This window comes from Astyanax mexicanus, chromosome 12 (genome assembly GCF_023375975.1).
Source record: "Astyanax mexicanus isolate ESR-SI-001 chromosome 12, AstMex3_surface, whole genome shotgun sequence".
Lineage (NCBI taxonomy): Eukaryota > Metazoa > Chordata > Actinopteri > Characiformes > Acestrorhamphidae > Astyanax > Astyanax mexicanus.
In genome coordinates, this window is record NC_064419.1 from 3435275 (window position 1) to 3507363 (window position 72089).

Genomic DNA, 72089 nt, shown 5'->3' on the forward strand with positions numbered 1-72089 from the left:
ATTTTGCAGCGTCTCTGTTTTTGTCACAGATAAAACAATCACTGTGTCTTCAATGCAGTTCCCTTTATTTTAACTCCAAAGTGCTGCTGGAAAAACAGTATATTCAAGCCACAGTCAAGAGGAGAGGCAGAGCGTGGCCAAATCCAGACATTTCACTGGATTGTCCAAGACTAATTCAAGCGAGATCCCAGGCCAAACCGTGACGGCCTACGCCGAGATCCAGAACCCTCTTTTTTCCGCAATTCAGGCCATTGCCTGTTGCTGGTCCAAGACCATGCTGTCAAATCTGCATTGTTATTCATTCCAGCTTACCCTACCCAAAGCTAAAAGAGTGCAGAAGTACTGAACCATGTTTAAGTATTTTCTGGTCTTTTATTTAGCAGTGGTCTGTGTGTGGATTTTGTGTTGCATCCAAAAAAGTAAAAATTCAAACAATCCTTGAAGGTCTCCTTCTGCTAAAATCCATTTTTTCCTCATTCTTTGTGAAATACTGTAGGTCTCTCTGAGTTGTTTATGATGCTGCACATGAAGCTCTTCCCCAACCTTCATTGTCTGCAGCAGCTATTAAAATATATACATATATATTCAGTAAAACGAGTCGATCAGGAAAAGCACAGTGTCTACATCAACCCCTGAATTAGTTAGTATTCACGGCCTCCTTGGCCCACCTTGGCTTGCGACCGTCCACAGGCAGAGCTGACGCAAATCGTCAGATTAGAGCTAACAGCTCTAGGAACAGCAGTTCTGCAGTTAATTCCTGTGTTATTCGTGCGAATAACACATCAGTGTTATATATATGCTTTACCCAGTAATTCAGAGGCAAGAAACAAATGGTTTAAATTTGTCTACGGAACACCACCAGTGAAGTACAATTGAGGTAGGTAGGTGTATGTTTAGAACAGTTCTGTTTACACTAGTTACTTAGCTAGCTAGCTATCTTGTGTAGGCAGGGGTGGGTTGTCCAGGTCCAGAAAGTAAAAATCCACCCCGGGGTTTTGTTCCAACTCTGCTGTGGCTCAGCCAACAAAATCCTGGGGTGGATTTTTGCTTTCAGGACCTGGACTAGCCACCTCTGTGTGTAACTACAGGTTTACATAGGATCTCCGGTGGATTTGGTGTTTTACAGAGACTCTAAGGCTAGGTCAGTGGCTTGTAAAGTAACATATGACATTGCAAAGAATGTTTTAGTGTTAAAATGTCTTTATTTTAAAATGTTTCTAACTGTTATCCGTCTCGCTGCCTCGCAGTGCTGTTAGCCAATCAGAGGGGATATGTTAGCATGTATGAATATTCATGAGCAAGAGCTGAAATCCTATTGTTTTTTCCTGTCCACTTCAAAAACAGCTCACATGGCATTCAATTATACTAGAGACCAGAACTAGATACTCTAAAATGTTAATTTCATCTGCTCTGATTGGTTGTGCCATACTGTACCCTGGTCCAAAAGCAGTCCAGGATTAATTTAACCAACTTTAACCAATAAAGGTGCTATGACAAACCTTTAACAAAGCTTAAGATGCTCAAGGGAAGTTTTTTTTTTTTTACTAAAAACCTTATCTTGAAGATTCCTTAAAGCATCTTAAGAGGCTCTTCCACAGTTTCAACTTGAAGAACAATGTACATCAAACAATTTAACCACCAGAAAAAACAGTTAATTCGTTTTTTTTGCATGATAGAGCTTTTAAAAGAACTTTATTCTAAATGAAACACCACAGAACTGCAGTGTTTCCATCACGTCAGGTTTTAACAGTGGCTCCATACAGGTCCTATATATAGGTTTGCCATACAGTAGAGGCTGTTCCACAGATGAAAATGCAGGGCACACTCCCTGTCAGTTGCTAATAATTTGAGCATGAAGGGTGATTTATCACTGATGCGTTTTCGACCCTGTCTGGATCCTCTTATTCCCAAAAGCAGGTCAGGTCAGGCTGGTGAAACTACTTCTCACATATCACCCTGACAGACTAATCCAAAGTAAAGTGACCATTTGGTCTTGTCAAAAAGCATGTTTCTCTCCGTTCTTCCTCGGGAGAAGCGAACACACGCTCACGATTCTTGTGCGGACATATTCTCCCGAGATCTGCCTGCCTGAGCAACGTCCCTCCGAGCCCCTCTGATGTGTGAGCTTGTAGAAATTTCGCCGGTGTTCGGAGTGCTGTATGCCAGCAGTTTCCTCGCGCTGTGTGTTCACCAGCAGTAATCACAAATTGCCTGCATTCATTTTCAGCGCAGGTGATGAAAGGAGGGCAGAATGAAACACGGGGAAATGGACAAAAGGATTCTGCTGACAAAAAGAATCTTATTATCTCAATTTCCTACATGTCTTTGACCTTTCTTGCCAGAATCTGCAAGGGCATATATGTAATTTCTGTTAAAATTACATTATTTTAATTTTGATGCATGAACAGTGGCATAGTGGTGTATGTGCTGCACAGGTTAAGGGGTCTGAGCCTGTGGGTTCAACCCTTGGTCTGGACATAGTCCGTGAGCAGTTTGGTGTATTATATTATACTCTGAGCCAATCTGAGAAATGGCTAAAGTGGCTTTTGCCATTTCCCATATTACTCTTGGCAACCGGGGTGTTGGCTAAAGTGATATGGTCCAATTCTCGCTCCAACCGGAGAGTTTGCTACACAGCAGAGACCAATTTCCACATTATACTCGGCAACCTGGGTGTTAGCACAAGCGGAAAGGACCAAGTCCCAAATTATACTTGGCAACCGGGGTGTAGGCACAAGCAGCATGGGACAAGTCCCATGTTATACCAGACAGTCTGAGAGTTAGCTAAAGCAGTACAGGTCCTTTCCTATATTATAGTCCGCAACCAGAACGTTGGTACAAGTGGCAACGAACAGTTCATATATTATACTTAGCAACCGGGGTATAGGCACAAGCAGCACAAGCCAATTTCCATGGCAAGGGGCAACAAGAGAGTTGGCTAAAGCAGTGCAGGCCAATTTTCCATATACTCATCCTGTACTATACTTGGCAACCGCTGTGCTGGTACATGCAGCACTTAGTCCAGTATAAGCCATGCATTGGATCCAGAATCAGGGCTAGATTCAAACCAGAACCAATGAAAATACGTGATTTTTGCTTGGGTTTATGCTTAGCTCTCAAGTGTCCACCGTCCTCAAAAATATAGATTAGCTATGATGAAGTGGTCCATGCAAGGTTTTACTCGAGTCCCTAAGACCTTAGTCCCACCAAAGGTCATGGAATAGCAGTATGTAAATTAATCAGGAAGTGTTATCTCAGAGACCTGATTGGAAATGATCACACCAATATAAGGTATTAAGGTATTATCTTGTGAATGAGGTTTATAAAAAAGTGGTAAAAATGGCAGAGTCAATCAGAAATCCACATTCTGATTCCTTTATATGACCTCCGACAGTCTCCCAACCACACAACACTACTAAACTTAACATGAACTACACTTCAGAGCAGCAGCCTTTCTGGCACTTCAGGTTAAATCCCCATGCTTAACTTATGAGTCTTCCAGGCCCTGCATGCTTGTTACTGGTGTAGCCCTGATGCTCGCCTGCTAATGTTCTGCCTCCATCTGCCACTGCAGCCCCACCACATTCTCTACCCCCAGCAAACCGTCCAGATCTGGGTTGGGCGGCTGCTCAAACACAAGCTCTGCTGGCGTGTGGCAGCGCTAAAGTCAAATGTTGGTCTCAGTCATGCTGGTGCTCATGACCTATCTGACATCTACTATGCGGAGGCCTGGCTTTCTGACCCCGAACAGAGAGTTACACCTACCTGCCGTTCAGCTGAACAGATCAGACAGTGATGCAGAGTCAACCATCAAAAGCAGAAGAGGGAGAAATCTGCAGTTTTGTTAATGAACTGGTGCAACCTAGTGCAACAAGAGAAAAAAAACGTTCTGAACAGCATCAACTGGAGCAAGAAATACTATCAACTACTAGAAAACATGCTGTTCCTAGAAAACCAAAATGTGTGACTCTAGATCCAGACCCACCATGACTTGCTGAGGTAGAGTGAGGCAGAGCAAGGTAAAGCAAGGTAGAGGGAGATAGAGAGAGTTAAAGGAAGGTAGAGGGAGGTAAAGCAAGGTAGAGCAAGGCATAGTGAAGTAGAGGAAGGCAGAGCGATGTAAAGGAAGTAAAGCAAGGTAGATCAAATATAGAGCAAGGCAGAGTGAGGGTGAGGAGGGTAAAGCAAAGTAGAGCAAAACAGAGCAATGTAAAGAGAGGTAAAGCAAGCAGATCAAATTTAGAACAAAGGCAAAATAAGGTAGAGGAAGTCACAGCGAGGTAGAGGAAGGCAGAGCGATGTAAATGGAGGTAGAGCTAGGTAGAGCAAAGCAGAGGGAGACAGAGTTAAAGGGAGGTAGAGGAAGGTAGAGCAAAACAGAGCAATGTAAAGGGAGGTAAAGCAAGGCAAAAGATCAAATTTAGAGCAAGGCAGAGGTAAGTAGAGGGAGTCAGAGCAATGCAAATGGAGGTAGAGCAAGGTAGATCAAAGGAAGAGTGAGGTAGAGGAAGGCAAAGTAAACTAGAACAAAACAAAGTAAGGTAAGGTGAGGCAGAGCGAGGTAAAATGAAGCAGAGTGAGGTAGAGGAAGGTAAAGCAAGGTAGAGAAAGGCAGAGCAAAAGAGAAAAGAGTGAGGCAGAGTGAGGTCAAGTGAGATACAGTGAGGTAGCAGAGGGAGGTAAAGCAAGGCAGAGCAATGTAAAGGGGGGTAAAGCAAGGCAGATCAAATTTAGAGCAAGGCAGAGCGAGGTAGAGGAAGGCAGAGCGATGTAAACAGAAGTAGAGCTAGGTAGATCAAAGGCAGAGTGAGGTAGAGGAAGGCAAAGTAAGGTTGAGCAAAACAGAGTGAGGTAGGGTGAGGCAGAGCGAGGTAAAATGAATCAAAGCGAGGTAGAGAAAGGCAGAGCGAAACAGAATAAGAGGCAGAATGAGGTAAAGCGAGGTTATTTTATTTATTATGCTTCAATATTAGGTTATGGTCATGGATGAATGGCGCAACAACAGGCCTCAGGATCTCATCATGGTATCTCTGTGCATTTATAATTCGTTGTTCGCTGTCCATAACATACGCCTCACTTTTCGTCAAGTTTGCAGACAAATTAAAATCTAAATCTTACATGTACCTTATATTAGGACTTCTGATTTGGTGAAACTGTTTCAGTGATTTAGACACATCTCACTAATAGCCAGTCATCACACACAGACGACTTCAGACCAAACACCACCACTGCCTCCGTCATATCTCCAACATCTGGCTCCAGCGCTGGGCGGCGAAGCATCCGAGAGGCTTGTCAGCGGCTGTCGTGCCGGAGCCCTACTAGCCTGCGAGAAGACTGACGTCGCCAGGTGTTGTAGAACCACCTCAACACTGCCTCACGCACCACTTGTCACCTCATACGTCAGGAAATGACTCAGACTCTAAACATTTGCGTGACTAAAGGCTGTAAGCCCCCTCCCTTCCGCGTTTCGTACAGAATCACTGTCTTAATTAAAGTGAGTTATGCCAGATGGGAAGCAGATTGCGGTGTGAAAAAAATGAGCAAAGTTAGCAGTAAACACACTTCTGTTTAACAGGGTTGAGTGTTCAGTAACTACCATGCATTTACATCATTGTGCTAAAAAAAAAACCCCACACAGTTCTAATGACTCTGCTTTTTGAGAGACTTAATTGTGAGCTTGAGTTTTCTCAATTTTCTCAAACCACGTTATCTGGATCTCTTTAGTTAGAATAGTTCATTATACAGTGTTCTTAGCTGACCACAGGTTTGATCACTAGTTCTGTAGTGAATATTGTAGTGAAAGGAACTTTCTAAACAGTCTTAAATAAGATAATACCCAACAACTAACTGACTGGCAAATGACCCAACAACTTATTGAACACCAAAACAAGCCAAAAACTACTACTATCAAATTCCTAATTGAAAAACAACTAATTGGCAGAAGTAACTGACTATCTTAAATTCTAACTGGCAGGGAAAAAAAATCCAACAATTTACTATAAGTGGCAAATGACCCAACAACCAACAAACTGGCAAACGCTTTAAAACTGATCTTATAATAACTTTATTTTGTGATACATTAGTTTGAGCTTGAGTTTTTGAGTTCTCAAACAACATTATCTGGATCTCATTCTTGTTTAAAACACAGTGCTCCCAGCTGATCTCTTGTATTTGAACGCTTGTAGTTCTGTAATGATTTACTGAAGTAAATGGGACTTTCTGAAAAGTTGTAAACAAGTTTATACTTTCTTAAATGTTTAGAAGACTGTGTGATGTCCCCACAAGCTACATTTAAGGAAAACACATTTGTGCACAATGGCAAATGATCAAACAACTAACTGGCTGACAAATAAACACTACTTGACTGGCAAATTACTTAAAAACTGACTGGCAAACGACCCAACACTGTACTAAATGACAAATTAAAAATCACAATTAACCAACTTAACCATCCAAATGACCAAACAACTAATTCACTGACAAATGACCCAACAATAAACCCTTGACTGACTGCCAAACAACCCAACAACCACAACTTACTGACTGGCAAATTACCAAACAAGTAACTTACTGGCAAATGACCCAACACTTGACTGCCAGTCAGATAGATGTTTGGTCATTTTCCAGTCAAACAACCCAACAACTCAAATATTGGTTAATAACCCAACAGCTACGGTGGCCGAGAGAGCCCAACAAACTGCAAAATCAAAAAGACAACACAGGCACTGCAAATAGAGAAATGCGTGTCTTCAATAGTCTGGAAAGTAGGTCTTCAGGAAAGTCTGTTGTGTTGTTACTCACTTCCATTGTGTTGTGGCTGTATTTGCAGCGTTTCTATATTTGCAGTGCCAGTGCTGTCATTTTGATGGATGTTTTTTGTGCTTTTTCAGCTCTTTTTAATTTGCATTACGTTAGACTTTCTCAGCCACCGTGGCTGTTGGGTTATTTGCCAATATTTGAGTTGTTGGGTTGTTTGACTGGAAAATAGCTGTAAACAGCTGACTAACTGATGAAATGTTAGAAAATGACCTAACAATTAACAGGATGGCAAACTATCTTACTACTAACAGACTCTCAAACAATTTTACAATTAACTAGCTGACAAACAACCTAACAACTGACAGCCCGCCAAACCCAGGTATCAAACCCACAACCTTATCACTGATGGCCCAGTGCTCTAACCACTAAGCCACCACTGCCACATTTGATGACTGACAAATGACCCAACAACACACAAACCAGTAAATTCCTTAATGGTGTAATGACTGGTTAAAGACCTTACAATTAACTGACTGACAAAACTATCCGATCTAACATCTAAATGACCAGCAAAACCAAAAAAATTACTAAACAAACTAAATCATTCAAAACAGGCATTAAAAACTTTAATTTGTGTATTTTTATTATGTGATGTCAGTGCGATATATGACCTATTATACTAAAGCAATGATTAATAATTGCCATATTGGGCAGCACCAACACACACACACACACACACACACACACACACACACACACACACACACACACACACACACACACACACACACACACACACACACACACACACACACACACACACAAACACACACACACACCACCTATCCAGACTTTGTCCATGACCTCACACCCACAGTGTGAGCCAGTCTTAGCGCTGGCTCCCTCATTCAGTGCTGTCAGCAGTAATCCAGGTCAAACACTATATTACATCAGCCCCTGCCATCTCGCTTCACTGCGTGATTAAAAAACCTCCATATTAGTTATTTATTCACTGCATTAGCAGGAGCTCCCGCTACAGAATCCACACTTTTCAAATGGACTCCCTGCCATAAATCGCTTCCCATTGGTCAGCAAGTCATCAGGCCCCATCCAATCAGAGGTCTTTCCAGGTTTTTCCCCTCCAACATCTTGACAACACATCTTAAGTGCTGAAAGTGGCTTTACCGGGCTGCTGTGGGCCGGGGCTCATATATAATTACTTACGGGGTTCTCCAAATCGCTTCCACGTGGGTGCTCCAAAAAAAAAAAAAAAAAGAAAATCACAGGAGCCGTGTGTTAGTGTGTGTTAGTGTGTGTTAGTGTGTGTTATTGCTCAGTATTTGTTCCTGTGCAGTGGAGGACGACTCCACGCTGCTGGTCTGTTATCTTTCATCTTGCCATTTGCCGGAAACAATTTTGCATTATGCGTGAAAGGAAAAATAGTAGCAGAGTTCTTTCAAAGGGCACCGGGGCTACTCCCACCTTTTGACCTAAATTGCACATTACAGGGCAGCTGTTAAGAGCTGTGGGGTCAGTAGGACACTTCTCAGACACAGTGGAATGCTTTTAAGAATGTGTCTTGTTGGTTTAAGGTAAGAAAGCTGGAAAGCTCTGGGTGTAAATGGCAGGATTTTACCCTCCATTTCACCCCTTTTTGGTAAACTGACCTAAAATGAATTAATATAAAACACAATCAATGGTTTATAGACTAAAAATATAATAATTTACCTTTATAATTAAGTTAGCACTATTTATATGGAAGAGCATCAATAAAATAAATGAGCTAAATAATTCATTAAAACTGGGATAAAGAAAGAAAAAGGAAATTAGTAGCATTAAAACTAAATTAAACAAACTAGAGATTGACCAACCATGATTTTGGGGTCCATCATCATATAAGCTAATCTTTCTGTCCGTCTCTAAAATAGACTAATATACTTATAGTGGGCATACATGCTAATGTCTCACAAGACATAAACAATAAAATTAAATAAAAACTTAGTTAAAAATATTGCGGTCTAAATGATGCTACTATGTTATAATAAATAAATAAATGCTACTATGATAGGTTTAAATCCTGGTTATGCAACTTGCCATCAGCTGCCAGAGCCCTAAGAGTGGGCTATAAGGGGCACCGGGGCACTGTCGATTTTTGGAAAATTAAACAATTTTAAGTGCGGTTAAATACGGTCCTGTATTGATTTTCAAAAACACAATAGATTTTTGATTAATATATTGTGCATGTAAAGATTGTTGTTAGACAGCGGTTCATTTAGTGTTGTGTTTAAACCCCGCCCACTAGATAGTAGGGTGGCAGCACTCAGTATTATTTTCAGATTATAATGTTGGATAAAACTCAAACTTTTTTTTTTTTTTTTTTTTTAAATAGGATTTAAAAAAAAAAAAAAAAGTATATACACATTGGCAACATATTGGCTTTATTGACAGTGTCTAAATATATTGCACTATATATTTAACAGTAACTGTTTTATTAATGTAATCATTTTGGTAATACACAGCACTTATTTAAGTATTGTTCAGTTTGTCTATTTGTATACAGTTTTATATCTCATTTATGCATTTATAGAATTTACATTTCTTCTCATTTCTTTTTATTCTTTGTATCTTTTGTGTTTAATTTGTTAAACCTTCAAATGAAACACATTATTTTTTTATTGCTTTAACAGACTTGTTTTGTGACGTGTTTTGATCACAGTTGTAATTTTAATCTCTTTCCTCTTAAATTGGTGAACAACATCTAAAACAATACTTCTGTACCTGATTCCTTTGTTCTTTATATTTAAGTGACCTTGACACACTTTCATTAAGAGAAATTTAGCGAGGACAGTCTGCAGCGTATTCCATTAGGTTTTCCATTTGAATAGCCATTCATTTGCCCGTCCATTAGAACAGCCTTTTATCAGGTTTCTCATTAGAATAGTCTAATCAAGATCTCAGTTTTCTGTAAGTAAGATTTTTATGCTAATGTGCTGGAGTCCACTGGGAGAGGATGCTTGTAATGGTGCAGGCAGATCCAGTCTGGTTACCTGCTTCTCTCTCTGCTCTCACAAGACTTGATTTTTTTTCCTTTCTTTTTAAATAAATAAAGTGAACTGCACTGCCCTCTTCTGGAGGGAAATATATATTTTAATTAAACAGAATATATATCAGCTCATATCACAAATCAGACCATATTAAAAACTGACGGAAGAAAACATGCCACATGTAAAGATAACATTAAGCAGCTGATTGTACAAGTAAGCCATATCTGCATGCAAATATCCAATAATAATAATAATAATAATAATAATATATAGATAATAATGTAAAGAGAGTCAGTCATTTACAGTGATTTACTGTGGTTTACTACATTAGATAGCCCTGTTCTGGAAATATATACTGAGAGAGAAATATAATAATAACAGTGGTGGTGAATGGATCAGACATCAGAAGCATTTTTCACATCTCTAAAAGCTATTACATAAAATATATATATATATATATATATATATATATATATATATATATATATATATATATACACTGGCTGATGCCAGAAACTTTGCTTTATCATAATTTTCCGATACAGTTTTTACATTTCCGGAAAAAGTTGGGACAGTATGGAAAATGCACAAAAAATGAGCAAGAAAAGATATTTAAATGTTCTGTCTGATTTGGCACAAAACCAGTAAATTACTTTTTTTTTCAGTTTATAGTTAATTTGTCTTTCTTAGGAGTTTACTGCAAAATGTGGGGTTCTTAGATTATTATCTGAATCCTAAACAAGTTTAAATGCCAAAAAAATAAAATAAAAGTTTAAATTATAAACAGGAATGTTTTAAAACTTTTACTGGTATTGTATATACAGGTGCAGCTCAAAAACTTAGAATATCATTAAACATTTACTTTATTTCAGTAATTTTAACTCATTATATAGATGTATTACACACAGACTGATCGTTATAACTTATAATGAACAATGAAATATTATTACAAATTGGTACTTTTGGCAGTGTTGACAGAGTGCCAAACCCTGCTGGAAAATGAAATCTGCATCTCAATAATAAAAACGTTGTCAGTAGCAGAGGGAAGCATGAATTGCTGTAACATTTACCAGGAAAACAAAACTGCACTGACTTTAGACTTGATAATAAAACACAGTGGGCCAAATCCAGCAGATTTCATTTTCCAGCAGGATTTGTCACGCTGCCCACACTGGCAAAAGCTCCAATTGGTCTAATTTTTCTGAGACACTATCAATAATATATGAGTTGTGAACTGAATTACTGAAATTAAGTAACTTTTCAATAATATTCTAATTTTTTGAGATGCACCTTGTATGTATTTATATATATATATATATATATATATATATATATGGTGGTGCCACATTGTTTTGTCATACTCTATGTACATATTTACTCTCCTACACTACATAGCACAGATGCACAGATGTGTCATCATTATTTATGAACAGCTTAAAGCACACAAAGCTAATAATATAAAGTACTTCAAATAGCAGCACACTGTTAAACAAACACAAACAAGCCGCCACAGCATGACAGTTTAGCGTACGCTAGCTAAAACAGTAAACAGGTAAACAGTGCGGTGATGTGCAGCAGTAGCAACTTACACAAAGGAGCCTCCAATACAGTTCCATCTGGCACCAGCACAAAAATCATACTGGTTTGTTTCAGGCAAAGCAGCAGATAGCGCCTACATCAGCAGTTCGGAGCGCAGGCCCTGCTAGGACAAGAGCGCAGTCGGATTCGTGGAGTTGACGGACTCTTGGTCCTGCGCCAGAGGGTCTTCATGAGGTCCCTGTAGCAGAAATGAGACAAGAAGACCATTTACAGTTCATTTATCTGCCTAATGGATCTCCATTAAAATCAATCCACTTGTGTATCTCCTCAGATCTACACGGACAAAAGTATTGAGACATCATTGCTTAATGCTTATTCAGCGTTTCTTATCAAATCAAGGGTATTAAAAAAATGTTTCCTGCTTTTGTTGGAGTAACTGTCTCTACTGTACAGCTTTCTGATAGATTGTATAGATCAGGCATTCAAGAGTCTGACAAGAGCATTAGTTATGAAGTTGTTGAAGATGTTGTTGAAGATACACACATATATATATATATATATATATATATATATATATATATATATATATATATATATATATATATAGATCTTCAACAACTTCATAACTAATGCTCTTGTCAGGTGCATCCCATATGCTCTTGTTAATTTGTCTTTCTTAGGAGTTTACTGCAAAATGTGGGGTTTTCAGGTTATTAACTGGATCCTAAAAAAGTTTAAATGAAAAAAATAAATAATAATAATAAATGGGGGTGTTTTTACTGGTAGTGTATATATAGGTGCATCTCAAAAACTTAGAATATTAATGAAAAGTTACTTTATAAAAGGGTGTGTGTGTGTGTGTGTGTAATATATATATATATATATATATATATATATATATATATATATATATATATATATATATACCAATCAGTGATTGTGTCATGCTTCCCTCTGCTGACAACTTCTATGGAGATGCAGATTTCATTTTCCAGCAGGAGCTGGCACACTGAGTGACTGTCATTTTTCAACGATATTCATTTTTTTAGATTCTCCTGTATTAGAACATGAAAAGTAATTAACTTTTGACGAGGCACAGCTGTTAACTGAGCCATTGCAGGTGACTACCTCTTAAAGTTAAAAACACAAGCAAGAGGAGCCAGAGGAACTTTGAATAATCTAAAATACTTATTTTGGGGGGGGGGGGGGGGGGGGGGCCTTTTGATTTACTGAACAATTCCATATGTTTTTCTTCATATTTTAGATGACTTTAATATTAGTCTAAAATTTTAACTGGTACTGTATACAATAGTGTGCAAAAAAAATAAAAATAAAATAAAAATATAATATATATATATATATATATATATATAATTATTGGGGAATATTTATGCAACACATTTTATATTTAAATTTGTGCTACACATGTTTTTCACACATTTTGTGTACAAAATAACAAGAGCACATCAACTTACATTATTCATGCATGCACTGTTAGTTCCATCATTATGAGTTGAGCTGATATCACAACAAATTTACACAATTTTGCACTTACTGCAAACGCAGCCTCTCAGCCAAGACGTTTTTCTGCCATGTTTCACTTCTTTACTTTTAAACTGGAGCTGCGAATCTAACATAATGTAGCTAAAAAACACTATAACAAACACCAGTGGCGTGCAGTGAATATAGTGGGTACCCTTTCTGCAACCACCCCACCATACCCCCCACCCCCCCAACACACACACACACACACACTTGACTTAGTTATATTAACTTAATACAAACCAACAGCGCACAAATACAGCTATAAACTACAAAACTATACAATAGACCCAACAATAAATGCTTAATATTCCTACAAGTACAACCGTTTAACAAAGATCACTCATTTGTATGTCTACAGTACACCAGGGCAGCCAAAACATTAAGTACACACAAAAACTCACCAGTCAGGCTGCCTATTATTGTGATTTGTTTTCACATTGAAGGACAGGCTTTAAAAAAAGCTTTTTAATATGATATATGATAATATTTGTCTCATTTACAGCCGCAATTCCATGATAGTTAGGTAACTATTGAATTAATCCAGCATGAGCTCCGTTTATGACTAAGCAACACATAACAGGGTTAGAAAGCCATGGCCCCGCCCCCGTAGTGAAAATCATGAACCTGATTGGTTATACTTGCTTTGACTTTGCTAATAGATTCATTACTACACCCTTCTCAAAATCAGGAGAAGGGTCACACAGTCACGTGGGGGCAGATGGCATTTTAAAAAGCTTTGATTGGTTAGAACTGCTGTCAGTTCGATAAGAGTCCTGTAGCAACTAAAAAAAACACAGACTAATGCTTTAAATTAGTTGCTGTTTTTTTTTTTTAGTTGATTTATAAAATAAATTCTTACACTTACAATAGCTATAATTAGGCCTGGACAATATTTCAATATCGGTATTTATCGCGATAAGAAATGTTTCAATAACGGTGATATCATTTTTGTGATATATCGATATGTATTATTTACAGACAGGCGTTTTTTAGCTGCGTCAGTTCACTACAGCCCTGAACATAGCCGGGCTACGTCAGTGCGTGATGACGCAATCATACAGGCACGTAGCCAGCTAGGCTAGGCTAGGCTAGACTTGGGTCGCCTCCTCTCCGCTCCGCACCTAAAATCTCCTGTGATGAAGCGAAACCGACCCTAACCGAGCGGATCTCCGCTCCGCACCTAAAATCTCCCGTGATGAAGCGAAACCGACCCTAACCGAGCGGATCTCCGCTCCGCACCTAAAACCCGCCCGCCTTGAAGCGAAACCGACCCTAACCGAGCGGATCTCCGCTCCGCACCTAAAATCCGCCCGCGATGAAACGAAACCGACCCTAACCAAACGGATCTCGGCTGCGCTCCGCTCCTCTCCGCTCCGCACCTAAAACCTCCCGCGATGAAACGAAACCGACCCTAACCCGCTCGTTTTCATCGCAGGACATTTTAAATGAAGAATGAGCGGATAGTTGAGGGAGGCAGGTCTAATTCAGTGGTTCGGCGTTCAAAGGTTTGATAAACTTCAGACTTCAGCTTGCTCCAAATTGTTCTGGAGAGTGGAGCCGACCAGCAACAGTAATACATCCGTTCCTCCACCTCAAGCATATTCACTACACACAATATCTTCCTTATTCTGGCTAAAACACTTTTGTAGTTTATGTTGTATCTAAGTTTTTTAAAGTTTATATAGGTTTGTTTATTTGACAGGGATATCATGTTCCCTTTATACATATGAAGGCTTTTTCTATTCCCTATTCTGGTTGAAGCACTTTTGTTTTGATCTGTTAAATATGTTTACAAAAGAATAAGAAGCTCTGCCTCTGTTGTAATGTAAAGTTATTTATATTGGTAATTTGTATATAGGTTATAGGTTTGTGTTTGACAGGGATGTCATGTTTTTATTTTGCTACATGCAAATAAAAGTGAGCATTGATTTATTCTGATAATCTTTTATTTATAAAGTATTATACAGTTTTTTGTGAGAGGAGGCTTTAAAGACTTCAATTTAAGATTTCAGACAGTAGTGTACAGATTTCCATTGCAGGGATTCTTAGCAGTTTTTCTAAGGCCTTCAAAGTATTTTATATAGTTTATATCGATATCGAAATCATATCGTATCGACCGAAATTAAGGAATATATCGTGATATAATTTTTTGCCATATCGTCCAGCACTAGCTATAATATATATATTTCCTGATTAAAAATTATGTAATTATTTACATGCATTTATTGTAACCCCATTAAAAGGGCCTAACTGCACACCACTGAAAAACACAATAGAACTCTCACATCTTCTATTATAAATAAAGACACACACAAACATACACACACACACCTTTCTCGACCTGCTTCCAGCAACAAGCGCGCTTCTTTATATGGTTTAGGCCACTGAAACACTTCTTAATCCTTCAGGTTTAGGAACGGTGATCCCCTGCAGTTTCGCTGTTGCTGCTCAAACACACCTGATTCGACTCACCTGCTAATTAGCTGGCTGATTAGCCGTGTTGGAGTGTTGGAGGTATTCATGTTTCAGTCCCTTTGGAGGAGTTTTTTAATGATGCATCCAGAAACTTCTCCCACTCCTCCTTTCCTACTTTTACTCCTCTATTCCTCCTCCTTTCCTACTTTTCCTGAAACAGCTGATCTCTTTCAAATTGTTTGACTACTGATGAACTGAGCCAATCACAAAGCTCGCTTTAGGCTCACCCTATTACTACCCAGCCTAGCTCATTGCAGAGAAAACACTACATTTCTACAATTTTATTATTATTAATTTAATTTAATTTAATTTTATTTTATTTTATCTCTTTTTTATGTGTTCATATTAAATGATGATATATGTTCTACAGTCTCGTAAGTGTTTTTTAAAGGTGTAAAAAAAAAAAAAATTAATAAATAATTAATTTGATTAAAAAAAAAAAGGTGTGCTCCTGCGCTTTGTGGGCGTGGTCACAGTGATGTCACACCAAAACCTTTAACACATTTCCTGGGTAGGAGACTGTGAAGTTTCCTCCGCTGGAAGTCGCTTTTTTAGAAAGATTTTAATCAGCTTCTTTTGTCGCTTTCGTTATTCAGAATCAGTTTCAGGTTCACAGAGGAAAGGAAGAGGAGGATTGGTAGGAAAACGTTTCTGGTTTTTGGAGTTTCTGGACAAAGCTCAAAAATGTATTGTCATTGTTCAGAGTACATGTACAATCCAATGAAATGCAGTTAGCTTCTAACCAGAAATAAATACAGATCTACAGGTATGAGATGCAAAAAGAACAATATGAATAGTGCAGTGAGAAAACGAGTATTGTAAGTATAGTAACAGTGCAGTGAGCGCAGTGTTGCAATTAGTGAGAGTGTTAAGTTCAACAGGGTCACAGCCTCAGAGAAGAAACTCTTCCTAGGTCTGCAGGTGTGGAAGCGGCGTGTAACGAATTTGTGCAATGATATATGTTTAATACCAGAGCTTAACTTTAAAACTGTATAAATATAAAGAAATACATTTAATATCAAACATGTCTTGGCTGCTCAGCTATATTTAAGGTAAAGTGATTATGCTAATAACTGGTGTTTAACTGACTGTTCTTTTCAATCAATCAATTAATCAATCAACCTTTATTTCACTCGGGTAACCATCATTTTCAATGTAGCCGAGCTTACATAGAGTTACATAGAGTTGAAACTTAAATTTAAATTTATTCATTCAAAATAAAAGGATATGCAAACAGGCTAAAATGTAGAGCAATAAAACAAAGAGATAAATACATAGAATAATATATAGACACAGTAAAAAAATGATAATAAAAATAAAGAACTAAATTAACCACAATTTAAAAAAATTTAACTGATGGAACTAAAATAAATAATAACGATAATAAATAATATTAAGTAAAAAAAAAAAAAAAAGATATATATATATATATATATATATATATATATATATATATATATATATATATATATATATATATATAATATAAATAAAATAAAAGGGGTAAATGGTAAAACATAAAATTAGATAAATAAAAAAAAACAAAATAATTAAAATAAATAACAAGGTAAAAGAAAAACTCAACTAAAACAGTTACAGGCTACCACCATATTAAGCTTTTAAGCTTCGAATTATTAGCTTTGAATTATTAGAATTATTAGCAAATTATTACCAAGGGCTGGGCTGGCCAAACCTACAGTAGTACCAGTGAATGGAATAATCACATTAATCACAAATGAATTAAATCTCACCTGCAAACTACTAAAAGCAGGCTATTTAGTTTCATTTACTTCTTACAACATTAGCATTTCTCTCCAACTTTCACCCACCCATTGCCAAGCGACTCCAAAATGATATGGTTGGGTTAATTTCAGTCCCTTCAGTGCATTAGCAGCTGTTAACATGGCTAACAAGGCGTAGCCGTAACGTCATTAGCATTATGACATTTGCAAAAGGTTATTCAAGGGCCAACTGTTGTTGTGTCTGAACCAACAGCTAAATGCGTTCAGGATTAGATTTAAAGCCGCGTTTCACCCAAAACAAAGTGAGCAATGAATGAAAACCGTGGTCGCCAATTAGCATGATTAGCATAATGCTAGCTGACCTTATTAGCTTTCACGCTTTATTAGCAGCATTATCCTTTCGGGTGGCTGCTCGTTTAATCGGTGTGTGAATGAAGCTCACTCACCAGTACTTATGGATGCGTCCACCTCCTCCTCACTGGTATGAGCCTTCTTCCTGAGGTGATGAACCACCATGGTGGCATTAAAGGCTCTCTAAAAACACACAGTTAAGTTGTTTTTAGGACCCAAAATATATACATCTTATTTAGTTTGCTTTTTAAACATAAAGCACAACAAGGAAAACAAGAAAATATGTAATTAAACAACAAACACAAAAAAAAGTTTTCTAAAACAGATATTTTTTTCTAACATGTCATACAGTATAATATAATTATACATACAGTGTAAATATAGTAAATACAAATATGCTCAACCTAGTGTAAAACTAAAAAATATATAGTCAAAAAATTAAATTAAAAAAGATCCTAAGTCAGTGGGTCTAGTTAAATGAGTCTTTTTTTTAAATATAGGTAAAGAAGGTGGGCTGCCACACCTTTTATAGAACATTTTCAATTTGTTTCTCAAAAGGTAGGTGATCTGAACGGCAAAAGAGCTGGTTAGTGGCTAATTCTGCTACAGTTTCGCTGCTGGAGAACTAAACTGAAACTCCTGTATAATGCTATACTTCAGCGGAGTGGACAATGAAACTGAAACACCTGGTTTTAGATCACAATAATTTATTGTGGTGACGGACAGTTCTGGTGGAAACAGGAGAGTTGAGGCGCACCTTGAATTCTGCATCCACAGTTAATCCTGTTGGATGTGGTTCGTCATTCTTGGTGGTATGCAGACATTACCCTGGATACAGTGGCTCTTGATGCATCACAAAGACTTGCTGTCTTGATCACAGATCTATCTATCTATCTATTTATCTATCTATCTATCTATCTATCTATCTATCTATCTATCTATCTATCTATCTATCTAACTCAAACTGCTATGCTTGATCTGTGTGTGTGGATTGGTGGAGTAGAAGAGCTAAACCTGATGGCTGTCCATGTTCTCCACAGTCATTGGATTTAGGCAAACTCCCAAAAAAGGACCTATATATAATATCAGGCACGTAGTTTTAATGATACGGCTGATCTGTGTACTCATCTTTTATTTGTCTGTTTGCAGTTATTTCATGTAAAATTTTCTGCCTGGAGATTAAGCCCTACTGAGGCCTAAACCAGCTTTTTTTTCTGTGTTCTATCAGAACAGATGAGCGGCAGAATCAAGCAGCTTCGCTCCTGAGTCCTGCATCCAACTGCACATCTCGTGTGAAGCAGCGGGGCAGGATGTGCTCTGATGATCTGATGATAAGTAGTCTGATCTGAGGCGAGAGCAGATGTGTTCCTCCTAAGCTCTTCCAGAAGACTCAGTGTGACGGGTGAGATGTGGAGGTGAGTAACAGAGGTGTCACCCGGCTTCACACGTCAACCATGAGCATCAGCATCAGCAGCATCCATACACAGAACCAGCATCCACACACACACACACACACACACAGCGGGCACTGTCTCACCTTCCACTGGCTCTTGGCGAAGTTCTTCTGAATCTGTGCGCTGACTGAACCGTGGATGTTCTTATCCAGAGCAGCTCCACCTGAAATCCTGACGCAAAATAACACACAAATTAGGGCTTCAAAGTATATAATTTTAGCATCTTTTTACAATATTCTCATGCACAATTATGACATTACAAGAAATGCAGTGTCTTGTGCAATGTCATTTTGCATTTTAAAGCTTTTTTGCTCATATAAAAGGATAATTACAATATTTTCAAACTATAAGGTGCACTTAATTATTTTTTTCTTTCTTTTCTTTCTATTTTCCCAAAAATCAGCAGTACTCTTTATAATCTTTGTGAATAAATTCTACCAGTCAGGTATTAAAGAGCAGTAAAGTCATTCCACTGAAGTACAGGAGTTTCAGTTTAACTCTCCAGCACAGGGACTGGAGCAGTATTAGCATTAACCACTAAGCTCTTTCGCTTTCAGCTTCAGCTCCGAGCGCCGCCGTACTTGTATTGATAATGTCATAGACATATATATACATAGATTCCCCATAGCTTGCCTCCTGGCGCCGGCTGCTATGCTATGCGGAGTCTATGTATATATATATGTTATTTTTAGTTTCATTCAGTACTTTTTATTATGTTATCAAAAGCCCATTTTACACCGGAGTTCTCCTTTAAAGGTGGCCTGTGCTAGTCTTCACCCTCCCAGTATTAGGACTTCACTAGTGATAGGGAAAAGGACTAAGTTGTGGGTTTTTAAAAGTAATTGGCCTCCCAAATTAGGGAGAAAAGTGGATAAAATCAACAAATGTTTGGAGACAGAGTATTTCTACTTTGTATGAATACTTATAATACTTATAATATATGTTTATTTAAAGATTATTACAAATTATGTAAATGTGATCTGCAGAGACATCTGTTAAATTGTGTGTATATGACTGAAGCTCAGACTAAGGCATAAACTCCTACACACAAACAGAGGAGGTGCAAAATATTATCTCTATCTCTCTCTCTCTCTCTCTCTCTCTCTCTCTCTCTCTCTCTCTCTCTCTCTCTCTCTCTCTCTCTCTCTCAAGGCCGGCATCTGTTTCTTCAGCACAGGGACTGGAGCAGTATTAGCATTAGCCACTAAGCGCTAGCTCTTTCGCCTTCAGCATCAGCTACAAGCGCCGCCATACTTGTATTGATAATGTCATAGACATATAAATACATAGATTCCCCATAGCTTGCCTCCTGGCACCGGCTGCTATGCTATGGGGAGTCTATGTATATATATATGTTGTTTTCAGTTACGTTCAGTACTTTTTATCATGTATTACTACACCAAAAGTCCATTTTACACTGGAGTTCTCCTTTAAAGGTGGCCTGTGCTAGTCTTCACCCTCCCAGTATTAGGACATCACTAGTGATAGGGAAAAGGACTAATGTGTGGGTTTTTAAAGGTAATTGGCCTCCCAAATTAGGGAGAAAAGTGGATAAAATCAACAAATGTTTGGAGACAGAGTATTTCTACTTTGTATGAATACTTATAATACTTTTAATATATGTTTATTTAAAGAAAATTTGTTAAATTGTGTGTATATGACTGAAGCTCAGACTAAAGCATAAACTCCTACACACAAACAGAGGAGGTGCAAAATATTATCTCTATCTATATTTGTCTCTCTCTCTCTCTCTCTCTCTCTCTCTCTCTCTCTCTCTCAAGGCCAGCATCTGTTTCTCCAGCCACCCATCGACTCCTCTGTTCTCCCACCACTCCACCGCTGCTATTTATAAACTCACCAAGGATGCTGCAAGGCCTGCTCACAATTGAACCTCCTCTCCGGATCCTTCTGCAGTAAGTGGACTATGAAGTCTTTGGCTGCGAGCATTAACGGAAAAATACAGGAGAGAACAAGATCAATACCGTTTACAGGGTGGTCCACCAAGGGGTGGAGATAATAGAGACGCTTTTTTCCCATTAATTCAATGGGAATTTTTAAAAAGCCTATTTCAGACACTTTCGGATGTTTCCTCTCTGTCCTGCTGTCTGCTCGACCTTTACCTGCAGGGAAATGTAATCCATTTCTGTGATGCAGTGTTTCTTTTACATTACATTACATTACATTACATTTGGCAGACGCTTTTGTCCAAAGCGACTTACAATAGTCAAGTACAATGTAAAATAAGTTTAAAGGTAAAAACAACTTTGGATAGGGATAAAAGGAGGTCAAAGGGGAGTAATAGGATAGAGGAGTGAAGGAGGGGAAGAAGGAAATGAGGTTAGAAGTAGTTAGTGTGTTAGAGGTGTTAGGAGAGTAAGTGTTCTTGTGTTTCCCACTCGCAGCCCTGGAGAAGCTCCGCTCTGTGAACAGGCTAATATTCTCCTCTACTGCTGTATCTACTGCTGTATTTCAGCGCACACTCACACGCCTCTAATACTGAGCTGATGAAGTTAGGCCAGGATGTTAGAACAGGGCAATCATTAGTCTTTACACTGCAGAAACAGTCCAGGAGACAGAGCTGAGGAAAATCTAATATCTGCAACATCCTAACAGGTATCTTTAGTCCTCAGATAGTTATTATTATTGTGTGTAGAGGTGTTACAGTGTTAGAATAGTATTGATAGTTTTTATAATAGTAATAATAATAATAATAATAATAATAATAATGCAACATAGCAACAAGTGTAACTAATGTATCTTGTTTTTTAGTCAGATAAAGTACTATACAAGCATATAAATTACATTTCTGTAATTCTGTAGATACTGTATCATTTATTGTGTTTTTTTATTCTTTTTTAATTCCATAAAAATATATGTAAAAAAATAGATCGTAACATATATTTACGATGAGTATATTAATATTCATAGTCATTATGCAGTTTCACTTTGGATATTTTTTAAAAACCATTTTAAAAACCACGTTTCTTTTTCTCATCATGTACTACTGTATGTGTTTCTATATTGATTCACTCCTCTGCAAAATATTGGAACTGTGAGGCCAATTCCTATTTCTGCTGTACATTTAACATTAAAATATAAATGCGAGACAAAAATTCTAAAGATAGCACCTTTGGCCTGAACCCAGTCATTTTTCTTCTGAGCAAACTTAAAATAGATTAAGGAGGATGTTTTTGATATTACTTACTGTTGTTTTAGAGTCTTTTTTTTTTCATTCACAATCACCTGTTTCACCTGTCATCACCTGTTTGACATCTGTTATATATAGTACACCAGTGATGACTTTCTTCTTTCAGACATTCCATATAGCAGTACTGGCTATGCGCAATATTTGAGCTATGGCTCTGATTGATTTTCCATCTTCTCTTAGCTTTACAATTGATTGTTTTTCATCCATAGACAGCTCTTTAGTTTCATGTTGGTTACTCCTCTAAATATAAATGCACAGTCTGCACAGATAAAACCCAAATCTGAAACAAGCAAAAATTGCAGGGTATGAATGAATTATAAATGATCCAAATCTAGATATTAGTGATTTTCTTATGAGTGGCATTACCTGAATCAGATATATCATCCCAGTACGGTGAGTCAAACTCAAACTCAGCCTTTATGATTTGCTTGTAGAGCTGAGTGTCGTTTTCATCGTAGAAGGGAGGATAGCCACACAACCTGTAGAGACAGAAAACATACTGTGAGATGGATTATCCATTATCCCACTGTGTGCACACGATCAAGCAGATTTGTTGCATTTCAGGATGCTCCTGTGTCTATGTGACCTTCTGGCTCTCTCTTCCTTTAGTTAGACTGTTGTATTTAGACATGCTAGAGTCTTGTTAAACAAATTAAAAAGTTATTTTTTGAAAATACTACCTTTTACCTGTTTTTCACATTATATTCTCTATGTGGTTTAATAGAATATACTGATTATCAGGTCAGCAGAATGCTTAAAGGTTAATGCTCCAATAAGACAGTCCTTATGTTCCAGCTTTAACATGTAAAATGTGATCATTTGATTCAGTGTCTCATTTCAGATGTGATGTGCTGGCGTTATGATGTAAGACAACAACAGGAAGTGTGTCACTGCTCAATTACATATGCAGTGAACCAGCCATACACATTTAATACAGTATCTCATAAATATATCTCATAAATATACATAAATGTAGCATAAATGTGCCAAGCATGTCGAGCTACATAGTACACTGAATTTAGATGTGGCTGTAAATATAACAATATGTAACAATAGGTATATTAGTGCTTACACTAGTGTGTACATGTGTGTACTGTATGTGCACGTGTGCACACTCACAACTTACAATATAAATGAAATGACTCCCAGGGCCCAGAGGTCGACTCCCTTACCATACGTCTTCTGCTGTAACAGCTCAGGAGCTACAAACACATACACACACACACATATAGAGTAACTAAAATCGATGATCAGACGCACACGATGCAAGATTTAGTGTCCCATTTTCTCACAAGCGTCGCATTGCTCGGCGTAGCGCTCACTCTGTTGCCTGATGATCTATGTGCTACAATGCATTTGGGGAAAATCAGCCCAGAATAGAAGAAACAGAATAAAAGCGGGAAATGAGTTTATTAGACCTACTAATGCTAACCTTGGATGGCTTCCCTAAAGGCGCTGTACTGTTAGCAATGTCTTTATATTTAAAGTATACGCTGTCCAAAAAAAAAACGTGCCATATTTTTCACACTATAAGGCGCTGTTAATATACTTTACTCATCAATGCATCAAAAATCATCAATGCATCTTATGTATAAATTCTACCAGTCAGGTATTAAATAGCAGAAAAGCCGCTCCGCTGAAGTACAGCATCATACAGGAGTTTCAGTGAAGTTTCTCCAGTATCAGGGCTGGAGTAGCGTTAGTATTAGCCGCTAACTGCTATTTCTCCGTTCAGAGGTGAGTATAATCGGCCTGTAGCCTGCTGCTACCCCATCTAGCACTGCTGGAGCAGCATTAGCATTACCCCCTAATGATTACCTGCTAATGCTAATGCTCAAGCCTTAGTGCCGGAGAAATATATGAATCTAAGTTTACTGTAAATAAACGGAAGCGCTTTACTCACCCAAATAAACAGTTTTCAGTAGTTTACAGTTTTGTTTATGTAGATTAGCTTTATTTAACTTGGTTAGCTACAATTGTAAGCTGGGTTCATGATAGTCATGCTCGTCGACCACCTTGGTGATGATGATTATCAAGCTTGGTTTATTATGGTAGACTGGTTGTCAGGTGGTTCACACTGGTCAAGGAGGTCAATCAGCCTGTTCTTGGTAAGCAAGTACATGATGATCATATACTGATGTACCACCTGGGTGATTAATGCTGGTCAGCAAGTGTGATTCTACTGATCATTGACTATTTTGGTTGGGTTTATGATGCTGTTATCCCAAATAACCATCAAACCCAAACCCAAAAAAGAAAATTCTCCTTTACTGGTCAAGAGCTAAACAGGAAAACTAGTCTGATCAGCTTGAGCTGGCCAGGCTTTTGTTTTATCAGCATTTTTTTTGTATGGATTCTTTGGCAATAAGTTGCAAGCCTATAGCTCATGTTCTCTCGAGCTGATATTTGCTAAAATAATCAGTCTGAAGATAAATGACTTTAGCTATAGCCCGAATTAATTAAATGCACTTAACCGTTATAAAGCAGTCTGCAATATAAGCATTCCTGCCATTACTATTCTGAGACGAGTTTCTCCAGTTACATAATGACGCTATTGAACTCCCTCTAAAAGCCTTAAGATGCTGTTTCAGATACAGCACGTCTGGGAAACTCAGCTACAGACCACAGGCCTAAATGATGCTCCAAATCGCCAATAATCATCTAAATGTGTTTAGAGAAGAACTTACCAGAACAGCTTATGTGGCAGATTTAATTAAGCGTGTAGTGTGGTTATACACTCCTCTTACCTACGTACGCTGGGGTTCCACAGGCGGTGGACAGCGCTCCCTGCTCCTCCATCTTAGACAGACCGAAGTCACTGATGACAATCTTCGAATCTTCTAAAGGAGTTTCATACAGCAGATTCTCCGGCTGCCAGTTAAACAGAGAAAAAGAGAAAATTCTACAGTCACTTTTTGTATTAATCTAATTTTATGCTACATTTACATCCATACACTACATATGAGGGTTTGGCCTGGACACTCCTTTGCACAGCCTCGATATGGAACATTTTAATCAAAATGTTAGCTAATATAGGGCACCGAGGCTAAGCGCTCTGGTTTGAATCCCGGTCATGCAGCTTGCCGGAGCTCGCCATCAGCTGCTGGAGCCCCAAGAGGGCACAACTGGCCATTGAATGACGTCGATCAACACAAGGCGTCTGTGAGCTGATGTATCGCAATGTATTTTTTTTTCCATTTGGTATAGTAAAGAAGAAATGGGTTTTCATACACAAATAACATAAATTTGTAACACAAATTTGAGAATTTGATGGTCTAATTCAACCAACTTTTGTTGCAAAATGAAAAAATGAAAAAAATCAGAAAATAAAGAATTATGATTGTGAGAGATAGAGAAGGAAAAGCAAAATATTATAAAAATTGTGTGAAAACTTATTTCTTCTAAACTGCACTAAATGTAAAAAAAAAAATAATAAAAAGTTTTATATTTTTGTATGGTGTAATTTAACTAACTTTTGTTACAGAGTGCAAAAATAGAAAAAAAAAGGAAAATAAAGAAAAAAAATATTTCCTAGAATTACGATTGTGAGGGATAGAGAGGGAAAAACTAAATATTATAAAATATCATTTTTTCTACACTGTGCTAAATGTAAAAAAATAAATAATGAGTTTTTACATCTAGTTTTACATTTTTGCATTTAGCCTCAAACGATCAGAAAATATATCTGATAAGCTAAATAAAAATACACTAACCCTGGACACTGTGCTTTGTGCTGTCATTCTTCCACAAATATAATATGCAATATAAAACGTATAATCACTTTTGAAGCAGTTACTGCACTAAATTTGGTAGTTAATAAATATAATTTGTGTTGTTAGTCATTTTTAGTAAATTATTTATATCATTTTTGTAAAGAAAGGCCTTTTATAGGGTATTTTAATATTGTTCAGTCTTTAGACACCTTTAAACCTCTATAATTAGACCCCTAGGAAATACAGCCCTTATCCATGTAAATCTATTGGAGTCCTTTTTCTATCTCAAACCATTTAGGCTAAAAGTGTCTGTTTCACTACAAACAATTGGCTAATGATAGTTCTGCAAGAACACTGGCACCCAAAATCAGTACTTACTGGACCACTCCATAATTACCAAACCGCTGGCTGCAAAATGACCAGAATCACCCATTTCAGGAGATTACACTGGTCCCTGGTCTGGTTGAGTAATAGGAGTTCAGTACGTGGAAAACACTGATGTTCTTTATTTAAATGACAGTTTGGCAAAACCCAAAACGCAGAAAAACAGATCTGCAAAACAGGCCTTTTTACAAACCTTAAAACTAATACAATGAAATGTCTCCCTCTGCTGATCTTATTGGATATTACACATCCACACACCATGTTCTCCTGTGTGCTGAGATTAGGCTCCTCAGCCCCTCACCTGAGGCCCATCATGATTAGACACAGCTGCAGCTCTTTATGGGAATAATAAGATTTATCTTCAAGTATCTCACTGTATCTTGGGCTCTGTCCCAATTGTTTATCGTACACTAATACTAAAAAGCACATACTATGTTAGTTATACTAATGTTAATAGTGCAAGTTTGGCAAATTATTACACTAATTATTATTACTACTAACAGGAAGTTCTCCAGCCCCTGTTACTGCTCCACTTGCACTGGTATCCAGCATTCCATTTTACTATATTGTTTCAGACATGAGTACCTCCTCTATTTCTGTTTTGCATTGCATTGTGGGGTAATAGCATCCATTGTAACCTCATTCAAAAACCAATTAGTTTCTTAATCTCCAGTCTCCGGACTACGATGCCCAGAATGCACTTACACACTTACGTCACTCCTTCACATGATCACATGTCACTGCACACAGCACCTCCAGGTAGTGAATCACCGGAATATTGATCTCACCTGTCCGCACCCATATATATACACCCTAATTCCACACACACCTTGCTGAGTATTGCTGGGTTTCTCATGTTTGACGTGTTTATCCCATTGCCTGTGTTTACCCTCTTGTGTACAACCTTGTTTAGTTTTTGACCTCAATTTTTTTTCTACCCTGTGATATTGCCTGCTCGTGTATGACTCTAGGACTGTTTCCTGTTTATGGTATGTTTGCTCTCTGTTGCTGGTATGTTTTGACTACTCCCTATACTTCTATAGTACTATTTTTGTCTGCTTTGACCATAACATGGATAGCTTGAGTTCCAATACTTTTGTCCACATTGTGTACTAGGAAGTGCCTACATAAAGTCGCATTATTTCTTTTAATACTTATTTCTATTTATTTAAATCAATAAATAACATAAAAGGTTAAATACATACACCAGAACTGTAACTGTGGGGTTAACAGTGAATTTTAACAGATTTTGTCAGATGTGTTTTAATTATTTTGCAGTTTAGCAAGATAGAAAAATAATTTTGTGTTTAATGCGTTAACATACTGTAATTTAAAATGTAATTTAAAATGTAAAGTGTATTATAATTACTCTAGTGTGTGTTCTTTGGTCAATTTGTGTGAATGTATGTCTATGTATGATTGTATGGTTTGTGTTATTTATTTATTTATTTATTTTATTTTATATATATATTTTTATATAGTTATTCGGATAAAGCTAAAAGACACTCCCAGAAATAAACTATTTTTTTTGTTCTTTTCTACTCTAAACCATAAGTTAATATTAATTTATATAAAACTACTTAAAGTTGTCTGTTCATAAACATTTTAAGGTAAAATAATGACCTATAGCCAGTACTAAAATGTGCTCAGTGCTACCTTGAGGTCTCTGTGTACGATGCCCAGCTGATGCAGGTACTTGACGGCCTCCAGCACCTGCAGAATGACCCGGCTGGCATCCTTCTCTGTGTAGCTTCCTCTCTCCAGAATCCTGTCCAGCAACTCTCCTCCGGTCACCCTGCGGTATACACACACACACACAAACACGCAACCAACACACACTCCACATTAAGCACGCCACAGGCCACTGGACAGGGATCAGCCTTTTGGTCCTTTCATTATTTTAACCACTGGGGGTAAAAGACCAGTCTGGTCCAAAACCAGCCTTTAAACCAATGGTTTGGCCAAAGATCAACCTTTACACAGTTCCCTCCCCTCAGGCCAAGCTCAGCCAATCAGCAAAGACATGTCTGATGTCTGAAGTTTGCTTCTGTAGTTTAACGGTGGAGTTTTTATATATACCAGCAGTGGTAAACCAGGTACTTCAGGTAAAACATCAAAGCGTTACAGCCAATCAGCATTCATTCACTAGAATAATATTGTAATTGTTCCCTAAATCTATTTGATATAGAAAATCTTGTACAGTTATTTTGCTTTATTTTGCTTTTTTAAGTAAAAATTAAGTTAAGTAAAGCTAAGGTAAGTTATGTAAACATAACTGTAATTCTTAAAAAAAAACATTTTCGTGTAAAGTCAAATGAGAGCTGGATGTTAATCTACACAAATTTCTCTCCTGAAAACCTTAACACGGTAAATGCACAGGCTACAGTCCAATATACTCACCTTTAAACAGTGAAAGAGCTAGCACTTAATGCAGTTAGCGGCTAATGCTAATGCTGCTCCAGCAGTGCTAGCTTGGGTTAGCAGCAGGCTACAGACCTCTGGAAGGAAAAGAGCTAGAGCTAGCACTTAGCGCGGTTAGCGGCTAATGCTAATACTGCTCCAGTCTCAATGCTGAATAACTGAACTGAAGCTCCTGTATAACTTCTGTACTTTACTGCTCATTAATACCTGACTGGTAGAAATTATACTTAAGGATTTTTGGGAAAATCAAAGGTCTTATGCGCCTTATATGATGAAAACAATTGTATATTTGGCATAACTTGAAAAATGTGTAAATTAAAGTTGCCACTGTCTGGGTTAAAAATAGACTCAGTCTTTGTGAGCAAATCTGCTTCCAGTTTAGCTCTACTCAGACCTCAGTTCAAGTGGTTGAGTTTGTGATTTTATATATGGTTTCGTTTACTCTTCAGCAGAGACTTGGCCTATGATGCAGAGGCTCCCAGGAAATTAAAACCCTGCAAGATGAAAAAGGCTGCCAAAATCTGAAATTCAGTCTGTAATTCTCTCTCTGAAACAAACCCCTCTGCTTCTCATGCTCATCTCCATGTTTACTCAACAGGTTTACTCACAGTGTCATTACCAAATAAAGTTTCGTAGGCGTCTCAAAGGTCTCCTCCAGGGAAATTATATTTTCATGCTTGATTCTGGAGAAACAGTAAAACACATTTTCATATATTTAGTTATATACTGCAGCACACCTTTTTATATTGACAGTTTGAATTAACCATACTTTAGAATTTCAACAAGACTGTGCTTGAGCTCTTGTTCTAACATCACTCCACAAGAGTTGTAAAATGTGTTAAATAGTAAAATGTAAAAAAAAAGTAAAAATAAAGGGAAAAAAAGGAAAATAAACATTGTTGTGTTATTCTATAAACTACGGACAACATTTCTCCCAAATTCCAAATAAAAATAGTAATTTACAGCATTTATTTGCAGAAAATGAGAAATGGCTGAAATAACCTCAAATAATGCAAAGAAAACATGTTCATAATTATAAAGCTTTAAGAGTTCAGAAATCAATCTTTGGTGGAATAACCCTGGTTTTTAATCACTGTTTTTATGCTTCTTGGCATCATGTTCTCCTCCACCAGTCTTACACACTGCTTTTGGATAAAATTCAAGCAGTTCAGTTTGGTGGTTTGATGGTTTGTGATCATTCATCTTCCTCTTGATTATATTCCAGGTTTTCAATTTGGTAAAATCAAAGAAACTCATCATTTTTAGTGGTCTCTTATTTTTTCCAGAGCTGTATATGCCCATTAAGTCATAATTTTGAAACCAGTACTTTTACACTTTTACTTAAAGAGTAAAATACTTCAACTTCTATAGAAGTATTTTTAAACTCTAGTATCTATACTTCTACCTACAGAGTAATGAATGTAAATACATTGAATTGAATTGAATTGACAAACATTAAAACATTTCACATGTAAAGTATGAGGTAAAGAGCCACTAACCGGCGTAAAACTGCGATCTCGTTCTCCAGCATGGATTCCTTGCCCTTTAGCGCCCTCTTGCGGATGCACTTGACGGCTACAAGCTTGTGTGTCTTGCGGTGCTGAGCGACTCTCACCTCTGAGAAAGAGCCTCTGGGAGAAATGACAGTGTGTGAGCTGAGCGCAGTGCTATTGAATTCAGATGACGCTAAGGCATTCTGAGCGGCTGTGTTTGCAGCTCCGCCGCTGTGTTCAAGGCCGCGTGCTGTGAGCACAGGCAGGATGATTCACTGCCAGCGCTGCCAGTCCCAATGCCAGCACTGCTCTCTGAATGAGCTCTAAAGAAAAGCATGATCTGTTTCCTTAATGTGATTCTCTGACTCTCTTCATACAGACTGCAGGCAGCATTTTACCATTTGTTTCTTTACGTGTGTACATTGGCTTCGGAACAAGGGGGCAATATCAGAAACTCTGCAACCCCGCCATGAAAAGCACCACCTCTCGGGAGTGCATTTCTAATTAAAGTTAAAGTGAGAGGGGGTGCTTTTCCTGGCAGGGGTGCAGATTTCGGCACATCATTTTTTTTTTTTTTTTTTTTTTAAGTGAACACAAACATGAGACATCTAATTATCAAAAATACGATCAATCTCAGATAATTACTCATACATACTTTAAACTCACTGGGGCGTATAAAGCATATTAATAAATAGCAAGAAATATAAATAGCAAGAAATGTATTTGCGTATATATGAATATATTTAGTGGTCTGGAAGTTGCATTGCTATCATGGCAATGGAAAACACAGGTGCGCCACTGACTGATTAGAACCCTGGCGACAGTTAGGTGTGCTCAAAGCATAAATACCCCCTCTTGTTACACACGTACACTCATTAGGACAAACATAATACATAATAACACAAAATAAAATAACACTGCTGTTCCTGTAAATGACCTGCAAATAAGCAGGTCAGTTTCTTCTGCTGAGAAGCGCATAAGCACTGCACAGTTAAAATAGCAATCCCCCAAAGTCCGAGCACACCTGGCTCTTAAAGGGAATGGCACATGACACTCTCATTGGTTTATTTTACATTACACTCATACGTTAACATATGAAACCTATGATTAATTAAGAGAATTAGTACATGCAATTTGCGTGTTTCGAGCCGTGTGTGGAAAGGTGTACTTTTCCTGTTGTTATGATAGCAAAGACACACTGACACGCCCTAAATCAAGCTGTGCTTTGTGTGGTTGATGGCTCTTGACTATAGATTGATAAAATAGGGCCCACAGAACTGTTCATATTAGAAGTATATTAATTTGCACATATTTAGTACACAACCCAATATTTTAGACAATATTCTACAAAGCCTGTCAAAGCTAGCAACAATTGCTAGTAAATCTGCACCCCCGCCATGAAAAGCGCCACCTCTCTGAAGCGTGTTTCTTTTTAATTAAATTTAACTAAAGCAATTGTCTCCGCTTTTATCAAGAACACGGTGAGTACACGCTCCCGTGAGGGGGTGCTTTTCCTGGCGGGGGTGCAGATTTCGGCATAACAGCCAGCTTTGCAAGCAAGATCAGTGATGAGAGCAATGGATCACAACAATGACAATATACTGCAAAAAATAATAATAATTGGCTGTGTGGGTGGAGCATCGACCAGTTCAGTTGTGTCAATTGTGCCAAATTTCACACTGATTTTAGCCGTCATAGCAGGAAACACTGACATCTGGAGAAAAAAGGGGTTAATATTAAGAAGCAGGACGCAGTGCAGAAAAGCCGAAACATGCAGAAGAGAAATGACTCACTCTCCCAGCTTCTCTCTCAGCTCGTACACGGCGCTGATGTCATCCGCTTTCTTACGCACATCTCTCATTAGTGGCATCTTCACCTTGGCTGAGTGAATAACATGTAAACACTTGAATTATATAAACGATAGCTTGCGTGACCCCTCTATAACCACTTACAAATACACACACACTTATACACACACACACACACACAGGTTTCTCTGGCAACTGATTTGCCTCCTCGTGCATAAAACTGCTTCCCCATTAGATTCCAAGTGACTTATTATACCACTTCTTCTCAATATCTCAAGGTACTAATCTTCTCATAACTCCTGCCAGGTTCATTGCCGTGACAAAAGCCAGCAGATGAGAGGTGTGTGTGTGTGTGTACGTATATGTGTGTGTGTGTGTTTTCTCTGCTGCCAAATTGTTTGGCATTGGTTCCATTGCTTGCTTTGAAAAATAGTGTTTTGTCTTTACTGTCGCAATAATGTCATATTAATGCACTGCATACGAGATTTAGGTTTTAATATGAGATCATTTATTGGGAAAACAATACAGGAATGGCATTCTTCTCTAGCCTCAACCCATCTTTATTTCAAAAAAATCCACAATAAAGAAGCTACAATGCATAAAACATAAAATGACAGATGAATGATATTATTAAGAAATTCTCGTCGAATCCTCAATGATATATCCCCAATCTCCAGACATATCAATTCAATCAGTCACCAAACATAATACAAAATACAAAAAAAAAACGAAAGGCCACGAAAAATAAGAGTCACAGAAGAGCCCATTACCTGCCGGATGCCACCCGAAACGCTCCGCAGGCCGTGCCGAATCTGCTAGCTACAAAATTTGCCTTCTACGTCCACCTCGCCCAACTTTCAACCTGCTCTGAAGCTGTGTAATTGAAAATCACATTCACTTTACACTGGCGACCTTGGCCACCCACACACTTTTGAGAGAAGAGACTTAGGGAACAAGTGGAGAGAGTGTGTATATGAATGTGTGTGTGTGTGTGTGTTTGTGTCTGTGTGTATGTGTGTTTCAGAGCTATTTGAGTTAGAGAGAGAGAGAAAGAGCAAGAGGGAGGGAAGATTTCTAAGAGAAAGAAAAAGAGAGAGAGAGAGAGAAAGAGGACTGTGGTCTTCTTTTAATTTATTCTCCCTGCAAGGAAAGTAATAAAAATATTTAAAGCTTACAGTATGGTAAGAATTATATAAGCATCTCTGGATGTGGCTACACTAATTAAACATTAGTGTATAGCTTTGACTTTGGCACGTTTGTATTTTAACACCTTCAAGACACACCAGCAGCTCATTTAACGAAACATCAATGTTATTTTATTCCTTGTTCTGTTTATTGTTGATGTAAAAGCTGGTTTTGAGCTCTGCAGCACATTTATTTGTGTGTGTAACAAGCAGGGATGTACACACACTGAGCATGCATAGTGCATAGCACTCCTACATGGCTAAGATAGGAATGGGCTGTTGTCAGGGTTTTAATCAGTCAGTGGCGCGACCAAGATAGAAACACGCCAGATATTTAAACACCAGAACACATCTCACTTTCAGACCACCAGGCCCTATGTATTGTCATAGAATACATTTTTCTTCTCCATTCAACATCCTGTGCAATCCAAAGCTAAGCTTAATTCCTGTTTGGGAATTTGCCCCATACTGTTTGAGTGTGAGAGATATGGTTGGTGTTTAATGATTATAATTAACTGGATTAGATTGAATGTCTGTTTGTGATTCAGAGACAGATATTAGAAGAGTCTAATAGCAGCAGTGGAGTTCTGTTTAAACCTGTTTATCTCAGTAGTAAGTGTGTTTTTACCTGTGTATATATATCAGCCATAACATTAAAACCACCTGTCTAATATTGCGTAGAACCCCTTCTGCTGTCAAAACTGCTGTTTTTATTTTTTTTAACTGTGTTTTATACATGCAGAAAATATTTTAAAAATCTGGAATCCCTTATACCTATTTAGCCATCAAAAATCATATTTTTTCCCCAGTTTCACAACTTGTCTACTTGTTTTTTTTTTTTGCAGATTCTTCCTCTTCCAGACACCTTGTAAAAAAAAAAATCTGGAAGCAGGAATGCACAGTTATTTTCATTTTTTCATATTCCTCTTCAGTGCTTCTGAAAATAATACAATTAAAATACATTGATGCATTGATGCATGGGTTATTAACACATTGATAAAATGCACCATTGCACCATTGCATCTTTTTCACACAGCTTTGCAAATTATTATTATAAAGCATTATTGATTATTAATACTAGCAAAGCCATGGTTATAATCTAGTTACGCACTCCAGCATGTTCAGCACAAATAGAATACTCTCTCTCTCTCTATCTCTCTCTCTCTCTGTTAACCCTTTTAGACCTGAATTATGTTCCAATGATATAAAAATAAGAAGAATGCTGTTTTCTGTTGTCTGCAGTGCAGTTCAAAAATATATGTATTATTTGTATTTTTATGTTAATTGTAGTGTATAAATTTCTATAACTTTTCTATAACTTTTTTATTTCAAAAAAATCATTTATTCTTACATGCAAGAATTAAAGAAATCAGAATTAAAAAAAAAAAAATACATAACCCTGAAAGGGTTAAAATAATTTCTGTACGCTGTTTAGTGGAAACTTGTCCCAAATAAGTCGTTTAACATCAACATTTTCTCAGAAATGGTGTTTTTTTTCACAGTTCTGTGAAATCTCTTGCGTCCGCTGTGGAAAACCCCTAAACCCCCATTTTTAAAACAGAAGGCAGTGCTATGGTTGGCATGACGTGGCTATTTTTCACGTTAAGCAGGCGGGCAGGCCGAGTGCGAGTCTGATAGGTTACTGTTTGTCATTTCTCACATTTGGATTAGCAGAAGCCTCAGTCTGTGTTTACATTGATGTGCGTGTTTTCTGAACAGTGGAAGAAATCCAGGCTGCATTGCTCAGTCCATGTTTGGGCACAGGGGTAATCCACTGTCCACCACTGTTCTCCTCCTCCTCTCTCAGCACCACAGCACTTCAGCACACTCACTCAACACCCGAATCCACAAACCGTCCTCACCCACTGCTGCCAGAGAGAAACAGAACAGAAGCTGTGATTAAAAAAATATATATTTCTTAATTTAAACCAAAAACTAATAGGGAACTCAGTATTTTGAGTTTTAGCTAATAATCTAAAATCAAATTACATTTATTTTTGTAAGACTTTTTTTAAACAACTGATATTGTTGCAAAGCAGCTTTACAGAAATCTATTAATACGTATTAATAAATCATAAAACCCCAGTTAAGCAAGAAAGATGTGGGCAAAAACAACCTCCCTCAAAGTTGATGGAAGAAACCTTGTAGGGATCCAGACCCCCCAAAGGGAGAACCCATCATCCCTCATTAAAACTTCTAATAAATTATTGTTAAAGACTCATAATATGTAAAAATATATATATTTCCAAAAAACTAAAATCAAATCTATAATCAGTTGTAAGAATAATGAAATTATGATGAAAGGATGATGCTGTAACAGCCCAACTAAAAGAAGAGAATCAGAGGGTAACAGACATGAATGCACACTGAAACGCAGGCTTCTACAGTATCTACTCACTACATTGTCTACAAAACTGAGCAACAACTTAGCATTGAGACGGCAGCACTAGCTACATATAGTTTATATACCATATTTTTCACACTATAAGGCACACCATATAATAAGGTTCACTGTCAATGAACGTCTATTTTCTGGTCTATTTTCATACATAAAACGCACCGTATTATAAGGCACATTATGCGACACTAGTAAGGAACAGGGGTGTTGCCTTGCTTTCCTTCTAATTCAGCAGGTCTTCAGCAGGTGGTGGTGAATTCCTAAAAACAAATATTTCCTTTTAAAGTCAAATGATGTTTGGCTTTGAAGTGGATGTTAATCTACACAGATTTCTCTTATAAAAACTTTATTTAGGTGAGTTAAGCGCTTACATTTATTTACAGTAAGCTTAGATTTCCAGATGTCCACTAAAGGTGGAGCATTAGCATTAGCAGCTAACCGCTAGTGGAATTGCTAGTTACACTGAGTAACACTAAATAACCCGAGTAACCCTGAGGGGGTAACTTAAATAAGTTAAACTAAGTTTACAGAGACTTATGACATATTTTTGACATTTTCTGCATCTCAAAAATGTTGAATATAAGAGAAAAGTCACTTTATTTCAGTAATTCAGTTCAAACTATGAAACTCATATATTATATAGATGTATTACACACAGAGTGATCTATTATAAGCGTTTTTTTTTCTTTTATTCTTGATAAATATGGATTACAGACAATTAAAACCCAAAAATCAGTATCTCAGAAAATTAGGATGTTATAAAAGACCTCTTTTTTGGTACTTTGGTACTTTGTGTCAAGTTAAACTAAGCTAAGCTAAGTAAACCAAAATGTAATTCTTTAAAAAAAAAAAAACATTTTCTTTTAAAGTCAAACGAACGCTGTATGTTAATCTGCACAAATTTCATTTAGGCGAGTAAAGCGCTTACATTTATTTACAGTAAGCTTAGATTTCCAGATATCCACTAAAGCTGGAGCATTAGCAGCTAACCGCTAGCAGAACTACACTGAGGAACCTTGAGTGTTCCAGTAAGGCAGGGTGATATTAGTTAGTGGTTTATCCCATCTAGCTTGTTTTAACATGATTAACACGCAGACTACAGTTCGATATACTCTCCTCTGAACTGCGAAAGAGCTAACTTAGCACTTAATGTGGTTAGCAGCTAATGCTAATACTGGTCTAGCTGTGCTAGCCAGGAATAGCAGCAGACTAAAGGCTTATAATACTCACCTCTGAATGGCCAAAGAGCTCTCGCGTAGCGAAGTTAGCAGCTAATGCTAATACTGATGGATAACTTAAACTGAAACTCCTGTATAACGATGTACTTCAGTGTTTTTTTTAATGATCCCTAATACCCACTGGTAGAAGATTTTTAGGAAATGAAAGGATTTTAAGTGTGCCATATAGTGCAAAAAACATTTTTTTTACTGTTTACTACGTAATTCCATATGTTATGTGTCCTTTAATTGTTTTCTTATTTTTTAATATTACATATTCTACAATGTAGAAAATAAATGTAAAAAAGAAATGAAGAAAAACATTGATTGTGAAGTTGGCTTGTATTATATTTGAATTCATCTAATTTTTTTGGAACATAGTTGAGTCTTGGGTTCAAATAAAATAATGCGCAATGAAATAAAAACAGTTAATTCTTATTAAATTATTAAAAATGAAAAGCATCCAGGGTTGTATTCTAAAAGACTAAATAAAATAAATCTTCTCAATTCTAAATGTGTTACTTATGAAGCGACCACAAGAAGGCAGTGTTGCCTAACTCTACACCTCTATCAAATTCACTGTATCAAACTGTACATACAGAGATACAGTAAACAAGCATATCCATCTATAATCATGCTTTTAAAATATAAAATATGGCTCAATCAGCATTAGCACTATCTGATAACAGATAACAGTACAAACACCTCTCTGATAACAGGCTTGGATGATGACAGACTGTGTGCAGTTGTCTCTGATCTGAAAGACAGTTGAACATTGACCTCGCTGTCTCTCGAGTCTGAGTCTCTTTATCACTATGACCTGAAACCGACCGTCTGCCAGCTGTGGAGGATCAGGGCCTGTAGGGGCATTCAAAGCAGCGTTTCTACTGAAAGCATTCCTCCCAGTTTAACCTCACTCACACGATAACACCTCACTAACCTGCTTTTACTAAATAAACGGACAACTACGTATGCATACTTCTGAGGCATTGGCCTGTGCTGGTGTTTTTCTCATTGAAAACAATGGCAAGCAATGTGTATTTACTAGTGCTGTCAATTTTTACGTGTTAATCCACACAATTTGTCTGGAAACTTTAATATGTTATTATTATTTTAATGCAGTTTAATCATGTGACCGTGCTTTATTCACTCCTAAATCACAGTTTACAGAGACTTATGACATATTTTTGACATTTTCTGCATCTCAAAAATGTTGAATATAAGAGAAAAGTCACTTTATTTCAGTAATTCAGTTCAAACTATGAAACTCATATATTATATAGATGTATTACACACAGAGTGATCTATTATAAGCGTTTTTTTCTTTTATTCTTGATAAATATGGATTACAGACAATTAAAACCCAAAAATCAGTATCTCAGAAAATTAGGATGTTATAAAAGACCTCTTTTTTGGTACTTTGGTACTTTGTGTCAAGTCCTGCTGAAAAAAGAAAGCCGCATCTCCATATTAGTTGTCAGTAGCAGAGGGAAGCTTGAAGTGCTGTAAGATTTTCCGGGAAAACAAAACTGCACTGACTTTAGACTTGATAATAAAACACAGTGGATCAACACCAGCAGATGACATGTCTCTTTATCCAAACCATCACTGATCATCAGTAAATTTTACATTTCATTTTGTAAAAATTAAGGGAGCAGAGTCTGGAGGAAGAGTGGAGAGACACACAGTCCAAACTGCTTGAGATCTAGTGTGAAGTTTCCACCAATCAGTGATGGGTTGGATTAAATGGTTATGGTCTTATATAATATTCTAATTTTCTTCTGAGACACTGATTTTTTGTTTTTTTTACTGGCTGTAAGCCATAATCATCAACAATAAAAGAAAAAAAACACTTGAAATAGATCACTGAATTTGAACTGAATTACTGAAATAAAGTAATAGTCATATTTGCTCATTATTAGCAAGTTTATTATGCATGTGTTGTAAGTTTGTTTTCTCACCCAGTTTTATATTTATCTCTGTGTGAGCCAAGGCCAAACAGAACATGCAGTCGTGCTGGTCAGCATGCACACAGCGATTAAGGAGTGTCTGCATTAGTTTGGATAGCAGCACATGCTAATCAATCCTTATCTTTGACATTGTAAACTTGTGACCTAAATCAGTTCCGGTAACGAACCGCACCTGTTTGACCTTTCACCACTGCACTGCCAGGTGCAGCCGCGGGGCAGCGTGCTGCGTTCAGCTGCCGGAGTCTCAGCCAACAGCAGAGCTGACCACTGCGGCCTGCTGCTGAAAGAGAGAGTCAATTACACCCAAAACGGATTACACCCGCCAGGCTGGCATACTTTGATAAAAAAAAATATTGTGTGTGCCATTAAAGGTCAAAGGGAATCGACTGGCTTTGGTGTTTGCTGGTGATGCAATGCCACCTTTGCTCCTGAACTGTGCCAATCAACAAGTTGATTGCAGCCTAACAGCTCGAACATCATGTAATACAAAGTGTACAGACCTTTTTTTCTCTCTGATTTGTTTTGATATTGAGTGTGAATTAGCTATGAGGTACAATATATACAGTGGTAAAACAAAAAGTTTGGGCACCTTATAAATCAATATAAATCATTGGTTGCTTGGATCAGCAGTTTCAGTTAAATATACCATATAGCAGATGAACACAGTGATATTTGAGCAGAGGTGGAAAAAGTACCTTTACTTTGCTAAAATTCTACTCAAGTAAAAGTAAAAGTACCCATCTAAAAATCTACTCGAGTAAAAGTAAAAAAATACTCAATTTAAAAAAGTACTTTAAGTGAAAGTTACATAGTTACTTATATATTTTTTTGATGTAAAAAAGTACAAATCCTAAATGAAATAATTATTAAATTAAATAATTTGGGCAGTATTTTGTTTAGACCACCCCATAAAACATTTTCAAGAACAATTGGCACTGACTGTATGGGCGGGACCATAGACTGTGTATAGCTCTGTGGAGGCAGCCCTCAGGGGCGGGGTTATTTAAATGAGTAGGCGGTCTCTCGATTGTCTTTCTCCCTCCTCTGGTCTCTACTGCGCTCTACAGACTCGGTTTTCAGGATCGCCAACATGGAGGAAGATTTTGGCTTCATTTTCATTGAATGAATGGAAACGGCGACACGGCGTCCATCTTTTTTTTTGCAGTCTCTGGTTTAGGGTCGTTGTCTTGTTGAAGTATCCAGCCCAGGCGCTTAAAACTTCAACTTTCTCACTGATTCTTCAACATCGTTCTTAAGAATCTGCTGATATTGACTGGAATCCATGTGACCCTTAACTTTAACAAGATTCCCAGTACCTCTAGCTGGATGGTTGCCAGTGGTGCCATGCTATAACAGTACCACACTAGAGTTTAGTGAACTCTTCAGGACCACCCATTCATTCGTAAATAACAATACATAACACACATGTGGCAGGAGAACTGAATAAAACACCAAAGGCCAATGGATAAGATATTATCTAGTCCACTTTGTTCTGCCAAAGAAGCTCCAACCCATTAAAGCATGGACTCCATCAAACCTTTGAAGATGCTGTGGAATCTGATACCAAGATATTAGCAGCCTGTCCTTTAGAAACTCCAGCTAGTTTCATCAATGTGCTTTAGGCACTCATGAGTACATTGGGTAGGTACATTGGGTATTGACCACTGTGTACCAGGAACACTTAACAAGACCTGCTGGCTATTTTGGAGATGTTCTGACCCACACAAATGATGCCAACTAACAACACAAATTGATTTTTTTAAGATTGTGAGACTTAATAATATATATTATTTTTTAAATATAGATTTCGAGTTGGCACAATGTCTGTAGTTTTTTTTTTTTTTTTAACTAAAAAGTTTGAGTTCAAAACTAAAAAAAAACTAACACAGTAAGTTAGAAATGTAGAGTTTTCTCAACTTTTTCACTTTTACAGTGTATAATAACATGACCAACATCAAGTAAAAAACCCTGCAGAATTGCTCAGTAGACCCTGTATAAATTAAGAGTCAAAATGAGCATGTGCTTATTGGCTCAACTGTTCTTATTGTATATATTACCATCCCATTTTTTGTAGTTAGACCAAATTTTGTCAAGAAAGTTCATAAAGTTTGCAAGTTAGTAGGCAATTAGTTTGCTATAGTTTACAGTGCAAACAGCTGACTTAAAAATCACATTAAGTAAAACAATTTTAAGTTTTACATTTTATGTATATATATATTTTTGTTATAGTGTATCTAGGGCCTCGGCAACCCCAGTCTATCTAACCTACCCAATCTGTTTTAATGTTATGGCTGATCGAGCATGTCCACATTGTTTATGGCCTACTTGTAATTTAATCAACCTGTACTTTAAGAGGGAGGCAGGCCTTGTTCTCATGCTGTAAGGTAGCTCTTTCCAAGTACTATTAAAATAACAGGGCCTAACCTTTATGAGGCAGCTGCTGTCACAGTCACGAGGTCTAACCCAGCCTAAACTTAGAGAGAGAGACGTAAACGTGCGACTGCAGCCGTCGTTGTGCTTTCTCCTTGCCTGAGGCTGCCGCTCCACGCTGACGCTCCAGATCCAGACAGCGGGCTGGAGGGCAGATGGGTTTTCAATAGAGATTCACCATTAAGGCTGTAATTTAGTCCTCTGCTGTGACTGGCCTTGACGTGTGTGTGAGACATAGCACCACAGGGATCTTCTCCATGGCTTTAAAGAGATACTCTTCACCCTAATCTCCATCTACCGCATCCGTATCGCAGGGGTTCATTATCACAGACAGTAATTTTGACACGTTTCCCTGTACTTAGTAAAAGAACACAAAACCTGTTGGCTGAAAAGCTCTTACAATAGAAGCTAATGAGCGTTTTTGTGTTAAAATGATGATCTGAGGATGTGAACTATGTGATAAAGACGGAGAAGATAGAGATTAGATTAAAAAGAGTTTTAGAAAAGTTGCTAAAATGCTAAAACTCCGAATGAAAGCTAATCGGGGAGAGCTTGTAAAGAGTTTTTTTTTCAGCTATTCTTGCTAATATTTGGGTATAAACAGGGGGCTGTTGGAGGCTTGTATTGTATATCTGGGTATAAACAGTAGGTCTATTTGGTCGGTTAGATGTTTTAGAGATGTTGTTCGTGGGTTAGAGGTGTGGGAGATGAGGAAATCATGTAGAATCTACTCTAAAAGAATGTGGCTAAAGCTAATAAGTCAGCGCTAACGCAACGCTATGTTAAAAAAGTACCAGTTTAATTGTTTAATCTTTGTTTAATCTATGTACCAAGTTAGTACCAGTAGAATTTCTAAAAAAAAAACATTAACATTAACAACATAAATGCAAAATATGATGTGTTTGTGGCCCAATCCCCATAGTGAAGATGCACAATGCAATTAATCACAATTAATCACAATTAATCACAAACAAATTGTTTGATTAATCCATTAAACAAAAAATATATATATAATTGAGAGGGCTCCTAGTGGACTAAAGCAGTGCCATTATGATCTGGGCATCCCTTGTTCGAATCCAGGTCATGCAGCTTGCCATCATCAGCTGAAAGTCCAAGAAAGCACAATTGGTCTTGCTCTCTCTTGGTGGGTGGGTGTGTAGATGACTCTCTTTTCTTTTCATCACTCCTAGGGTGATGTGGATCAGCACAAGGCTGCGTCTGTGAGCTGATGTATAAGAACCTAACAGCTGCACTTTCCTCCAAATGCATGCGCTGTTTTTTCGGTAATGCTACATCATGTGCTAGTCTTCACCCTCCTTGTGTTGGGTCATTACTAGTGATAGGTTGAGTGCGGCAGAGTGAGTGAGATAAAAATTTAAGAAATAAAATTAAATTAAACGATTGACAGTCCTAATAAAATCACAAAGAAATCTCAAAAATTGGATCAGACCAGTATCAGCTGATACTCAACATCAACAGACTTGGATTGGGACATCCCTATATACTTTCTTTTTTGTACTCTCTGTATGATTTATCACAGAAGGGCCTTTCACAGTGTGCTGGTTGTTTTTCCAGGGTGCTGTTCTTGTGTACGCGGTTGCAGTGATGAGAATGCTATGTAACATCTCCCCCCTGAAGCAATGTGCAGTTTGATCGGAACACTCCAGTGCCAAAGATCACTAGCGGGCAGCAGCAGCATTGAACGAGATTGAGATTGCAGTGTGGGATCGCTCTGTGCCGTATAAGAAGCCGTGTGGGATCATCATGTGCTACGTAAACAGCAGTGTGGGATCACATTGGTTCTGTAAAAAGCTCCGTGAGATCACCATGTGCTCGTGGGAGGTGATGTATAGACCAGAGGGACTGGAGAGGAAATTAATTTCACGTTTGTGAACGTACTGTGCTGAAATGAGTAGCATGCAGTGCTTTCCTGACAGGCCATTGGTCCACTAAAACCTTTAAAATCACCCTTACTGCATTAAAGGTCAACATTGTAATGGTAACTGAATAGGAACGCTGTGATCTTCCCTACAGCAACATTAGGCCAAAATGATCTAATGTTTTCTACCGATTTAGTTTAGCATGTTTTTGAGCTATTAATGTCTTTTGCTGTTGTGAAATTCATGTTGAAATTGTTGGAGGCTGCCTTCGATGCACATTTTAGTGGGCTCCCCACTCTTGGCTGCTTCTCTGAACAAATGATGGATGGAAGAGTGCTCATTGGGACGTTAAAAGCTTGAGATACTGTATGTTTTTATAACCTAATCCTACTTTAAAATTCTTCTCCACAACTTTATCTAACTTTATCCTTCGTCTTCCTGATGCTGTTTGCTCACTTGTGTTCTTTAACCAACCACTGAGGCGTTCACAGAACATCTTTAACCTCCTAAGATCTGTGTGGACGTCACATTTTGGGTTGTCTAGACCACAAAACTAAATTTTGCTCTACAAGGGCCTGGTGTCCTCAAGTGAGGCCATTATACTGTCACCTAGTGGTGACCGAAGAACATGTTAACACACTACAATTTTTGTAACAGATTTTATTCAGAAATTTAAAAGAACAGTAAATACAGTACATGTCTGTTGTTCACTTTTACTTTTTTCTTTACTGTTTGTTTTTTGAAGCATTTTGAACATTTTTATTTAATTAAAATGTCCATTCCACCTAACATTTATGTGCTACTTTGAGTTGATTCATCACTTAAAATCTTAATAAAATACATTTAACTTGATTCCAGGTGACTCCACCTCATAAAGCTGACTGAGACGAACCAGCCAAGATGTGCAAAACTGTCATCTAAATAATTGCATTTTTTTTTATCAAAATATAAAACTAAAATCCTCATATGTGGACACTTCCTTTTTCTTAAAAACTACATCATGTAAAATGATAATTCTTTGTTCTTACACTAATCAGGTGCCAATTAGCCAAAGTAGCAAAAAGGAATAAAATATGTGTGTCATACAAGAGTTCGGGTCTTAGGAGAATATTTATATTTAGACTTAATTTCACACGGCTGCAAAGGGGGGATAAACACTTTTGCACTTTTTACACTTCAGATTTTCATTTGATTCAAATTTCCAGATTTTACAATTATGTGTTACTTTGTGTTGATCTATGACTTAAAAATGACCCTGCTTTAAAAAATCTTCTCCACAACATTAAACCTGACCTGTCTTGTGAGTTCCTTGGTTTTTATGAGGCTGTTTGATCACAGCTGTAGTTATAGTGAGAATAAATTACTCACTAGTGAAGAGAAGTGCTTAATGAGTAGGGGACTTCTGAAGGCAATTTGGTCACGTTGGATTTTATTTAGGGGTGTTAGAGGACAGGGGGCTCTGGGGGCAAATGTTCCACAGAGTTTACAGATTTTTATTTTATATTAAAAAAAAAGAATAATATTTTCTTTTCACGTCATAAAGATGTGCAGCTTTGTCTTGGTTTTTCACTTTAAATCTCAAAAAATTTAGAATGTGAATTTAGAATTTAGAACCCTCTGAACTCACTGTGATTGGCAGATTGTAAAAGTACAGTGTGTGTGTGTGTGTGTGAGTGTGTGTGTGTGTGTGTGTGTGTGTAGATGTCTCACACACAGAGGTAAAATTTCAGTCTCCTGCTGGAATTTCCATCACAGGGATGATGAACCGAACCCCTAAGTAACTCCGCCCCCTCGTTACCTGTCCCCAGGTGTTTCCTGTTTGCTGTCTACTGCTGTGTATATACAGCATCTTTGTTTTCAGTGTTCCCTTGTCAGTTTCTGTACTTGTTGTTGTTTTTTAACATTGGTTAAGTTGCTCGTTCCATATCTGTTTATTTCTTTATTTGGTTAGTTAGTCCTGTTTATTTATTCATCCTGTTTTTTGTGTTTAATTTTTGTGTTATTTCTGTTTCATTAAATAGATACATGTGCATTTGTGTCCGCCTTCACGTCCCAAAGGAATTTTTCCACCTCTGCTAACAGATAAATGACTGTGAATTTCTGTCTTTTTTATTTCTTCATTCAGCTTTGATATCTTAAGTCTTGATATATTCCGTTAGCACTTCAATATAATATAGAAATATACAGTTTTAACTGACTTGTAACAGCTAACGTTATTATTAGGCCATCCCACTGACCATCTGCCACAGTTCTCACCATTTCTGTCACAGTGTCCTTACAGAATTTGATTGACACATTTCACTTCAGCTGAGGTCGGTGTGAATCACATACCAGTCCCCATCACACCCATCAGTGTTCCCATGCTTTAGATTTGAATGATGAGCATTTGTGAATGATCCTGAAATTCAATATAAAATAAGCAGAATTTAAGAATCTTTCAGTTTCAGTTATTTACAAAGCAAATGCAACATAAGATTATTACACTATTTATTACATTATTACACTGATATTACACACCTATATTTTAAGGATTTCTATTCAAGCATTACAAAAAAGCTTTGATGATGATAAGAAATGTTATAAAAAAAATAATTGTAATTGTAATAGAAAATATTGAACAATTTTGAATGAAATCTGCATCTTTCAAAATATTATGAATAAAAAATTATAGAATTATAATGAATATAGAATTATAGAATTAAAATGTATGTTCTAGTGAATACAAACCTTGTGTTTCATTAGTGTTCATTTTTTTATGTCTATGTTTAAACTTGCAGAATTTGGGGTTCATTTCTCTTACTGAAGTAGAACATGAGCAACAAAAATAATGTAAGTAACATAAAGGTGCATCTCAAAAAAATTAAATATTATTGAAAAGTTACTTTATTTCAGTAATTCAGAATTTCAAAATGTGAAACTCATATATTACATATATATTATATAGATGTATTAAACACAGAGTGATCTACTTTACGCCTTTATTTTAGCTTCTATTGTTGATGATTATGGCTTACAGCCAATGAAAAGCCAAAAATAAAAAGGCATCAATGTCTCAGAAAATTTGAATATTATATTTTTAAGACCAATTGTTACTTTTAGCAGTGTGGGCAGTGTGCCAAGTCCTGCTGGAAAATGAAATCCGCATCTCTATAAAAGTTGTCAGCAGCAGAGGGAAGCAGTAAGATATGAAGTGCTGTAAGATTTTGTGGGAAAACCAAACTGCACTGACTTTTTTGGACTTGATAATAAAACACAGTGGATCAACACCAGCAGATGACAGACATGTCTCTCCAAACCATCACTGATTGGTGGAAACTTCACACTAGACCTCGAGCAGTTTGGACTGTGTGTCTTTCCACTCTTCCTCCAGACTCTGCTCCCTTGATTTTTACTAAATTAAATGTAAAATTTAGTAATCATCAGTCACCGGCGGCATCTGGCTGGAAATCAATCACATCCACATTTAATGCAGGAGACTTTAAACACATATCCGACTGGACAGGTCATGGACTTGGATATAACTTAGTGTTGCCACCTTTCAGAAATGAAAATAAGAGACACCCACCAAATAAATAGATAATTACAAATATATGTATGTATATTTGCATATACAAGTTATATACAAGTATATATATTGACATTTATGGATAAAGAACAAATTGAATTTTGGTTCAATACAGGACACAACATTTAACTGTCAAATAAAGGACATTCTGTATTTTACAGGATGGGTGGCAACCCTAATATAACTCCACCCACTTGGTATCCTACTTTTTAAAATTTTATGCTCATGACTTTTAAACTTTTAAACTGTAAGTCAGTTTAAAAGAAAATGGACTCGTTACAATGAGTTTTGGCTGTTTTTTGAATGTGCTCCATGAATAAAATGTGCAATGAAAATGTAGAAGGGGACGTTCCTCATATGATAAAAATACTGTACATTAACGTTCAGGGCTATAAGTTACCAGTGAGACGCTCTTTTAATAGACTACAGTGATGCACTGCTGCAGAGCTCCGGAGCCGCTGATACTGCCCTGGATAAACATGTAGTGGAGGGCGTGATGCACATGACCTGTGAGTCAACATCACACTCAGATGAACATTTATGGCTGACTGTGTTTCAGGGTGTTCTGTATCTGCTAAGCCAGACACATTCAACAGCGCTGGGCGTAATGAGCTACAAATCACCTTTAAACTGAAAAAAAAAAAAAAAATATATATATATATATATATATATATATATATATATATATATATATATATATATATATATATATATATATATATATATATATATAGTTTATAGACTGCAAAAAAAGCAACAATTAATGTATCTGCTAAGCCAGACACATTCAACAGCGCTGGGCGTAATGAGCTACAAATCACCTTTAAACTGAAATTTAAATATATATATATATATATATATATATATATATATATATATATATATATATATATATATATATATATATAGTTTATAGACTGCAAAAAAAGCAACAATTAATGCATTAATAAATAATTCAGTGGTATGCATCCTGCCTTACAATCAAGCCATTCAGGTTGGCAGTGTTTTTGTTATGAGTACTAACATACTATTGCCTGTGTGTGTGTATGTGTGCATGTGTTTGTGTGTTTGTTTTGCCAGTTCTGTGTTGCAATAAATGGGATTAAAATAGCTGAACTTGTTAAATGATATCAAAGCATATATGGATCAAAGTACAGAATGACTTAAATTATTATGTCAATCTAATAAAAAAAAATTACATTAATCACAACAATATTCTGTAATTAACTGCGGTTTGATCAGACTTGTTCTTATTAGAAATATACATTTTTTACCTTTTGTGGTCCGATCAAAAGAGGGAATCACTTTTTTAGATGGATGAGACTCTGCTTACACCCATTAAACAACAGTAAAAAAAAAAGAGCCATTGGTTAAAGTGCTTATGATCATGACTCCCGTATCTACTGTAACTGTAGATTACAGAGCATCTTAACCCGACTTTGACTTGAAAATGCCAAGATGTGCAAAGCCGTCATGTAAGCAAGAGTAGCTGATTTTTTCATAGTTTGGATTCCCCTTAGTATTAGTGTAGAATGCCGAAAACTTTAAAATTAGGGGGAAAAAACACTGAATTTAATGTTTTTTAATACATAAACTTTTAACTGGTACTTTAGATAAAATCGCAAATAGATTGTAAACCTGGATAGCCATAATATCTAGCAAAATGTATTAATTAAAGTTAAATAAAGTTATTATACATAGTTTATCACTGAATGTTTAACACCAGATTTACCTCAATACAAGGAGGTGATTTTTCAATTTTGGGTATATTTTACCTTAATAACTTAAATAAAAACATGAATAAACACTTATAGAGGTGATAGAGGTCAATGATTTAGTCATTGCGTGCATCATTGCAAAAAAAAAAAAAAAGAGAATGAGGAAATTTTAAAGACCTCTTTTAATTGCTTGGAAACGATGCTGCTTCACCAGAAAAGCTGCTTCAAACACACGTCATTACTCAACACATTTCAACTGTGAATATACCACAAGCTTTTACACACCTACTGAACCATTAAATATACAGTTTCAGTTTAGACACACTTTAAATTCAGTCAAAAATGAGGAAAAACATGCAATTATAAAGTAAACCAAAAATTATTAACACAAACCAAAATATGTTTTAGATTTTAGATTTTTCAAGAGGTAGAGTATATATATATATATATATATATATATATATATATATATATATATATATATATATATATATACTGTACTTTAGGAAACGAAGGTCAGTCAATCCGAAAAATGTCAAGAACTTTGAAAGTATCATCAAGTGCAGTCGTAAAGACCATCAAAAACGTCATGATGGAACTGGCACTCATCAGGAACACCCCAGAAAAGGAAGAGCAAGAGTTCCCTCTGTTGCACGGGATAAGTTCATCAGAGTTACCAGCTTTAGAAACCGTTAAAAGCTAAAAGTTAAAAGCTCCCCAGTTAAGAGAACCTAAATGCTTCTTCACAGAGTATTTTGTTTTGTTTAACACTTTTTTATGTTACTACATTAAGTTAATTAACACTTACTTTTGACTTGTATTGTTTACTGTAGATTTCTGGACTTTTATACAGATATCTAGTATTAAAGTTCCTACAAAATATAATTAGATTAGTAAATATCTTGTTATTGGATTTGTAGTAGTAAAAACATGAATGGAGTTGTGCAATGTTATGATTCATTTTGGGAGGGGGAACACGCTCAAAGCAAAACGTTAACTGTAAATTCCATCTCTAACTTCCGTGTTTATAACTGACGTTTTCCCAACACACCTCCCTTCCTCACTCATCTCCGCATTTATCATATCTCTGTCAAATCTCACTCCTACGCTGTACACAGAAAAAAAAAAACTAGCTGTGGTTGCCAAGATATTCTGTAGGAATGCAGTAAAAATGTAAATAAAATATATATATTTTTTTAGATGTTTGACATTTACCTAGAAATGTAAAATAAACCATTAAATTCTAAAAGAAAGAAAAAAACATTTTAACTGATATATACACACTTTTTTGGACATATTTTTTTAAACTCTGGTAAAGACATGCAATTAAGGAAATATAAGAGAAATAAAACTATTAAGAAATAAGAAATAATTGGAAACAAACTCTTAAATACAGTAAAAATCTGGTCTAAAACTTTTACTTGCCTCTACTTGCAGTTTCTCCGCCTACTAGAGCAATTATGAGTCAACACATAACAATATATTGCGTAACTGTAAGCAAGCCAATATATTGCAATTGTTTAAATCAAACTGTAGGAAATATTTAGAGGCTCCGAGTGGTCCAGTGAGTGGTCCAGCTAAGCGCTGCCATTATGATCGGAAGATCGCTGGTTTGAATCCTGGTCATGCAGCTTGCCATCAGCGGCTGAAGCCCTGAGAGAGAGCACAATTGGCCTTGCTCTCATTCTCTGGGTGGGAGCTCCAAAAGGTGATGTCGATCAGCACAAGGCGTCTGTGGGCTGATGTATCAGAACCGAGTCGCTGCGCTTTCCTCCGATCTTCAATATATCAATCATTTTCTTACACCCCAAAACCTGAAAACCTGCAGTGTGAGAATGGATAAAATCATGGAAATCATTGCCTTATTTTTTTAAGTAATGTTAACCAAAAACATTTAAAAGTGACTTAAAACTTTTTTTATTTTATGCCTAATTTGTTTTTTTTAAATAATAATTCAGTTTGGGAATAACTATGAATTTTATGTTCAGGTGAACAGAATTTATTTGTTGTTTATTCTTCTTTTTATTTAACCTAAATATACATTTAACATATTACAAAACTGGCAACATACTAGTAATAGACTTAGAGAAGTGTCTCATGTCTCATTTTTGTTTCTCATGCTGTTTCTCCTAAGGATCTTAGCAAAAACATCTGGGACAAAGTTGATTTTTAAATGAAACCTAAGTGAGAATCACAAATGCGTCTCCTGAGACATTAAAGATCAACATTTGAGCAATATATTTTTCCTCAGTGTTCTGCCAGCAGGTATTGTAGGTGTAGTTTTCTGCTGTTTCACATGTTTTTGCCGTGTGTAGAAATTGACCTTGGTTAGTAACCTGATCTCCAGTGGTTTGCATTAGTTTGCTGACGCATCTTCTTCTACAGCTTTTCCGTTTTCTTTTCTCTCGGCTTCGCTGGGGTCTCTCCGAGGGGCAGGAATTTTAAATCCCAGTTAATGCTGCCATAATTGTCAAGGATTGCTTTGAGTTCAGGAGGGATTTGTCTGTATCAGGCTCATCAGCGAGATGCTTTCGCTTATCCACTGACTTATTTTTGGGGTCATAGATTTCTCCACACATTCTTTATCCTAATTTGCAGTTGATTTAGTAGGTAGTGAAGGCCCTGGTTTCTATGGTGTAGGAAGCAGAGAAAATACTAGTGCAGAAAAGCTGAAAATGTTTAAAAACTTTTATTTTGAAAGACGTGTAAGGATGTAAGGACATTTATATTTATTTTTTCAGTTTTTGGGTTAACTAAAAAGTATTAAGGCTTGACGTTGTTCTAATTTAATGTAACTGAGTATTTTACCTATTTTGACCATTTTAACGTTTAAACAAAGCCTTTTTAACTCTATAAATGTATTATTCAACTATTAATCCTAATGCAAAAATGTAATTTCCATTTTTGGCATATGAAACTGATGATAATTATGGCAGTAATTAGTGTGGAGTTTACTTACTTTATTATAATTTATTTACTTTATTTATTTAAAATGAGTTAGGTGAACGTTTCTGGGCATTTTTTTTTTTTAACATGTGCACGTCGTTCTGTCTCTTGACCTTCTCTGAAAATAAGGAGCGGTCACACAACAAGCACTGACACAACATCCACGTCTCTCTGAGCAACTTTTGTGATTTTCCACTAAGCTCTCTACAGTATTTCACAGACTGTAAGTCATTGTGTCATCCTGAGGCAAAGGTCAAACAGAATAGCTTCTGTGGTACACTCAGGACCCTCCTTCTTTACTGGGATTGGATAATAACATTCCTACTGTTGGGCTGGGATTGGCAAGTGGAATTTTTTTTTTTGCTGTACTGAGATTGGCTAGTAGCATTCCTTCTCTTACACTCATTGGCTGGTGGTATTCCTCCTGCTGGATGGGATTGGCCAAAGAGTTTTCTTTATAGTACATTGGGATAGTTCAGTTCTAATAAAATCTCTCCTGCTGGGCTGGGATTGACTAATGGCATCCCTTCCTTTACACTGATTGGCTAATTTATCCTAGTTAATTCCTATGGCTCGTGACATTGACTAGTGACACTGGAATTGAGTGACAGTATTCCCCAGCCTTGGCTTAGGGTAGGCTAAAGCATTTCTTCTCCTACACTGGGAAAGTCAGAGAGAATTCCCTTCTTCTTCACTTCAAGTGTCTTATAGCATTCTGCCTGCTGGGATATAATTGACTAGTTGTATTCCTTTTTTTAAACTGGGAATATCTATAAAAATTCCTCCTCCTATGATGGGATTGACTAATAAAATACAATCCTGCTGGATTAAGTAGTGAAAGTGGCTTGTGATATTTTTCTCCTGCAACCTGGGATTGTTTAAAATCGCTCCCCCTAAACTGGGATTAGCTATAAGCATTCATCCTTGTGGCCTGTGATTGGCTACAGTAGCATTCCACCTCCAGCACTGGGAATATTCCTAGTAAAGTTTTTCCATTTGCTAATAGTATTCTTCCTTCTCGGATTGGCTAGTTGCATTCTTTCTTCTAAAACAGGGTTTTCTGTTACTATTCCTCTTTCTGGGATGCTTGGGATTGGATAGTGGCATTCAAACTCCTATGCTGGGAATGTCTAATAAAATCCCTCCTCCAACTGGTCTGGGATTGGCTAGTAGCAATCCTTCTTTTGCACTAATTGCCTAATAATATTCCTGCTGTTGGCATAGGGCTGGCTAGTGGAATTCCTTCTCATACACTGGGAAATTCTAATAAAATCCCTTCCTCCTCTAAAACTGGGATTGAGTAATAGAGCTGCCTAGATCAGGAAGTATTCTGGCAATACGATTGGGTGACATTGGATGAGATTGACAAGAGAGTTTCTTCTTCTTGTATACTGGGAAGATTGTTGACCTGGGATTGAATAGTAGCATTCCAACATCTACACTGGGAATTTCTAATAAAATTCCTCCTCCAACTGTTCTGGGATTGGCTAAGATCATTCATTCTCCCCACACTGATTGACTAATAATATTTCTATTAAAATATCCCTATGTTGACATAGAAATGGTTAGTGGAATTCCTTCTTGGTAATTTTAATAACATCCTTCCTTCTAAACTGGGATTGGGAAAAAACAACATTCATCCCACTGGGATGGGATTGACTAGTGGAATTCCTTGTCCTACACTGGGAATATTAAATTAAATCATTCCATCATTCCATTGGCTATAAGCATTCCTTCTTCTACTCTGATTGGCTAATAATATTTCTACTGATGACATAGGGGTGGCTAGTGGAACTCCTTCTGGGAAATTCTAATGAAATCCTTCCTTCTAAATTTATTATTAATTGGTTAATATCAACATTCATCCCCCTGGGCTGGCATTGACTAGTGGCACACCATGTTTTACAATGGGAATACTGGGAATATTTAATAAAATACCTTCTGCAAACTGGAATTAAGGAGTAATATCTTACTATAATCATCTTGCTGGGCTAAAATAGACCTGCTAGATCTGATCCAGGCTTCCAGTGTCCTCTCCTCTCCTCTTTCTCCTCTATCTTCCCTTTGCTTTGGAGGCTTGTAACATTCCATCTCCCACCTCCTGCTCTGTGATTGGCTATCATCTGCTGCCTAGTCTTGCAGGCAGGCCTATAACCATTCAGCAGATTAGACTAACTCACTTGCTTCATCTGTCTAATTCAGGCTGCAGCAGCATGTCGGCTATTTTGGCGATGCGATTGGCTGACACTGGATGCGCCCGCCTTCTAGCCGTGTCTAGCAGCGAGTAGCCAATCACGGAGGCTTTGGGGAGGCGGGTAGCCAATGGGAGCGTGGAAAGGCAGGGCTTGGCTGGAAATGGGTGGGGAAAAAACGGAGCACGCGCGTGTTGGAGGTTTCTGTAAGGGAAGGGGGAGTGATAATGATCTCGCGCTGCAGTGACGAAAGCAGCTGCAGCTCCAGTATAGGCTATAAGCCGCGGAGCGCCTTCAGACAGACAGACACACAGCCGGAGACACACACACACTCGCTCTCTCACACACACACACACACACACACACACGGACATTACCGCGCGGAGGATATAACGGAGAAAGGACGATGGTGTAAGGGGACGATTAATTATATTTTTTTGGATTGAAAAATTTAGGGAATGTGATTCTTTGACGTTCGTCGGTTCTCGGAGCGCGCGGAGTGGCTCGTTTTCAGAGATTTCTCGTTTAATTTGTCGCTAATTTTCCGTATTCCGTCTCGTCGTCCGTCTCCTCTTTGAGAGATAACGTTCCCATGCGATTCTTCAGACTCACCTTTAAGTGTTTCGTGGATTGTTTTTGAGGGTGCTCTTTTAATTCGGTGTACTTTTCTTTTCCTTTTTTGAACGACCGTAGTATATTCCAACCTTTATTTATATACTGACATTTTGCGCGGAAAAAAATAAAATTGAACGACCCCCCTCGTTGCCAATTTCAGCGTCAAAAAAGGGTCTGACATTGAAAAACTAAATATTTTAATAATAATAAAAAAACCACTGCAGACTTGAATTGGGCTGAACAGCCTAAAACAGCCTTTTTTAAACAAAAACATAATAAATAAATAAATTGCTGAATAGCCTACAACAACAGCAACAACAGCAACAGAAAAGGCTAAGGACCAGATTCTGTCTGAGAAGAGAGAGGAGCTCAACAGGGTCACCAAGAAGAGAAGAACAAAAGGATATTTGGTGTGGTGACACAGACAGTAGATTGGTGTCTGTCTGTCTAAAGACTGTGAAGCAACAACAAAAAAAGAAAAAGAACGAAAGAAAGAAGTGAAGCAGATTGAGTCATATTGAAAGGGAGAAAACTGAAAGCTAATTGATTGATTGACTGATTGATTGAGTGAGTAAGTGATTGGGAAATCCCATTCAAAACAAAGCAAAGCAAAGGCCAAAAACAAGCCAAGCAAAACCAAAACCAGCTAAATCTATAGGCTATAACATATATAACTACAACACACTATAGACTCTATAGCTACTCATTGCTGGTGAGGAGGAAAAGAAGAAGAAGAAGAAAAGGATGGAAAAGACAGACTGCTGCGCCCTGAATGTGGTCCTGGCCGAAGAGAAGAAGGGTCAGCTCATCCCTAATGGGAACCATCAGGGTGTCAACGGGACCCTGGTGGCCCCGGTCAGGGCGCTACCTGAGCGCGAGACGTGGACCAGGCAGATGGACTTCATCATGTCCTGCGTGGGCTTCGCCGTGGGGCTGGGCAACGTGTGGCGATTCCCCTACCTCTGCTACAAGAACGGTGGAGGTGAGTCACCAGTGATATTATTATATTATTTTTTATTTATTTATTTATTTTAAGAGAATTATCTTGTTGCTAACTCACTTTTTGCACCTCTACTAGCATTTTATTGTTGGCTTTATTTTTTTATTTACAAAATTTAACTTTTAATAAACATTTTTTTGTTCATCCTGCTCCTACTATAATATTTTATAGAGCTAATATTTCGCACACCTGTGCAAAAAAGTGGTGTATTTTTAGGTGTATCACTTCGAGCTGCATTTTTAAATGCATGAGATGTGCTATATAAATCAAGCTTATTATGGTTTTGCTATCATCATCATCATCATAATAATAATAATAATTATTATTATTAATAGACCATGCATGCACAGATCAAATTAATAAAAAGTGAGGGTAGCCTACAGCCTGTGTGCTCCTCCCACCAAAAAGACGTCACCAGTCTTAGTCACCCACTTCTAAGCACGAGAGGTTCAATCGTTCGTTCACTCGTTCATTCATTCCTTCATTCATTCATTTAGCAGCCCCCCTCTGAATCTCTCACTCCGACTTCCTCATATTATGCATCTATAGCATCTGCATGTGTTTTAAAGCCTTTATAACGATATATTTAACGCTTTAATAATGGTGATCTAATGCTACGAGGTTCCTCTCTTATTTAATTAGCTATAAATACAATTTAAATCTGTAAAACTAAACGCTTTGTGCCACCACCGGAAATGCTGTACTATAAAGAGTGTGCTACGGTATCATAGTGAGGCTGTGAAGCCCCGCCCCCTGCGAAGCGGCACATCACGAGACTTAGAGGAAGCTCGAGCCTTCATTCATTCATTCATTCATTCATTTCTGTATCTTTCGTTTATTCGCGTGTTGGCGCGTGCTTTTTGCCTCTGTAGCGTGTATAAGGTGTGTTGGGTGCTGTAGTGTGTGGAGTGGTGTGTGAGGAGGCTGCAGCAGTGTGTATTCAGTGTGTACAGGCTGTTTAATGTGTGTGTATGTGGTGTGTGTGTGTAGTGTCTCCGCGCGCGCGCACGCGCTGCAGTGCTGCTCCTCTCCGCCTCGTGCAGAAGCGGCGGTGCTGGGCTACGTGTCTGACGGAGCGTAAGCTCGGTTCTCCGCCGCGGGTCAGGTGACACCGAATATCAGGGTTTTTCCCCACCTTCTTTCCACCGTTAGAGGAGGAGCCAGCTCCTGATGACGCTCTCCTCTCTACTGAAGAGTTAGGGGCTAGCACTGCGCATGTCATAAAAAAAAAAAAAATGTAAAAAAAAAAATAAAATAATAATAAATAAATTATATACATATATGCAGTACCAATCGAATCTGTACACTGTACATTATTGATAAAGTCATCCAAACCATGAATAAAAACATATCATCACTGTCCAATGAAAAACAAGAATCTCTATTTTTGTCAATTTTTAGTTTGTTACATAATTTAAACAGACCAAATGTCCCTTATACTCTGCCAAAAAATTCTCAATGAACTGACCCATAGAAATAGTTCAAAATGACCTGAATTAAACAATTTATACACTGACTTCCATTTAAAGTTTAGAAGGGTTTTATCTCGCTCCTGTAAATTTGCTGTTTTGGAAATACTTGTTTTTCATTGAGCAGCGACGATATAGAATTATTTAGTAGTCAACAAAATATGTTTTATATTTTAGATTCTTCAAAGTATTCTTGCTTACAATTACAGTAGTTACAGCTATGCACATCTTGGCTGGATTTTATCAGTCAGTTTTATGAGGTAGAGTCACCTGGAATTCAGGCTTTCAGTTAACAGCTGTGCCGAACTCATCAAGAGTTAATTACTTGAATTTCTTGCCTCCGAATGAGTTTGAGAGCATCAGCTGTAAAGTTGTGAAGAGGTAGAGTTGGTATACAGTAAATATGCATATTATGACAAGAACCTAAATAAAGAAAAACTAAATAAAGAAAAAAAATACCTTAAAAAAGAAAGGTCAGTCGCGAAGAATATCAAAAGCTTTATTATGAAACTGGCACTCATCAGGATCACACAGGAAAGGAAGAGCAAGAGTTATCTTTGTTGTACAGGATAAGTTATTCCGAGTTGCAGCCTCATAAACCTCAAGTTAACAGCTCCCCAATTTTCAAAGTCCAACAACTTCTATATTTTTCTACATTTTTCACTTTTTTAATTAAAACTGCCAGTTCTATACATCTATAGATTAAATATCACAATGAATTGACTAATAGAAATGCTTCACAATACACAGTTACAGAAATTTTGAAAGGGCACAAATTAAAAGTTTTTTTAATTGATGGACCTTCATGTCTTTAAGTATTTTTTTTACTTATTTGAGTAGTTGTTGCTTCTCATAATCTGGATTCGAACATTACTCAAATATTCACTATTCACTGTATACCTGTAACTCTACCTCTTCACTACTTTACTTTAACTGATGCTCTCAAACACTTTTAAGTGCACCACTGCCTATTTTAAATAGTATAGAGAAGTTACTCAACAAGACCAGACCTTGTGATGAGTGCATTTACAGTACATGCAGCCGGAAGAACCTTTCATCTGCTAAAGGTCACAAAACAGGACATGCAATTGTGTTTAAACACGAGTGTTTAGACTAGTGTTAGGGCTCAGTGCTTCCGAATGAACTGTTACGTCATAGTTTCAGCTCCTGCTTTGTGTAGGCCCCAAGTTCTGACATGCTCTGCGATTCGGGACCACGCCCTCCGCTGCGTTCGCTCAGTTCGCTCGGCGTGAGCGGGTCTCGATCTTATCCGTGAATCACGGTCAGCTGAAGACACAGTGAAAGGTCTCATTCTGACGAACGCTCCAGGACCCAGGCGTTCAAATGTCCCCAGTTTCCTGGAGCTGGTCCAGATCTCAGTCACTGAATGGGCTTAGCCTACATTGGTGTCCAAACCTTACGAGTGAAATGAGCTTAGCGTGCTACCAGCTAGAACTGACTCAGTGAATGGGCGAACAGGGCATCACCAGGGCAGAAGAATAGCAGCTCTGTGTGTGAACTTTAGAGACGCACCACATGCAGGCTTTTGTGTTTAGAAAGGGATCAAAGCAAATTTGCCTAATTAGTAACCATGTAGTCACGGTTTCGAGTGAGATCACTCCAAAAAGTTCATTATAGACCTTTGCTAATTATAGGCCTTTAGGTGAGAAATAGCACACCATGTGACTGCATGTGGAAGTGCTGCAAGAACTATAAATCAACACAGTGTGACATTTGACCAGGGGTGTCCCAACTGTGTAGACCAGGGGTGTCCAAACTTTAAATCCAACAGATTTAAATCCAACAGATCAGTGCATTGTGATTAGCTTTCACTGGACATGGCTAAAGTCATTGGACACTATTGCAGTTTCTACATTATATTGTATAAAGTCAATTAAACATAATGTACAATATATAATGCCCAGACTGTTCTTAAGACCTTGGCATAACATGTGACTGCCTGACCAAGCAACCTGTGATTATGTGATCACTGGGCTTTAGCCAATTTCCTTACAGCTGGACCACATAATTAGCCAACCATATGATTTTCATACTTGCATATCCGTCCTTTGACTACCAAAATCAACCACTCTGAATGAACCACACAAGATGTCCCATATGAGAACTGAAGTGACTCATGGTCTTGTGTCTTTGATTGTTTTGAGACGGTGGAAAAGGCTTATTTTAATAGCTTTTTAAACTTCTTAACTTGGAAAAATATTTTGAGAAAGATTCCAGGTCCATTTTGGAGCATTTCTTATATTTCCTTTTGCCATATTTCCATCATGTTTAACATAATGTGAACCTGACACTGTGAAATGTCCTGAACAATGCAAGGTGTCCCATAAAAGAGCCTGAATGACTCACAGTCTTGTGTCTTAGGTTGTTTTGAGACGGTGGAAATGCTTTTGATTTTTTCTTTCTAAAGCTTTTGTTCTTTACATAGACCTGAAAAATGATCACTTCACCTCCACTCCTCACTCTTAGAGCAAATGTCATGAGAAGTACAAAGAATAACAGCAGCCTCTGTGCCAGAGCTTCCTGTGGTGGCAGAAATGTCAGGGCACTGAATATTGTCAAGGTTTCAACTGTACAGAAATAAAAAAAACGTCTTAACTTTTAATGGAAGTCGATGGAAAAAGAAGAAGGATTTTGAGGAAGATTCCAGGTGATTTTGGAGCATTTCTTGTATTTCCTTTTTTTGCCATCTTTCCATTATGTTTAACCCTCCTGTTATGTTCTGGGTCAAAGTGACCTGTTTTAAAGTTTGAATATCTAGGGAAAATAGTTAAAAGTATTTTTTTCAGTATACTAACTTCAGTATAACTTCCTGAACAACGCAAGGTGTGACAAAATCAGTCCAGAGTGACTTACACACTAAAAAAAATAAGTAAAAAAAATGGTACTTAAAAGGGTACAAAGCTTGTCGCTGGGGCTGTACCTTATATTGAGGTACAAAAAAGTACCTTTTAGTGAAAGTCCTTTTTGTACCCATGTTTTTTATGCCAGTATAGATTATAAACATTATCATCAACTAAATATGATGCAAAATTGTCTCACTTTTAAATAAAAAAATGCAAATAAAATATATATTGTTTATTAGTATTTATTAGTTATTAATATTGGTACAGAATATTGAATGTACCTTTTGGCTGCAGGTTAAATGGTACAAATTTGTACTTATTGCTGTAAGGAATGACTTTGCACTTCAGAGGGAACAAATCTGACCCTGTTAAGACCAATATTGTACCTTTGATGGTACAATTGTGAAGAGTGTACCTTTGAGTACAAAAAAGTACTCGTTTCGTACCTCTGTTTTTTAGAGTATACAGTTACAGTTTTTGGTTGTTTTGAGAAGGTAGCTTTTGTTCTTTGTTAGCTTTATTTGATTATACTTCTTTTCATAGACCTGAAAAATGATCGCTCCACCTCCACTCCTCAATCTCAGAGCAAATGTCATGAGAAGTACAAAGAATAACAGCGGACTCAGTGCCAGGCCTCCTTACAGCACTGTATATTTTATTGGCGCTACCCGTCGCTCCCTGCGGTGGCAGAAATGTCAGGGCACTGAATGTTGTCCTACTACTCAGGTTTCTGTTCCCTTTAGTTTAGACGGGCTGATCTGCTTTCGCTTTCCTCCCGGCTGTTTGTATATAGAGGACATGATCTGGGTTGGACAGTACGGGACGCCCCATGACACCGTCCCCTGCGGAGGGTGAAAAAGGGCACCGGGACCGGCCGGTGGGAACGGAGCGGGGAGAGCATAAATTCTTCCCACACAAAGAGCCGCCCAACAGAGACCTGCCAGCCAGAAAGGGGAGATACTTGATAAGGTGTCCCTAAAGAATTGTCCGATTCCTTGAAATCTGCTCTTCACAAATAGTTATTTTACCCCCGACAAGCAGCGCTAAGGTTACCCGAGTGTGTTTATCCAGATTCCCGCTGCCAAAACTCGCACAAATTCTTCACAGGGCCGTGAAAAGTACTGCCAACGCAAATGAAATCTCCCCGGTTACCTCCCCCCCCCCCCCCCCCCCAGTTTAAATAATACCACTCTCACACATTCTTCACGTCCGCTCAGATCAGGCCCGGGCACCACTCGCACTATTTACCCTCAGCCGCCGTGTTTGCACGGACACGACAGTCTGTTACGTCAGGCCTGTTTTTAGGTTATTCAAACAATCGAGACAAATTTGTTATTATGCTGCGAGTGAGTCAGTGAGAGGAACGTATTGTAACTTTATTCAAACACAAAGGCAGATTTATACTGACTGCTCACAGATAGAGCTGAGAGATCTGATGGTAAAGGTTACAGTAGCTAGATTAACTACATAGACATTAACCCCCTTGATTTAGCACATCTTGTGGAGTCCCACTAGGTTCTATTTCAGGGCCTACAAAACTGTTATTCATGTTATACTGACTGCTCACAGATAAAACTATTTGTTGGTAAAGGTTAGCTAGATTAACTAGACATTAACCCCTTAAACCCCTTGGGGATACTTTTTCTGGTATTGATTTTTATGCAAAAACTGCAAAAAATGAATTTAGTGAATTTGTCTTTTGCTTGATTTAGCACATCGTGTGGCATACCACAAGGCTCTATGTCAGGGCCTGTAAAACTGTAAACCTCATATATAACCACCAACAGCCAAAATTCTTGAATATGGTATATTATAAGTATATTATACCCTGAAATATGGTGCCATATCACCAACCCCCCTAATTATCACATTAGGGTACTATACTTTTGCTGTTTTTAGCAAAATAAAAAATAGAAAAATCACACTGTGATAATATCTGTCCAGTATCATTTATTTTACTTTAATCCTGGATATATGGAGATATTTAGAGTACATTATTAATATTATTATTAGTATCATGACAATACAAATCTGATAAAAATATTTTCTATTTTTTAGTATCTCAGGTAGAGGTGTGCCATATCATATTAAAAATGCAATAATAAAATTTAATAAAATTTTCATTTTGTTGCAAAAGTGTATTTTGTTTATTTGTTTATGTAATTCAGTGATTTGACATATCGCAAAGAGTATAGTTGTTATTGAAAAAATAACATTAAATATCGTGCTCTTATTTTATACATTTATTATTTATACAACTTACCGGTTATTACAGACTGTTTTTATTTCTGTCCCTTTATAACCAATACCATACTAGTGCATCTAAAACATCTACAAAATGTGAAACTTATATATATATATTATATAGATGTATTACACACAGAGTGATCTATTTTAAGCGTTTATTTATTTTATTGTTAACTGTTGATTATGGCTTACAGTCGATAAAAAAACCCAAAAATCAGTGTTTCATAAAATTAGAATATTATATAAGACCAATTGATACTTTTTGCAGTGTGGGCAGTGAGTGCGCCAAGACCTGCTGGAAAATGAAATCCACATCTCTGTAAAAGTCTTCACCAGAGGGAAGAAGCATGAAGTTCTGTAAGATTTTATAACACAGTGGATCAACACCAGCAGATGACAGACATGTCTCTCCAAACCATCAGTAGATTTTACATTTCATTTGTAAATCAAGGGAGCAGAGTCTGGAGGAAGAGTGGAGAGACACACAGTCCAAACTGCTCGAGGTCTAGTGTGAAGTTTCCACCAATCAGTGATGGTTTGGATAAAGAGACATGTCTGCTATCTGCTGGTGTTGATCCACTGTGTTATAAGTGTTATAAATCCAAAGGAGATTTTACAGCACTTCCTCCTTCCACTTCATATTATGTTTATAAGCAGTAACTGCAGTGTTTTGATGGATGGCCCACATGATGATATGATATGATATGATGGTATGTTTGGAATGATATGAACCCTTATTTTTAATAAACTTGATGCGTGCTACATCCATCATCCGCCTATTTACACTGTTTACAGCTAAAACAGCTCAATGAAGTTCACTTGTTGTGAGTCCCAGTGATGCAAGCAGATGATTATAGGCTGATATATTTGTTTTGACTGTGTCAGAACATGATTAATATGTTTTCCTCGTATACATACAAAACAAACAGACCTCAGCGCCATAAATGTAGGTTTGGAAACGGAATTGCTTTTAATTCAATTCCAACTATATTTGAATAGCGAAGATTTTTGACTCCCATTTGGGCCTCCAAGGTTTCAGGGTTGCTTGAGCCCAATGCAAACACATCCATCTTTATATAAGCGCATGAATTATGAATCCCTGTCATATCATTAATAATTTCATGCGTGCTTTGCAGGAAACCCACACTAATGAGTCGCAGATGTAGACGTCTGCAGTCACACAGGTGCAGAAATGTTTCAAAAAGAGTTTTGCCGTAAAATTTTGCAGAAAATGATTCAAGCAACGTATTCACTTCTGTAGTGTGTAGAAGTGAGGTTACTATATTATGTCCAATGTCTAATAGTTTTGTGAAATCCCGGTCATGCAGCTTGCCATCAGCTGCCGGATCCCCGAGAGAGCACAGTTGTCTTTGCTCTCTCTCTGGGTGGGTACAGTAGATGAAGCTCTTTGCCCTTATCACTCAATCCTAGGGTGATGTGGATCAGCACAAGGCTGCGTCTGTGAGCTGATGTATATATATATATATATATATATATATTCATATTGCTCTAAAGTCTCGCTCCCAATTCGACTTACTAAAGTTACTGCTTCATTCATAATCAAGTCATTAGAGTAAACCTGTAGTAAAGAATATTGGTTGTTGAATTCTGTGAAACTGACACCAATAAATCCATAACTCCTGTTTTTTACTTTGTTAGGAGTGTTTTATCTTCTTCATGCAACAAATATGCTGTGAAATATCATAGAGAATTATATTATATATATATATATATACAGTGAGTCCAAGAAGTATTTGATCCCTTGCTGATTTTCTTCGTTGGCCCACTAATAAAGACATGATCATTCTATACTTTTAATGGTAGATGTATTCTTACATGGAGAGACAGAATATTAAAAAGAAAATCCAGAAAATAAATCTAAGGAATATATATTAATTGATTTGTATTTCATGGAGTGAAATAAGTATTTGATCCCTTAGTATTCATTAGCAGTTCTGGCTTTTACAGACCAGTTAGACACTCCCAATCAACTTGTTACCTGACCTGAAGCCACCTGTTCTCACTAATCACTTGTGTGAAAAACACCTGTCCACAGAATCAGACAGATCACACAGATTTCAAGTCTCCAACATGGGTAAAACCAAAGAGCTGTCACAGGACCTCAGAGTCAGAATTGTTGACCTTCACAAAGCTGGAATGGGCTACAAAAAGATTAGTAAGGTGTTGGATGTGAAAGTAACAACTATTGGTGCAATTATCAGAAAGTTTAAAGAGTATAACATGACAATCAACTAGGGTTGCAGCGGTAACCGGTTTCACGGTATACCATGGTATCAAAATGCACGGTTATCATACCGTGTGTGTTTGCTTATTACCGGTAAAACGCAAGCCAGCGGAGAAACTCACCCGCACATGCGCAACTCTGCTCCGCTTCAGCTCCTCAGCACACAGCGTTGAGAACAGCAGAAAGTGCATCAGACTAAACATTATCTCCGTCCGCCTTAAAAAAGGCTAAACTAAAATCAGCAGTGTGGGACTATTTCGGATACCCGCCGAACGCACCCGAGGATGGTTATCTGATTTGTAGTCAATGTGGACGTAAAGTCACAGCTAAAGGTGGACATACGTCAAACCTGTTCTCCCATCTCCGAGAACACCACCCCACTGTGCAGCGCAAAGTATGTGTTTAGTTTATAATTTTAATCTGAACCTAAATAAAACCTCTTTGTAGTCGTGCACAACCCATGCGGTAAGCGCCCGCAAAAGCGCTGAGTTATCCGAAATTTGGGCACGCAGGTACAGGCGTGAAGTGCGTGCTACGACGGATTCACGTGTCCGTGCATAGGTCCTGGCCGGACTGGATGTGAAAGACGCCATTCATTTACATGCGTTCATTTTCAAATCCTGACGTGCCTGTTTTTCATATGTTAAAACCAGACTCGGTGTGAAAGCCTTAAAATAGAAATCTCTATTGTGAGGATCATGTCAGAAATAAATCCCCTCTTTCTGCAGTATCTGGTTATATACCAACTTGGCAGTAAAACGGACGTTTACAACAGTTGTTGATCAGACACTGACCCAGGCTCAGTTTATCAGATATTAAATAATTTAAACTTAAATAATTGTACTGAATATTTTAAATACAGGATCTTTACTTCTTAGAGGACATGTAATGTGTGTAACGTGTGTGGGTGTGTGTGTGTGTGTGTGTATATATATATATTATATATTTATATATATATTTTTTTATATACACTCTTAATGCCCTTAAGAGTAGTGGAAAAAACTAATTTCCTTCACCTGATGGTGTACAGCTTTTTTTTTTTTAAGGAGACATTAAATTATAATTGTTCCAGGTTTCTACAATAAATAGTTAATTGAACAAAAAACCTTTGTTGTAATTTCTTTAAGGGTCAGTTTAATAATATATGTAACAAACTGTGATACCGTGATAACCGTGATACCGCGGTATTTTCTGAGACGGTTATCATACCGTGAAAATCTCATACCGTTGCAACCCTACAATCAACAGACCTCGGCCCGGTGCTCCAAAGAAGATTTCGCCTCGTGGGGTGGCAATGATGCTGAGAACGGTCAGAAATCGTCCTGCAACCACTCGGCAGGAGTTAGCAAATGACCTGAAGGCAGCTGGGACCACAGTTTGCAAGGAAACAATTGGCAACACTTTGGGCAACAATGGATTCACATCCTGCAGTGCCCGAAAGGTACCCCTGCTGAAGAGAGCACATGTGGAGGCGCGCCTCAAGTATGCCAATGATCATTTGAAAGATGAACCAAGTTATTGGGAGAAGGTTTTGTGGTCAGACGAGACCAAAATTGAACTTTTTGGCCTCAACTCCACCCGCCATGTGTGGAGGAAGAAAAATGCTGCCTATGACCCCAAGAACACTGTGCCCACCGTCAAGCATGGAGGTGGAAGCATAATGTTTTGGGGGTGTTTCTCTGCCAAGGGTACAGGGCTACTTCACCGCATCACTGGGAAGATGGATGGAGCCATGTACCGCACAATCCTGAGGGACAACCTCCTCCCCTCTGCCAGGGATCTGAAAATGGGCCGTGGTTGGGTCTTCCAACATGATAACGACCCTAAACATACAGCAAAGGCAACAAAGGATTGGCTCAAGAAAAATCACATTGAGGTCATGGAGTGGCCCAGCCAGTCGTCAGACCTCAATCCGATCGAAAATCTATGGAGGGAGCTGAAGGTCAGAGTTGCCAAGCGACAGCCCACCAACCTTCATGATTTAGAGAGGATCTGCAAAGAAGAGTGGGCCAAAATTCCCCCTGGTGTGGGTGCTAAACTTGTGGTAAACTACAACAAACGTCTCACCGCTGTGCTTGCAAACAAAGGCTTTGCCACTAAGTATTGAGTGTGTTTGGCAAGAGGGATCAAATACTTATTTTCCTCATTGAAATACAAATTAATTAAAATATATTCTTTAAAATTATATTCTGGATTTTTGTCTTGATATTCTGTCTCTCCATGTTAGAATATATCTACCATTAAAAGTGCAGAAGGATAGTGTCTTTATTAGTGGGCAAACAAAGAAAATCAGCAAGGGATCAAATACTTCTTGGACTCACTGTATATATATATATATATATATATATATTGAGTATCACAGAATTACAGCATAATGATATCATCATTATCATTGTGGATAATGTATCATGATAATATGTCTAATTCCCAGACCTAACAATAAGGAGCGTCTGCCAGATTAGAATTATGTTTAAAAAAGTGACAAACAGCAAATACCTGAAATAACTAATGCTAATTTCTGTTGAGCACAAAAAAAAACTAGCATCTTCATTTTTGCTGTTTTATACAATATAGGGTTGTTCTATAAATTGGGTCAACATGATGAATGGACCAATAGAAATGCGCCAAGATTAACTTTTACTTTGACTTCCATTGAAAGCTGAGAAGGTTTTTTTTTTGTTTTAGCTACGTAATACACCTTTAATAATACACCAGATTCAGTATATCCAGGGTTCATACAGTCTTTAAAAACCTGAAAAGTCATGTAATTTGAAAATAGCAATTTCCAGACCTGGATAAGTTTTGAAAAAATAAAAACCCAGAGAGTTTTTGAAAAGTCTATGGAAATTTTACAAATGTTTGTATTTCAGTTTGTCGATGGAGGAAATCTATTTTGAGCTAAAAGAAATACATCAACTCATCAGAGTTAATTCAGTATATTAGCTCTAAACAATGAAGCTCTCACAATGGATCTGACACACATTTTATTATTAAAGATTGTGTGTCATTATTTTTAGTATATTTATTTTAGGCCTGCTATATTTTGATTCTAGTTTTGGTTGATTTTTGGTTTTGTTGGTATTGTTCATGTCCAGACTGATGTTTTACAAATTGTATAGTCATGAGAATTTGCAATTAAGGCATAGAAAAGTCATGAAACAATTCTAGAAATGTATTGGTTAAACCCTGTTTATCTTATTTGACACCAAGGGCAGCCAGATTCAGCCCATTTAAACCTTTTTTCCTCGTTAATAAGCCTGACTTTAAATCAGACCAAGGCCGGGATCGGCTCGTTCTTCGTGGTGGTATTTGTCTCCAGGGGCTGAACCGTTTTCACCGTGTTACTGTTGCTCACTCTTGCGGCCTGGTGTCTCTCCAGGGTTAATTGAATTCCTGTGCTCCTCGGAGAGGCTCCCTTGCCACCTGTAGCCATTAGCAATTCTCTGTAGCCCTTGGTGGAAAACTGGGCCGTGATGAAGGGAACTAATTATGGTTAATGGGCCCATTGTAGTGTAAATCTTTGGGATGTAAAAGGCTGATTTGCATTGTCTCGTGGCAGTCGAGGAACTTCCTCTTTCAGAAGAAGTGTTTCCTGAATGACGGCTCATTATCGCGTCGTGCCAGAGCACGTGGCTTTGCTGAAACGCTGATGTGTATCAGATCTCATGAATCTCGAGTGTTTTCATGTGTTTGTAAATCGTTTACCCTTTGAAATAGCCAAAGCTGCTGCAGTGTGGTTAACCCTAGAATGCTAACGCCAGGTGATTTTCACCCACACAATTTTATCATGTGAAAAAAGGGTTCCAAAACTTGTCATACAGTGTATAGCCAACGTTAGTGATGGTGTTACTGATTGTAATGTGTTCAAGGGTTAATTAGTAATATGACTGGTAAGATTTTATCATAACCCTGATCAATTTTGCTAGCAGGACACGCAATAAACACACGTTTCTGACAATTTCTGAGAATATCTGAATTTTTTTTCAGTGATTACTGGCATAGAGGTTAGCCTGTTCGTCTTTCAATGGTGGGGTTTTGGGTCCCTATCTGGTTGAAGTTTCCATATTCCCCTCGTACATGTTGGGTTTTCCAGGGACTCTGGTTTCCTCCCATAGTCCAAAAAAACATGGAAATCATATACTCTATTTTCATTTTAAAAATCTTGGTTGAAACAGGCTTTCTTTTGTCATTTTGTACTTTTATCCAAATCGCATGTATCACTACTTTAAGCATGATGCTTTATACGTGATGCTTTATACATGATGCTTTATACGTGATGCTTTATACGTGATGCTTTATACGCAATGCTTTATACGTGATGCTTTATACGTGATGCTTTATACATGATGCTTTATACGTGATGCTTTATACGTGATGCTTTATACGCAATGCTTTATACGTGATGCTTTATACGTGATGCTTTATATGTGATGCTTTATACGTGATGCTTTATACGTGATGCTTTATACGTGATGTTTTATATGTGATGCTCTTTATACGTGATGCTTTATACGTGATGTTTTATACGTGATGCTTTATACGTGATGCTCTTTATACGTGATGCTTTATACGTGATGCTTTATACGTGATGCTTTTTACGTGATGCTTTATACGTGATGCTTTATACGTGATGCTTTATATGTGATGCTTTATACGTGATACTTTATACGTGATGCTTTATATGTGATTCTTTATACGTGATGCTTAATACGTGATGCTTTATACGTGATGTTTTATCAGTGATGTTTTATACGTGATGCTCTTTATACGTGATGCTTTATACGTGATGCTTTATACATGATGCTTTATATGTGATGCTTTATACAGGATGTTTTATACGCGATGCTTTATACATGATGCTTTATAAACTGCGATATAAATCATATAAACTCCATTTATGAAGCTCCATCCACTTCAGAGGTGTAGTCGCTTTTCTGTTGCCAGGCTGCAGTCGTTCATTTTTCCTTTTTTTTTTTTGATCATCAGCAGGTAGATAAACAGCCATGAGGAGGAAGAGTCATCACTGTGGCGGCCACACGACCTGTAGATTTACGATCACTGCAGTAGGGACTGAGTGTTCCAATAGCTTGGTGTTCTCTTGCCCAGAGAGCTTTATTATCTGTTCCTCACAAAAAAAAAGGCAGTCAGTCGAGATTTGACTTGTTATTAGTAGATCTTAGCAATATTTTTGCCTGCTATCAAAAACTACTATATTCTAATTCAGGGCAGATTGTGTCATAAAGGGTTATTCTGTATTCTGTGGTCACATGGCTTATTTTTAGTAGATTTACATGGTCATCTTTTTTATTTTTTTCAACCATGATACAGTTCCCTCAATAATGATTCAAACAAAGGGTTTAATGTCACTGCTAAGCATGATAAACATCAAGATGCTATTTTTTTCTGCTAGATTTAATAGGAATATTAAAAAAAAATGTTTTATTTTTTATGACTTGTAGTATCTACCAACGACATATTTTATTTCTCTCAGTATTAGGGATGCACCAAAAATTTGGCGGGAAGATATGAAAAAAAAAGTGTCAAAATGAATGAAAAACTGATAAAAAAAAATTGGATTCATTTTGTTCAGTTTTGTTTTGTCCAAACTCAATATTTCTACTCAATGTAATTTATTAATATATTAATATTATATAATTAATATCAATAACAAGTTAACTGATCAATGAAATGTGGTGAATGTGGTACAAAAGAACCTATATATTTTTTTAAATATATTGTCGCTGTCCAATGAAAAACACTTATCTCCAAAACAGCAACTTTACAGGAGAGAGAAACAACATTGTAAACTTTCAATGGAAGTCAATGTAAAAAAAAAAATATTTCAAGTCATTTTGAAGAGTTTTTATTGGTTCGTACATCAAGTCTTTTTGGCACAGTGTAAGGGACAGTTTGTCTGTTTAAATTATGTAGTAAACAAAAAATCGTCAAAAAAAGTTTTTTTTTTTCATAGGACAGCGATATATATGTTGCTTAAAAAGTTTTTTTTGCAATTTCTGGTACGAAACTAATGCATTCTTATATTATTAAAATGTCCAAACATAAAAAACACACTAAATTATCATTAATCATGTTTATTAGATACTCAAAGACTCAACTCTGACTGTAAATGACCAATGCTAATTTAGCGTTAGCATCACAGCCTCTCTCTGGATCCTCTCGCTTCTGTCGCTCTTGAGCTCCGATGTCAGAAGTGAGGCCGTTGGGCTAACACTGGCCATTTGCCCTAAACTGACATCAGTCCCTCGCCCCACGTGGACGGGCGATTAAGAAGAGCGTCCGTTAATCTTTTAATCTCTTTTCTGACTGGGGCTCAACCCAGGTTGCTTTAGGGTTCAGGCAGAGGAGAAGTAAACCCAATTTTAACTTGTACAACCATTTAGCTACAGCTAGAGAGACTGATAAACTGTTTAAAGACCATAGAATGCTTGTTGTTTGATGTATATATATTATTGAGTAAAGTGTGTGACTTTGGTTGAATTTAGTTGACGACTTAGATAACAGGCAAAGTAACAGGGTGGTAAATAGAGTTAGCTTGGTTTAAAAAGAAGGGTAAAAAAGTTGTTGGTACGCTAAATAGTCTAGCCTAGCTTAGCCTAGGCTAACCTCGCCTCGACTAGTCGGGTCAGAATAAATATTAAGCTCCTATTAGCTGTTGTTGGCTGGGTTACGTCACTGTTATGATTTACAGCAGCATAGCACAGCCTTCCCTAGCCTAGCCTTGCCTCTACCGCTAATCTAGCTATCTTAAAGGAGAACTCTGGTGTAAAATGAACTTGAGGTCTAGTGAAACACGATAGCAAGCAGGAACTTTTGTAAAATAGCCCAACTCCATTCACCCCTTGCATTCTGAAATACAGCGCTTGTAGCCGATGCTCCCAACAGGCTTACAATGCTAGCCATATGGGGCATATCTTTCCAGCGTTTCCCATTCAAAGAAATCACTATTTTTACACCATGAATCGGTAGCATAGAGAAACGTGTTGCTAAAAATGTGTTCAGTGAAAATATTTTCAGAATATTTTAAGAGCTAATATTTACTATTTACTTTTACAGCTGCAATTTCAGCAATGCATTCCCACAGAATTTATTTTGCATTCTGTTCCCCTTCCCTGAGAGCTACCAAAAGGAACTGTGTGTATAAACAGTTTTTTTAAATATATAAACTAGCTACCTGTGCACTTTTAAACTCTTTACCATTAAAGTGTGGAGCTACTTTGAGCTTTAAACTAATGGTGTACAAAAAAAATGGTGATTTCTTTGCCTGACCAAATGCTACGTCCCTATCGCTAGCATTGTAAGCCTGTTGAGAGCATTACGCCAAAAGTGCTGTAGTTAAATGAAGGTGGGTTTTTCAATAAATTCATGTATGTATTTGATATCATGTTTAAAAATACCCCAAGTCCCTTTACACTGGAGATCTCCTTTAAAGCTAAACATTGTGGTAGGGTCTGGTAGCATTAGTTTTTTGTCTAGCACCCATTGCTTCATCAGTTTCACATTCAGCTTAGCTTAGCAGAGCTTGCTAGCCTTTTAGCCTTGCTTCTGTATATATTCTTCTGAAGTAGCTGTTGCAATCAAGTCAACCTTGCTTTTATAGGCTAGATCCATTTTAGAGGACATGAGTCAAGACTGTTATGTAACAGTTTAGAGGTTTTGAAATTGACCCAGAGACAACAGTGTTTGAGTTAAAGATATCTAATTCTTTATTATTCAACTAAGAGCCAAAGTAAATAGTCTTCTATTTTAGATCACCTTTTAAAAAACTATTTCCTGTAGGACAAAGATATCAAAATGGATTCTGCAGGAACACACCTTTCTCCTGAAATTCTTTTGGCCTGCTTGGCAAGGCTGACTTCCATGTTATCTTTGCTCTGTATGCTTTATTAATATTAGCATAGCATAGGCTACATGCACACATACACGAGTGCAGCATACCTAGATAAGGGCCTGTAGGTCTGTGTGAAAGAATGAATGAATGATTAAATGAATGAATGATTAAATTAATGAATGAATGAATGAACGTGGCCCTCCCTCCCTCTGTTTGCCAGCGGTACCCAAGTGAAAGCTGATTTTAAACGTTTGTTTACAAGCGTTTGTAGTGAAATGTGAGCTAATGCACTTGATCGCGCCGCTCTTCCGCACGCACATGGCCGTCGGCGGCCACATGTTGTGGATGGCAGCGTGCCAGCAGC

The 72089-nt window shown here is 37.4% G+C and overlaps 2 protein-coding genes across 2 annotated transcripts in view; one reads left to right on the forward strand and one right to left on the reverse strand.

Moving 5' to 3' along the window:
* Positions 1 to 11145: 11145 nt before the first annotated feature.
* On the reverse strand, positions 11146 to 33906 carry pnck (pregnancy up-regulated nonubiquitous CaM kinase). Its single transcript, XM_022670968.2, has 12 exons — positions 32707 to 33906; positions 31922 to 32009; positions 30135 to 30266; positions 29244 to 29318; positions 27871 to 28009; positions 24865 to 24988; positions 23244 to 23319; positions 22484 to 22596; positions 20768 to 20846; positions 18993 to 19080; positions 17551 to 17638; positions 11146 to 11580 (listed from the first exon to the last, which is right to left on the reverse strand). Exons 2-12 carry the CDS (start codon positions 31996 to 31998, stop codon positions 11570 to 11572), a joined length of 1002 nt encoding a protein of 333 aa, XP_022526689.2. The 5' UTR covers positions 31999 to 32009; positions 32707 to 33906; the 3' UTR covers positions 11146 to 11569.
* Positions 33907 to 53695: 19789 nt separating this feature from the next.
* The window catches only part of slc6a8 (solute carrier family 6 member 8), a 74606-nt gene continuing 56212 nt past the window's right edge, over positions 53696 to 72089 (forward strand). Inside the window, exon 1 of the mRNA XM_007245855.4 lies at positions 53696 to 55033. Coding sequence (XP_007245917.1) covers positions 54796 to 55033 — 238 coding nt within the window. The 5' untranslated portion in view covers positions 53696 to 54795. The remainder of the gene's footprint in view (positions 55034 to 72089) is intronic.

Bases quoted from the DNA above. Each gene is read 5' to 3' on its own strand.
- pnck (XM_022670968.2), bottom strand. From the start codon at position 31,998: ATGCCACTAATGAGAGATGTGCGTAAGAAAGCGGATGACATCAGCGCC. The intron at 30,267-31,921 runs GTGAGTCATTTC...CATTTCTCCCAG, and splicing joins CTGAGAGAGAAGCTGGGAGA to AGGCTCTTTCTCAGAGGTGA. The intron at 28,010-29,243 runs GTGAGTAAACCT...TGTATACCGCAG, and splicing joins CTTTATTTGGTAATGACACT to GGTGACCGGAGGAGAGTTGC.